The 72,089-nt window shown below is 39.0% G+C and overlaps 1 protein-coding gene and 1 pseudogene across 1 annotated transcript; one reads left to right on the top strand and one right to left on the bottom strand.

Annotated features, from left to right (window-relative positions):
* LOC131410463 (lysine-specific demethylase 3A-like) overlaps positions 1-4,682 on the top strand; it is a 7,901-nt pseudogene extending 3,219 nt beyond the window's left edge.
* Positions 4,683-28,379: 23,697 nt separating this feature from the next.
* On the bottom strand, positions 28,380-59,864 carry WDR75 (WD repeat domain 75). Its single transcript, XM_058549403.1, has 21 exons — positions 59,764-59,864; positions 54,364-54,493; positions 52,319-52,384; positions 50,801-50,891; positions 46,912-47,036; positions 45,166-45,236; positions 43,630-43,749; positions 43,019-43,107; positions 40,202-40,360; positions 39,324-39,383; positions 39,120-39,235; positions 37,867-38,042; positions 36,497-36,654; positions 35,851-36,031; positions 34,900-34,994; positions 33,993-34,088; positions 33,176-33,345; positions 32,544-32,603; positions 29,675-29,821; positions 29,275-29,366; positions 28,380-28,696 (listed from the first exon to the last, which is right to left on the bottom strand). The coding sequence occupies exons 1-21, from the start codon at positions 59,847-59,849 to the stop codon at positions 28,492-28,494; spliced, it is 2,493 nt and encodes an 830-aa protein (XP_058405386.1). The 5' UTR covers positions 59,850-59,864; the 3' UTR covers positions 28,380-28,491.
* Between the last annotated feature and the right edge of the window lie 12,225 nt (positions 59,865-72,089).

Genomic DNA, 72,089 nt, shown 5'->3' with positions numbered 1-72,089 from the left:
GTTTAATAATAATGGTCATAAGTATCACTAGAATGTACTGTGATTAATTAGCAATTGTAAAGTATTATGTAAACATCAAACATGGATAAAATAGTGGAACAACTGAAATCGGGTCTCTGAGATCTAAGGAAAAAGAAACCACACTTATTGTTTTGTATTTTGATATGCGTCCTCCGGGTTTATAGTTTTGGAAGACTTTAAAAATACCAGACCCATGATCCCAAGTTTTTCACGTGTGAGGAGCCCTTTTTAACATAAAATATTTTACAGGCCTTTTTATGTGATTAAGTTTATAACTGGTATCTTTTAATGAGAAAATACATCGGAAAAAGCTATATTGATTCATTAGTATATTTAAATAAACTTGTATTTTATTAGTCACGGGCTGCACGCGGTGTGGTGAAAAGGCCAGCTCTAGAGTCAGATTGCTGGGTTTCTAATCCTGCTCCATCATTTCCTCCTGTGCTGCAAAGGAACTTCTAGCTATCAGTTTCCTAATATTTAAAATGAGGAAAAATAGTACTTATTTCACAGAGTTGGTATGATGGTTCACTGATATATGACATAATAAGACCTTAGAAGAGTACCTGGCATATAGTATATTCACTTTTAAAATAACACATATATTTGTATTGGACTCAATTTATGATTGACATGTGTTGTCCAGTGGGCTGTATAACTCAGTACAGTGCCTGGCAAGTAATGGCAGCCTGAGTGAATGAAATCACACAGATCTGGGTTCCAATCATAGCTTTGCCGTTTCTAAGCAGCTGCCTACGTTACTAGACCTCTCAGCTGTAAAGTGAGGATAACTTCATAGGTCTGTTGTGAGGATAAAGTGAGCTAATGTATATAAAGTGTAGTACGTGTAGTACTGTAGTACTTAGTGTAGTACGTGGCACATGCTGCCTCAGAGATGTTTGCTGTTAGCAGGAATTCGGACTATGAAACTGAGAGCTGGAGATGTTAAACAGTCTGTATCAGCCTACTCAACCGTTCATCAATGTTATGGCTGGAAACCCCTGCCCAGGAAAGCAATTTGTAACTCATTTCCTTACTTCCTCCTCTTCCTCCTGCTAACTAAACCAGAGAAATAGGTTTCTAAGGCTTCTTTTGACTACTTAAGTGTAGAAGACGCTATTGGATGGCTACACCAACAGTCATTCCTTTCTCTCTTGCTGTCAGGGCCCCAGTTTGTTTGGAATGAGGATAGATTGGATTTTTGTTCCCCATCCTTCATTCCTTCTCTGTAATAGGATTATACATCTAAACCTTTTGGCATGTAAGTTTGTGGCACTTTCCACTGGAGTAAGTAGAGTAGGTATCCCTGCCCAGTTTGTGTTGGACTTGGCCAGATGATTTGTTTGGCAGATGGAATGTTACTGGACATGACATGAGCAGAGGCTCTAAGTGTGTTAGCGTGATTTTATCTAGCTTCTTGTGCCCCTACCATTTGCTGTGAGAAGAATATGCCACGAGTGGCCAGTAGTGCCAGAGTAAGAAGATATGTGGGACAGACATGAAAACACACACAGCCTGGATCCAAGCCCAGCTGATCCCAGCCAAACCTAGCAGAGTCACAGATGACCTACGTGCCCATAATTGAGAAACAAATGCTTATTCTTATAAACCACTAAGATTTTGGGGTTGCTTGTTATGGAACATGATCACAGTAATAGCTGACTAATATAGGCACTGGTCTGCCCAGCTCCAGGGGATGAATCATAATTGATCTAAGCTAATCCTGTTGTTTTTTTCCGTACACTTTATTTCCAGATTCTCTTGGAGCTAGGGGTGATCAAATGATCCAGAGTTGGCCAATGAAATATATAAAGATGTCTACTGGGGACTTCTGGAAAAGCTTTTGCTTCTTTGATAAAAGGCACAGTAGGGGCTGGAAGTAGTCTTTCTCTCTGCTTCTTTGCTTGAAAATTCAGTGGATGTCTTGAGACCAGAAATTGAAAGGCACAAAGATGAAAAGCTAACAGCTAAGGGTGATGGAGCAAACAAATAGAAAGTCTAGGCTGCTGATGACATGGCTTAGTGGTTGACCAACATCAATAACCACCTATCACTACACTTCTTAGTCAGATTTTCTGTTTCTGTTTCTTGCTTCCCAAGGCATTCCTAACCTAAAAACATAAAATAATGTCAGTTTAGTCATCCTAGTCACTATTTCTCTGAGGTGAGTGATGAAAGAGAAAAGAGAGCTGTGTGATCACGTCTCCTTACACCGACTCTAGGAAACCTTCTTATTTATTAGTTGTTAGAACCTGGTATTTTTTGCTGTGCTGCCTCTTTGTCAAAATGTTTGTAATAATAATGAAGCAATTGGCATATGGTTGCCTTTAACCAAAAATGCAGTGGGGATTTGGTTGCAGAAAAGTACACCCTGGCTAACGTTGGAGGCCACTATGTCAAATGGTGATTTCTGAAAAGGAAGCTATGTCAAGTGTGGAGCCACACAGTAAGAGCATCTCTCAGAGTGTTGCTAGGGCGCGAACTGTCAAAGGTGTTCAAAATATGTGTGATGTGTGTGATACCACCATCTTGAACTTGCACTGGGTGTATCCTCAGTGTGAATTTGGAGTGTGTGTAGATTGCCAGATGGAGAGGAAAAATTTTCAACAGGGTGCTCCCTATAAGACTTTCCTTGGCTGAGATGCATGAAGAGTTGGGTACATGAACCAGAGAACTTGACACCTACACGGATTATTCTTGGAAAAGCTCTCTATGATGTTGAAGGCTGTTCGTGTTGTAAGAGCAAAATGTGGAATAAAGGCAAATTGTCCTTGTTCACGGAGGCAAATTCAAGCTCTTTTCAAAGCCAGCCTTGAAGGAAGACATAAAACAGACCAGACTTCCTTAGTTAGAGAAAAACCTATTCTTGGTGCCATGCTCCTACAGAATCCCTCAGTGTTGGAGCCAGCAGCTATGGGTGGGAGTGCAGCCTCCAAACCAGCAGCATGAAATCAGCATCTCCAATCAGCACTTCTCCTTTAAGCTGGTTGACAGATATAACCAGCGGGAATATCAACAAGGAAAAAAAGATGGAAAATGGACTCAAGGAAACACTAAAAATCCTTGATGACATCTTTGCTTCTTTGGTAGAAAATAAGACTTCCCCCAATTTATGACAGAACCTCAAGGACTGGTGACAACCTAGCACTGTGACACTCCTCACTGTTGGTTGTGTGGTAATTGTTTGCTGTGCTTGCAAGATCCCAACAACAAGAGCAACTGGCATGTGTTCAGGGAGTACTGGAAACAAGGGCCCGTGGTGGTGTCTGGAGTGCATTGTAAATTGAATACTGAATTTTGGAAAACTGAATCCTTCAGCAAAGAGTTTAGTGACCGGGAAGTCGATCTAGTTAATTGTAGGAGTGTCTTAGTCTGTTCAGGCTGCTATAACACGATACCATAAACTGGATAGCTTAAAAAACAAACATTTATTTCTCATAGTTGTGGAGGGTGGGAAATTCAAGATCAAGGTACCAGTTGATTTGGTATCTGGTGAGGGCCCACTTCTTGTTCCCAGATGGCTGTCTTCTTGCTGTGTCCTCACATGGTAAAAGGGGGCAATGGAGCATCTGGGGTCTTTTTTACAAGGGCACTAGTCCCATTCTTGAGGGCTCTGTCCTCACACCTGAGGGCCTCCCAAAGGCCCCACCTCTAAATACCATCACATTGGGGATTACGTTTCAGCATATGAATTTTGGGGGTTACAAACATTCAGTCTATACCAAGGACAAATGAACTTATCACAGAAGCCACCGTAGGAGACTGCTGGAACGGATTTGAAGATGTTCCAAATCTCTTGGGGAATGAAGAAGAACTAATGATGTTGAAACTTTAGGACTGGCTATCAGGAGGAAATTTTAGAGATATGATGCCCTCCAGGCTTGAAGATCTGATGGCCAACATTCCATCGTTTGAGGACATGAGGTGAGATGACAAACCGGCTTTGTCTCTAGGCTGCCAAACTACTTTATTTGGCCAGATTGGGGTCCCAAGATGTATAATGCTTGTGGATCAATTACTCCAGAAAATCAAAATTGTGGAGCAACATCTTTACTGAGACGTATCTAATGCAGCTAATGTCCTGGTCTACGTAGGAATTCCCAAAGGACAGTGTGACGAAGATACCTTAAAACTGTTCAAAGTGGAAATTCTCACCAATTCACAATAAAACAATTTATTATAGGAAAAGAGAAGCCAGGAGTCTTCCATCCCACACGTGCTAGTAAAGACACGGAGAAGATAGGAGAATTCCTTAAAATGGCGTCAGAAGAGCATTTTCAAGAAAACCCAGAAACCTTGATCCTCTTAGCGATCAGAGCGGGTATTTAGACTGATCACTAAGAAAGCATCTTCCTCGAGAGTATGGAGTTCAAAGATGGGCTATTATGCAGTTTCTCAGAGATATGGCATTTATTCCAGCAAGAATTCTACATTAAGTTCATAACTTATATAGCTGTCTCAAAGTGGCTGAAGATTTTCTTTCTCCAGAGCATACATCTGGCTTACTCAGGAAATCTGTTAATCTGTCACAGACTCATACCAATTGTGAAGTTAAATTACAGATGAATGTTATCTACCATGCAGTGAAAGATGTGGTTGCTATACTGAAAGCCAGTGAATCTAGTTTTTGGCAAATACTAAGGATTCCAGAGATGCCTTAACCCCTGTACAATGGAAATGAATTATTGGCCGCTGTTCATACTCTTCAGGCAGGATTCCTGTGGACAAAAGAATTATGTTACCTTATCTTTTTTATACTGTACATGACTTTTGAGGGTCTAATTTATATTTCTAGTGTTTACAGACACTGTGTGTGTATTAATTATTTACAGGACATGCGTCCTTAAACTGTGACTTCTCACCTAATACAGAGCTTTTACCAAGCTGTAAAAACAAAACCATTTATCAGCCCTGGAGCAATACCTGCAGTATCCCCTAGCTATTTGGTTGAATAGCTTAGTCAAAATGCATTTATAACTATTAGGAATCGCTCTGTACAGTTTATTTGAGTTGTATTTTGTTTCGTGTTTGCTTGTCTGAGTACCCCCTCCTCTGCCCTTTAGGATTCAGAAGAGCAATGGAGGAAATGAACAGCTAATGATGCAGTTCTTATTGTATTGCATAGGATTGGCATTATATAGAAGAAATCAACTATTGTACAGTTCCTGGGGTTCATCATCTTTATTAAATTGTTTTATTTAAATGAAGCTTTGCTAATTTTAAGTGTTAAGCATTTTGCATTAAAATATTCATATAATAAAAAGTTTACAAAATACCTTTGCTAAAAAAAGTGATGTAGCGTCAAAATATGCAAGGCAAAAACTAATGGAATTGCAAAGAAAAACAGATGAATCCACTCTCATAATTGGAGACTTCAACACCCATCTCTCTGAATGGATAGATCCAGCAGGCAAAAAATCAGTATGGACATAACTGAACTCAATAACACCATAAATCAACTGGATATAATCAACATCTATAGACCACTTCATCCAACAACAGCAAAATACATATTCTTCTCAAGCTCACCTGGAACATTCACCAAGATAAACATTCACCAACATCACATTTTGGACATAAAATACACCATAACAAATTTAAAGAATAGAAATCATACAATGTCTGCTCTTAAACCACAATGGAATTAACTAGAAATCAATAACAAGAAGAGAACCGGAAAGTCCCAAAATACATGGAGATTAAACAACACATTTCTGAACAACACACTGGTCAAAGAAGATATCAAGATAAATGAAAAGAATACTTTCAACTAAAATAAAAACACAACTTATCAAATATGTGGGAGGTGGTGAAAGCAGTGCTTAGAGGGAAATTTATAGCATTAAATGCATATATTAGAAAAGAAGAAATTTCTGCAATCAGCAATCTAAGTTACCACTTTAGGAAACTGGAAAAAGAAGATCAAATTAAATCCAAAGTAAGCAGAAGAAAAGAAATAATAAAAATTAGAGCAGAAGTCAGTGAAATTGAAAACAGGAAATCAATAGAGAAAATCAATGAAACCAAAAACTGTTTCTTGGAAAAGATGGATAAAATTGATAAGCCCCCAGCCAGGCTAAGAAGAAAAGAGAGTACACAAATTACTAATATCAGAAATGAAAGAGGGGACATCACTATAGATCCCACGGACATTGAAAGGATAATCAAGGAATACTATGAACAACTCTATGCCCACAAATATGATAACATAGATGAAATGGACCAATTCTTTGAAAGACACCATCTGCAAAAACTCACACAGGAAGAAATATATAATCTGAATAGGCCTATAAATATTAAAAAATTGAATCAATAATTAATAACCTTGCAAAACAGAAAGCACTAGGTTCAAATGAGTCCACTTGTGAATTCTTCCAAATGTTTAAGGAGGAAATTATACCAATACTCTACAATCTCTTTCAGAGGAGAGAAGCAGAGAGACTCTGCCTAACTCATTCTATGAGACTAGCATTACCCTCATACCAAATCAGACAGAGACATTACAAGAAAATAAAACTACAGACCAATATCTCTCATGAAAATAGGTGTAAAAATCCTCAGCAAAATATTTGAAATAAAATCCAATGATGTATAAAAACAATTATATCCCACCAAATGGGATTTATCCCAGGTGTGCAAGGCTGGTTCAACATTTGAAAATCAATTAATGTAATCCATCACATCAACAGGCTAAAAAAGAAAAATAACAATTTAAAAATCTTATGAATATATGCAGAAAAAACATTTGAAAAAATCCAACACTCATTCATGATAAAAGCTCTCAATAATCTAGGAATAGGGGAACCTTCCCCAACTTGATAAAGAATATCTACGAAAAACCCCAACAGCTAACATCATACTTAATGGTGAGAAACTTGAAGCTTTCCCACTAAGATCAGAAACAAGGCAAGGATGTCCCCTCTCTCCACTCCTTTTCAACATCATACTGGAAGTTCTAGCAAATGCAACAAGACAAGAAAAGGAAATAAAAGATATACAGATTGGGAAGGAAGAAATAAAACTCTCTTTGTTCACAGATGACGTGATCACCTACATAGAAAACCTGAAAGAATCAACAAAAAACTCTTGAGACTAATAAGCAATTACAGGAAAGTTGCAAGATCCAAGGTTAATATACAAAAGTCAATTGCTTTCCTAAATACCAGCAGCAAGCAAGTGGAATTGAAATTAAATTTCAAATTTACCTAATACCATTTGTATTGGTACTCAAAAAAAGAGAAACGTTTAGGTAAAAATGTAACAATATATGTACACGAGCTATATGAAGAAAACTGCAAAATTCTGATAAAAAAATCAAAGAAAAACTAAATAACTAGAGATATAGTACATGTTCATGGATAGGAAGATTCAATATTGTCATGATGTCAGTTCTTCCCAACTTGATCTATAGATTCAATGCAGTGCCAAACAAAATCCCAGCAAGTTATTTTGTGGATATCAACACACTCATTCTAAAGTTTATATGGAGAGGCAAAAGACCCAAAACAGCCAACACAATATTGAAGGAGAACAAAATTGGGGGACTGATATTACGCAACTTCAAGACTTTCTATAAAGCTACAATAATCGAAACAGTGTGGTATTGACAAAAGAACAGACAAATAGATCGGTGGAACAGAATAGAAGGTCAAGAAATAGACCTACACAAATACTGTATGATCTCACTCATAAGTAGAAGATAAAAACACCAACAAACAAACACAGAGACTGAGATTGGGTTGGTGGTTATCAGAGGGGAAGGGGGGAGGGAGGGAGGCAAAAGTGATGATTAGGCATATGTGTGTGGGATGGATTGTAATTAGTATATGGATGGTGAACATGATGTAATCTATGCAGAAATAGAAGCATAATGATGTACAGCTGAAATTTATACCATGTTATAAACCAATGTTACTGCAATAAAAATAAATAAATAAATAAAAATAGAAATAGACATACAGAAATATAGTCAACTGATCTTTGACAAAGGAGCAAAGGCAATGCAATGGAAGAAAGATAGTTTTTTCAACAAATGGTGTTAGAACAACTGGACTTCCACATGCAAAAAAATGAATCTAGACACAGACTTTATACTCTTCACAGAAATTAACTGAAAATGGATCACAGACCTAAATGTAAAATGCAAAACTATGAACTCTTAACGATAACATAGGAGAAAACCTCAATGACCTTGAGTATGGCAATGACTTTTTAGATACAACCCCAAAGGCACAATCCGTGGAAGAAAGAATTGATAAATTGGACTTTATTAAAATTAAAAACTCCTGCTCTGAGAAAGACAACGTCAAGAGAATGAGAAGACAGCCACAGGCTGGAAGAAAATATTGGCAAAAGACACATTTGATAAAGGACTGTTATCCAAAATGTAAAAGAACTCTTAAAACTCAACAATAAGAAAATAACCTGATTAAAAAATGAGCCAAAGACCTTAACAGACACTTCACCAAAGAAGATATATAGCAAATAAGCATATGAAAAAATGCTTCACATTATAAGTCATCAGGGAAATGCAAATTCAAGCAACAATGAGATACCAGTGCACTCCTATCAGAATGGCTGGAAACCAGAATACTGACAGCACCAAATGTTGGCAAAGATGTGGAACAGCAAAAACTCTCATTCTTTGCTGGTGGGAATGCAAAATGGTACCGCTGCTCTGGAAGTCATTTTAGTGGCTTCCTACAAAACTAAACATACTCTTGCCATATAATCCAGCAATCATACTCCTTGGTATTTACCAAAAAGAGTAGAAAACTCACACAAAAATCTGCACACAGATGTTTACAGCAGCTTTATTCATAATTGCCAAACCTGGAAGCAACCAAGTTGTCTTCAGTAGGTGAATGGATAAACTGCCGTACATCCAGATGATGGCATATTATTTAGCACTAAAAAGAACCGAGCTATCAAGCCATGAAAATATATGGAGGAAATGTAAATGCATATTACTAAGTGAAAGAAGACACTCTGAAATGGCTACATACTGTATGATTCCAACTATATAACATTCTGGAAAAGGCAAAAATATGGAGACATCAAAAAGCATCCGTGGCTGCCTGGTGTTGCGGGGCAGGGCGGAAGGAGGGATAAAAAAAAAAGTGATGGGGCCGGCTGGGTGGCGTAGTGGTTGAGTTCACGTGCTCCACTTCAGTGGCCCAGGGTTCACAGGTTCGGATCCTGGGTGCAGACCTTCACACCACTCATCAAGCCATGCTGTGGCGGCATCCCATGTACAAAATAGAGGACGATGGGCACAGATGTTAGCTCAGGGCCAATCCTCCTCACCAAAACAAAAAGAAAAAAAAGAGAGAATGAAAAAAAAAGTGATGTCATGTTAGATCATCACATACTCAATTAGCCCACTTACTGCTGCCGTTTCCCAGTGTTCAATTTATGCCATATGGCAACAAGTGGGGTTTCAATGCATTCTGATACAATTTCTTTTTTGTGTGTGTGTGGAAGATCAGCCCTGAGCTAACATCCATGCCAATCCTCCTCTTTTTTTTGCTGAGGAAGACTGGCCCTGGGCTAACATCTGTGCTTATCTTCCTCCACCTTATGTGGGACACCGCCACAACATGGCCTGACAAGCAGCGCTTCGGTGCGCACCTGGGATCTGAACCCAGGCCACCAGCAGTGGAGTGTGCGCACTTAACCACTGCGCCATGGGACCCGCCCCTGATGCAGTTTCTTAAACTGGTTTGGTTTAAGAATTTTTAACACTTTCACGTCATAAGAAGTTGAATGAGAGATACAACAACTATTACAATAATTAACATTATAATATTAACATTATTGAGTGTTACATAGAATTAAATAGAACTTATTTAGTGAAAAAGATTCTGATTTTGTAATCAAAGAATGCAATTGGAATTTGAATTCTATTGTTCATTCACCATATGACTTTGGGCAAGTCACTTAAGTTCTTCTGGGTGTACTAATCACTCTTCTGACTAATTTACAATTATGGAGATCAATGAGGTCTTCCATGGTATTACATTGCACTTTGTAAACAGCAGAGGGGTTGAGATAGATGAGTTTCTATAAATAGTACCTGTCTCCAGGACAGCTGTGTGCAGTGACAGTGAGGCAGCAATTTCCATGTGGTTGTTCTGAGGAAGGACATCTGGTTAGAATCCTCTCTTGCTATTGAACAGTACGCCTGTCTATATGTGATGACGATGGTCTGCTCTGCAACGGGGTAAGCCATGGTTTCACGTCCCACTGGCCTAGAACAAATTGACCCCATGCGCTATTGCAGCTTACGGACAGACTTCATCTTACTTTTTCACAAAGTATAAACTCAAAAACTGGTTGAATAAAATTGAATTTTTGGGCACCAGAAACTTCCAGGCACTCCTTGGCATGATTAGAACATTGTGGATCTTTGCAGGGAAATAAAGCTTCCCTGGATTTCTTCATGCTCCAGTAAAAGGTCCTAGCCTCCCAACACTCTTCACATACCCTGAGACTTAGATCTGTGTCCACTTACCTGGTTAATCACTCTGATCTGAAATGACAATAAAAGTTCTCTTATATCCCTGAGAGAGCCAAACGGTTACAACACAGACTGGGGCCCTAGGCTAAGCCCCAGGGTGCCAGCACTACCGATGGCAGTGCTATCTCCTTTGGTATGAAGCCCAGACTCTTGCAGGCATCTTTAGGTCATAAAAGTTGAGACACATGGGGTTGTCTGGCCCCTGGAGGTATTTTTCACATGAGGAACAAGGACTCTGATTCATTATATTTCTAAGGAGACTGTTTCAGGAGGGGAGGGAGACAGCTGCCTCCTTCTTTATAAGCAGAGAAAAATCGCTTTTCATCACCACTCACCTATGGAGTGTCCAGCTACTTGAGTAAGACATTTGATCTGGGTCTCATTGCAATACCCTAAGGGGGCCAATATGCTTATTATTTACTCTAAGGTAATTAACACAAAATCTGTCTCATCTAGAATACCTCATGTGCATATTCATGATAAAATTTATGAAGATAAATATTAACAACTCAATGGTTTTGACATAATTATAAAATTATCTCCTGAGTTTCTAGCCAAGGGGATTGATGGCCAAGATGTGGCCTGAACTGTAGATGCCTCCCCCAACTCTTCCTTTAAAAAAAAAAAACAAAAAACAAACGCATAAACTTTATTTAGGAAAAACACCTTGTGAGTATGGGTCAGGGCATAAGCAGAAGCATGCAGTGACTGGGAAGTGAAAGGGTAGGGGTACTACAGCACAGCTGGGACTTGGGGAGGGCCAGAAGTCCTGACTCCTGGAGGGCACGTTGTGACAGGTTAAAGGGGACACAGGAGCCAGAGGTCAGAAGTCTTGGAGGTGAAAGTTCTTTGGGAACTTATCTGCTGCTGTTCTAGGACTTCTACCCTTATGTAGGGGTGGGGTGTTCCAGAGGCCTGAGGGGAAGGCTGGTGTGTGTCCCTTCAGGTCCAGGGAGGCTCCTCCCCCAGCAGCAGCAGGTCCCATCAGAGACAGACTATCTTGTCAGGAAGAGCCAGGACAGAGAACAGCCCTTCATGGTGGGTCCACAGCTCCAGCTTTGCCTCCAAGGTGGGATGTGTCCAGGAGCTCCAGTTTCCAGGGCTTGGAGGAGGGATGAAGATCTAGAAGCTTCCAAGCATCATCTCTTTGGATCCATCATCCAAAGATGAAAAGGCCAGGGGCAGAGCCCAGGGTGGGAGTCTGAGTCGTTTTCTTAGCTCAGTCATTCAATGGATTAAAAAAACTGAAACAAACAAAAACAGCCAAAAATAAAAAATAAAACCAAGCTAAAGCTAACAAGCATCTCTATCTCTTTGATGACTCTAGTTCAAGAGGGGAAGTCTCCATTGCCAAGGGAGCCTTCATTCCCTCATCCTCCTCAGAGAGAATTCTTAGTGGGATACACAGAGGCTCCCAAAGAGGTACCAGACTGGGCAGGGTCAGAGTAAAGGCCCTGGATCCCTCAGAGGGATACTTACAGCACACCAGCCTCCCCACCCTCATCCAGCAAAAGGCTGGAGGCCTAGGCAGCCCAGCTCAGGTAGAGGGAGGTGCTTGCCACCAGGTGCTTATCAAAGTCTCAGTTGATGATGTGGGTTGTCCAGCAGATGGGGATTACGGTCAGGACCAGGATGATGAAGATGATCCCAGAGGTGAGCACCGGATGGACTATGGGCTCCTTGTCTTCTACACAGGTGTTATACCTGGCCCCAGCAAGGTAGACCAGCAGGCTCATCAGGGCAACAAAGAAGATGGTGAAGCAAAGGGATGTCAGCAGCCTGCAGCTTGTGAGGGAAGAGCCAGCGGCAGAGGTACCCACCTTGCACTGCCTCTGACCCGTGCTCTGTACCACACAGGACATCCACAGCCCCTCCGATACCAGCTGGATGGCAATGATTCTGTTGCTGAGTCAGGTGGTCACCTTCCACAGAGGCAGGATCCAAGCATTCACCCAGCCGAGCTACGTCTGGATGATGCCCAGAATTTGCGGACCAGCCAAGGCTATGCCGAGGTTGAGAAGGAGCACAAAGGAGACCAAAGCACAAAGCACAAAGCACAAAGGAGGCCTCCAGAGGGGAAGGATGGGGGCAGAAGTGGGGATCACTGGACCACCGCACAGCCAGCAGAAGGGGTGGAGACCCGGCTCCCACTCAGACTCCTCAGAGAGAGGATGCTCCAGACTGAAGGGGGGCTGCAGTCACTGCAGGCCCTGGCGTGGTGGTAAGGAAACCTGCTTGCTGGCTTTGGGAACCGCAGTGGTTAAGGGAGCGGATCCTAGAGCCAAATGGAGCTCGAATCTCCACTCTGCCACTTAACTAGTGCTTTGACCTTGAGTGATTCACCTAACCTTCCTGGGCCTCAGTGTCCTACCCTGAAAAATAGAGATAACAAGACTGAATTTTAACATGTAACTACATCTTAAGGTATAGATTAAATGGCACATGCTGAGCCCTAAATAAACGTTGGGTATTATTCTCATTATTATGTTATTATTATACCCCTGGGGCCCTTAAGAAAGTTGGAATTATCTCTGTGATGAGATGTGTCATGTCTGACTCTCCGTCCACCGTTCCCTCACCCTCCTGTCTCCCAAAACACACACATACATCTGGCCTGGAGCACCGAGAGGGCAGGACCAGCGTGAGCATCGCTGTGGCTTGCACGGAGGTGTTTGTTGAATCGTACATCCTCCTTTTAGTTGTGTAAAGAATTCTGCACACCATTGTAGGCTTCTCTAGTCTATTGGTATATTCAGCAATGAATTATTGCTATCAGAGCGTTACTGTCTTAATTGTGAAAGAGATTATGTAGTACTCTTGCAATCAGGAACTATCAGAGCTGGCAGGCATGTCAACGATGACAGCCTCCTCCCACTTTGCTGATGAGGAAAGAGTTTAAATGACTTTTGCAGTAATTTAGCAGAGCCCCTGTGACTGAGTGGAGGGTTGAGCTACTCATTTTTTGCCCTCCAAGAGCTGCTTGGGTAGATTCTATAACGTCCTGAATAGGAAATATAGGCTCATAGTAACTGGCATACAGATTGCTCCTGCTAGAGATCTTCCAAAACGTGCAGAGATATTCAGCGTGGCCTAAATTCTTATTAAAAGCTGAAAGTGTTAGAAGACAAAGGCAAAATATAAAATAGCAATTTATTGTCCTTAGTTCAAGATATTCCCAATTATTGGACATACCAATGAAGGTGTGCTTTCTGGATAGTTTAGTTTCAATAGCCAATCATATACACATATCTCCATGCTCCTTTATTTAAGGGCCCTGGACATATTGGTATGTTTTGTAGTGTTCAATGCAGTGTTGAATGTTTCCTTTAGGTTGTCTTATATAGTCAGTAGCATATTTTTTAGGAAGGTTATGAATTGGGGGATTGAGAGGAATGTTACACAGGTTAGACACACCAGAGGGATAAAGTGAAATGGATTTAAGCATATTCAGTTAGCAGGAGTTCCAAAAATCTCCCAAATTATGGGACTAGAGACAGGGCAGAAATGCAGAACAGATTATGACCCATAATGAGAAACTTTTGAGCAGGAGTTCTTAGTGCCCTGAAAGGAGGAAATATGGGAATGGTAAAGATCTCAGAATTCAACTTGGGGGATACAACTGGTTCAGACACAATAGAATAGGAGAGCAAGATAAATGCAAAGGACGACAAAAGAGCGGAGAGTAAGGGAAGTAAGCAAAGGATGGTGTTATCAATGCTGAAGTTAGACAAATTGGTTAAGAGGAAATGGTGACTGGGAAAGTTGAGGGTGGTAAAACTCTATGAGGAAAGAATAGTCATCAGGATACTTAGGTGAGGAATATGAGCAGTTTTGGAGACAAGCTAAAGATAGCCGGACAGGTTGCAAAGACTTGGTCCTGCAGTAATAGAGATAGCAGAAGTAGAAGAATTTTTATATAATTTTTTTTGTATTTTTATTCTGAAAACTTTTAACCTATAGAAAATTTACGAGAAGAGTACATTGAGTATCCACACTCTTTACCTAGATTTACCAACAGTTAACATTTTGCTAGATTTGCGTTTTATCTATCTATCACATACACATCTTTTTTTCTCTGAATCATTTATATTACCTTCGAATTTTAAATGGTTTATATCACACTTCACACCTAAATAGTTCATCATATATTTCCCAAGAACAAGAGCATGGCTACATGACTGCAATTCACTTATTGCCTTCAGGAAATTTAACATTGATATAATCCTATATCTAAAATTTGTATATATTTAAATTTCTCCAGGTGTCCCCAAAATGTACTCTATAGCTTTTATCCCCTCCAATCCAGGATCCAACATTGCATTTGTGTGAACATTGTGTGAACAATGTGTGAACATTGCATTTAGTTATGTCTCTTTTAGTCTCCTTTGATCTATAATAGTTCCCTAGCTTTATTTTCTTTCAAGACTGTCATTTTTGAGTCCAGATCAGTTGTTCTGCAGAATGTCCCTCAATTTGAAGTTGTCTGTTTTCTCATGATTGGATTTGGGTTAAACATTTTTTCAGGAGTAGGACATAAGTGAACTATAGACAATAAACTTTACGGTAAGTCATAATGCACCAAAATGCTACAAGCCTGCTGTGATTCTGCTTTTCACTTTGAATGTGTGTTTTGTAAAGAACAAATGGGATGATTACTTAGTGAACTGGGGACGTGCTGAAAGCTGATCTAGACTTCCATGACATAAACTGGATCCATCTCAAAATTCTACTTCAGGGGCCAGCCTGGTGGCATAGCGGTTAAGTTCGTGCACTCTGCTTCAGCAGCCCAGAGTTCATAGGTTCAGATCCCGGGCGCGGACCTACACACCACTCATCAGGCCATGCTGTGGTGGCATCCCACATGCAAAAAACAGAGGAAGATTGGCATGGATGTTAGCTCAGGGACAATCTTCCTCACACACACACACAAAAATCCAACTTCACTCTGTGCTACATATAGCTCAGGAATCACAGTGCTGGTTTCTGTTATTGATAATCAGATCTTTTCAATATAGAGCTTATGTTTTGCACTTTCCTTTGTCTTAAAGGACTGATTCAAAACACAGATATAATATGTTTGGCGATATAAATGTCAGGTGTTAACCTCAAGATAGATTTGATTCTTTTTTATTATTTTATGGAGGTCACATTGGTTTACAACATTGTGTAGATTTCAGGTGTACACATTATATTTCCACTTCTGTGTAGACTACATCATGTTCACCACCAAAAGTCTAGTTTCCATCTGTCACCATACATATATGCCCCTTTACCCCTTTTGCCCTCCCCTCACTCCCATTCCCTCTGGTAACCACCAATCTGTTTTCCTTGTCTATATGTCTGTTTATGTTCCACATATGAGTGAAATCACATGGTATTTGTCTTTCTCTGTCTGACTTATTTTGCTTAGCATAATACCTTCAAGGTTCATCCATGTTGTCACAAATGGCACAATTTCATCCTTTTTTATGGCTGAGTGGTATTCCATTGTTTATATATGTATATTTATATATACCACATCTTCTTTATCCATTCATCCATTGATGGGCATTGGGGTTGCTTCCAAGTCTTGGTTATTGTGAAGAATGCTGCAATGAACATAGCGGTGCATATATCTTTTTGAATTAGTATTTTTGTTTTTTGGAAAAATACCCTGAAGTGGAATAGCTGGATCATATGGTATTTCTATTTTTAATTTTTTGAAGAATCCTCATACTGTTTTCCATAGTGGATGCACCAGTTTGCATTCCCACCAGCAGTGTATGAGGGTTCCCTTTTCTCCACATCCTCTCCAACACTTGTTATTTCTTGCTTGTTAAGAACAGCCATTCTGACATGTGTAAGGTGATATCACATTGTAGTTTTGATTTGCCTTTCCCTAATAATTAGTGATGTTGAACATCTTTTCATGTGCCTGTTGGCCATCTGTATATCTTCTTTGGAAAGATATCTGTTCATATCCTCTGCCCATTTTTGTTTTTGTTTTTTCTTGAGGAAGATTTGTCCTGAGCTAATATCTGTTGCCAATATTCCCCTTTTTCTCTTTTTATGTGAGCAGCCACAGCATGGCCACTGATAGATGAGTGGTATGGGTCCATGCCTGGGAACTGCCCCGGGCCACCAAAGTGGAGCGCACCGAACTTAACCACTAGGCCACTGGGGCTACCCCCTCTGCCCAATTTTTTTTTCTTTGGTGAGGAAGATTAGCCCTCAGCTAACATCTGTTGCCAATCCTCCTCTTTTTGCTGAGGAAGATTGGCCCTGGGCTAACATCCATGACCATCTTCCTCTACTTTGTATGTGGGACGCCTGCCACAGCATGGCTTGATAAGAAATGCATAGGTCCATGCCTGGGGTCTGAACCCATGAACTCCGGGCTGCTGAAGTGGAGAGCATGAACCCAACCACCACACCACTGGGTGAGCCCCCTCTGCCCATTCTTTGATCATATTGTTTGTTTTTTTGTTATTGAGTTGTATGAGTTCTTTATGTATTTTGGAAATTAACCTCTTATCAGGTATATGATTGCATATATTTTCTCCCAGTTGGTGGATTATCTTTTCATTTTGTTGATGGTTTCCTTTGCCATGCAGAAGCTTTTTAGTTTGATGTAGTCCCATTTGTTTATTTTTTTTTCTTTTGTTTCCCTTGCCTGAGGAGACGTGGTATTCAAAAAGATACTGCTAAGACCAATGTCAAAGAGTGTACTGCCTATGTTTTCTTCTAGGAGTTTTATGGTTTCAGGTCTTACATTCAAGTTTTTAATCTATATTGAGTTAATTTTTGTGTATAGTGTAAGGTAATGGTCTACTTTCATTCTTTTGCATGTGGCTGTCCAGTTTTCCCAACATCATTTGTTGAAGAGAATTTCCTTTCTCCATTGTATGTTCTTGGCTCTTTTGTTGAAAAATAGCTGTCCATAGATGTATGGTTTTATTTCTGGGCTCTCAGTTCTGTTCCATTGATCTCTGTGTGTCTGTTTTTGTGCCAGTACCATGCTTTTTTGATTACTATAGCTTCATAGTGTATTTTGCATTCAGGGATAGTGATATCTCCTGCTTTGTTCTTTTTTCTCAACATTGCTTTGGCTCTTTGGGGACTTTTGTTGTTCCATGTAAATTTTAGGATTCTCTGTTCTACCTCTGTGAAAAATGCCATTGGGATTCTGATTGGGATTGCATTGGATCTGTAGATTGCTTTAGGTAATATGGATATTTTAACCATGTTTATTCTTCCAATCATGAGCATGGAATATCTTTCCATTTCTTTATGTCTTCTTCAATATCTTTCGGTAATGTCTTACAGTTTTCAGTGTATAGGTCTTTTATTTCCTTGGTTAAATTTATTCCTAGGTATTTTATTCTTTTTGTTGCAATTGTAAATGGGATTGTATTCTTGATTTCCTTTCTGCTAGTTTGTTGTTAGTGTATAGAATTGCAACTGATTTTTGTATGTTGATTTTGTACCCTGCAATTTTACTGTATTTGTTAGTTATTTCTAATAGGTTTTTGGTGGATTCTTTATGGTTTTCTATATATAGAATCATATCATCCACAACTAGTGACAGTTTCACTTCTTCCTTTCCAATTTAGATCCCTTTTATTTCTTCTTGCCTAATTGCTCTCTGGCTAGGACTTCCAATTCCATATTGAATAAGAGTGGCAAGAGTGGGCATCCCTGTTTTGTTCCTGTTGTTAGAGGAATAGTTTTTAGTCTTTCACCATTGAGTATGATGTTGGCTGTGGATTTGTCATGTATGGCCTTTATTATGTTGAGGTACTTTCCTTCTATACCCATTTTATTGAGAGTTTTTATTATAGATGGATGTTGAATCTTGTCAGATGCTTTCTCTGTATCTATTAAGATGATCATGTGGTGTTTATTCCTCATTTTGTTAATTTGATGTATCACATTGATTGATTTGCAGATGTTGAACCATCCCTGCATCCCTGGAATAAATCCCATTTGATCATGGTGTATGATCCTTATAATGTATTATTGTATTCAATTTGCTAATATTTTGTTGAGGATTTTTGCATCTATGTTCATCAGTGATATTGGCCTGTAATTTTCCTTTGTTGTGTTGTCTTTATTTGTGGTTTTATTTGTGTTGTCTGGTTTTGGTATCAGGGTAAATGTTGGCCTCATAAACTGAGTTAGGAAGCATCCTGTCCTCTTCAAGTTTTTGGAAGAGTTTGAGAAGGATAGGTATTAAATCTTCTTGAATGTTTGGTAGAATTCATCAGAGAAGCCATCTGATCCTGGACTTCGTCTTTTTGGCAGGTTTTTGATTACTGTTTCAATCTCTTTACTTGTGATTGGTCTGTTCAGATTCTCTATTTCTTCTTGATGCAGTTTTTGGAGATTGTATGATTCTAAGAATTTATCCATTTCTTCTAGGTTATCCAATTTGTTGGCATATAGCTTTTCATAGTATTCACTTATAATCCTTTGTATTTCTGTGGTATTCATTGTAATTTCTCCTCTTTCATTTCTGATTTTATTTATTTGAATCTTCTGTCTTTTTTTCTTAGTGAGTCTGGGTAAGGGTTTGTGAATTTTGTTTATCTTTTTAAAGAACCAGGTCTTAATTTCATTGATCCTTTCTATTGTTTTTAGTCTCTATTTCATATATTTCTGCTCTGATTTTTATTATTTCCTTCCTTCTACTGACTTTGGGCTTTGTTCTTTTTTCCAGTTCTTTTAGGTACAGTGTTAGATTGTTTATTTGAGATTTTTCTTGTTTTTTGAGGTAGGCCAGTATTACTATAAACTTCCCTCTTAGTACAGCTTCTGCTGTATCCCGTTAGTTTTGGTATGTTGTGTTTTCATTTGTCTCTAGGTATTTTTTGATTTCTCCATTGATCCAACAGTTGTTCAGTAGCATGTTGTTTAGTCTCCACACATTTGTGACTTTTCCAGCTTTTTTCTTGTAGTTAATTTCTAGTTTCACACCACTGTGGTCAGAAAAGGTGTTTGATATGATTTCAATCTTCTTAAATTTATTGAGGCTTGTTTTGTTTCCCAGCATGTGGTCTATCTTTGAGAATGTTCCATGTGCACTTGAGAAAAACGTGTGTTCTGCTGCTTTTGGATGGAATGTCCTATATATATCTAGTAAGTCCATTTGGTCTAGTGTTTCATTTAAAGCCATTGTTTCCTTGTTGACTCCCTGTCTGGATGATCTATCCATTGATGTAAGTGGGCTGTTAAAGTCCCCTACTATTGTTGTGTTACTGTCAATTTCTCCCTTTAGGTCTGTTAATAGTTGCTTTATATACTTTGGTACTCCTGTGTTAGGTGCATATACATTAATAAGTGTTATGTCTTCTTGATGGAATTTCCCTTTTATCATTGTACAATGTCCATCTTTGTCTCTTGTTACCTTTTTGGCTTGAGCTCTATTTTGTCTGATATAAGTGTAGCTACTCTCTCTTTTGATTGCCTTTTGCTTTGAGTATCAACTTCCATCCCTTCACTCTGAGCCTATGTTTGTCTTTAGAGCTGAGATGGGTCTCCTGGAGGCAGTATATTGTTGGGTCTCGTTTTTTAACCCATACGGCCACTCAATGTCTTTTTATTGGTGAATTCAATCCATTTACATTTAGAGTGATTATTGATATATGCTGGCTTAATACTGCCATTTTATCTTTTGTTTTCTCTTTTTCTATATTTCCATTGTTTTTTTTTCCCTTGTATTTCTGCCTGCCATTTCAGTTTGGCTGTTTTCTCAGTTTTCTCTTTATTTATGATTTGTGACTCTGCTCTGATTTTTTGTTTTGTGGTTACCATGAGGTTTGTATAAAAGATCTCAGTTGGTCCTTTTTTTGCTGATAGCATCTCGTCTCCATTAGCCTATGCAGGTTCCATACTTTTCCTTTTCCCTTTCTATATTTTTGTTATCCTTTTTTGTGTTGTGAGTTTGTGACCAAACTGAAGTGCTTATAGTTATTTTTGATGCTTTCCTTTCCTTTAGCCTTTATGTTATAATTAAGTGTTTACTAACCTATTCTGATTTGGAGTTGCAATTTTCTGATTCTTTCTGTTTATCATGATGCTCAAATCTTTGTAAACCTTTGCCTTTTTGTTTTGGGTAGGAGAGCTCCTTTCAACATTTCTTGTAAGGCAGGTAAGGTGGTGATGAATTCCATCAACTTTTGTTTGTCTAGGAAAGCTTTTATTTCTCCTTCAGATGAAGGATAATTTTGCTGGATAGAGTATGGTTGGCTGATAGTTTTTGTCTCTCAATATTTTGAATATAGCATTCCACTCTCTCCTAGTCTGTAGAGTTTCTGCTGAGAAATCCACTGCTAGACTGATGGGGGGTTCTTTTGTAAGTTATTTTCTTCTTTCTGGCCACCCTTAATATTCTTGCTTTGTCAATGACTTTTGGCAGTTTTAATATAATATGTCTTGGAGAATGTCTTTTTGCATTAAGATAATTAAGAATTCTACTAGCTTCATGTACTTTTATATCCAGTTCCATCCCCATGTTTGGGAATGTTCTCAGCTATTATTTCTTTGAATAAGCCCTTTGCTCCTTTCTCCCTTTCTTGTCCTTCTGCCATACCTGTTATCCTTATGTTGCTTTTCCTTATTGAGTAGGATATTTCTTGTAGAATTTCTTCATATTTTAGAAATCTTAGTTCTCTCTCCTTTTCCACCTGAATTATTTGTAGTTTCTATCTTTGAGCTCACTAATTGTCTCTTGCATATGGTCTTCTCTATTTTCAATGCTTTCTATTTTATTTATCTCATTGTGACCTTCATCTCTAGAATTTTTTTATTTTTTTAGAGTTTCAATCTCTTTGGTGAAGTTCTCTTTCTCTTCATTAATTTTATTGCTGAGCTCTTTGAACCGTCTTTCTGAGTTTTCTTATAACTCATTGAGTTTCTTCATGATAGCTATTTTGAATTCTTTGTCAGTTAGATTATAATCTTCTATGACTTCAAGTTTTGTTTCTGAAGAGTTGTCGTTTCCTTTCTGTTCTGCCATGTTACTGAGGTTCTTTGTGGTACTTGATGAGTTGATCCTCTGCCAGCACATTTGTGGTGGTAAATACCTTTCTTATTTGGGTGCAGCTTTGGTTACTTTGGGTTCTGAGCTGCTTCTGGTTGTATTTGAGAACCTGCATTTTGCACCCTCCTCTGCCTCTGCTAGAGGCATCATCAGTGCTCTCCTTGTGCTGCTTGTGCCTCTGGGTTCATGGGTGTTGCTGTCGCTATTGGGGGCTCAGGGTCTTGTTGCAGCCCCTGCTGCTGGTAGAGTTAGTGTTGGGGGCCACAGTAGATCTGCCATGGGGACTGGGTCACAAGTACTGCTGTGGTTCCTGAAGTCTTACGTCACAAGTGCCACCTGCCACTGCTCAGGGAGGGGCAGGGTCTAAGCCACGAGTGTTCTTGCTGGTCCTGCAGCCTCTGGTCACTGGCATGTGCCAGTGTGCTTTGAAACCTCAGATCAGGGCACCCCACCCCAGCAGGCGAAATCCATATTTTAGATGCTGACCTTACTGTTGGAAAGACCAGCACCACTGGCAGGGGAGTGGGGACAGGTGGGGGCTGGGTCACCAACTCCGATCTCTGTCCTGAATCCTCAGGACATGTGCACGACCTGCCACTGCTGGGAGCAAGGGCTAAGCTGTGACTGCCATGTCTGCCCCTGCAGCCTGTGTTCGGGAACATGTGCACCGGTGTGAGGACGCATTTTGGATCCCTGCCACCAGGGAAGGTGGGGCTGCTCCCTTAGTTCTATTACCTCCCGGAGGTCCAGTCCACCCACCTTCAGATGTATAGATGCATGAATCTCTCAGGCGTTCTGGTGTGCTTTGCAAGGAGAGATAAAGGGAACGACTCACTTCGCCATGATGCTGATGTCTCTAGAATTAGATTCTTGCTGTAATTCATCCTCCAAGTGAAATTGAAATCCTTTCACCTTTCAAGGGGATACATTTTAGTTAAAGTGGCTAAATTTGCCAACTGGTTTGCTTAACATTTACACAAAAATTTATATTTCTATGAAGGGTTTTATCATACATAATTGTGTTTAATGTTCATATAACTCAGTGAGGTTGTGAGATGATTGAAGCCTCAGAGAGGAGATTAGACGGTCCTAATTCCAAGTGAAACTCACAGTCCTTTGCCTGTTGAGAATGATTTGTAACCACACATACACCAACTTCTCATCTGTCTGAGAAGGGTGGTTGTTCCAGAATTGGTTACTAGAAAATCAGGTTACCAGAGAGATCAGGTTAATTGAGATCTTTGAATCCACAACACATTTTGTAGAAAGAGGACCAGTCTTAAAACAAAAATCTTTTTTTTTTTTGTGAGGAAGATCAGCTAACATCTGATGCCAATCCTCCTCTTTTTTGCTGAGAAAGATTGGCCCTGGGCTAACATCCATGCGCATCTTCCTCTACGTTATATGGGACACTGCCACAGCATGGCTTGACAAGCGGTGCATCAGTGCACGCCAGGGATCCGAACCTGTGAACCCTGGGCCACCAAAGCGGAGTGCGTGCACTTAACCACTGCACCACCACGCCGGCCCCAAAACAAAAATCTTACTTTGATTTGTTGTTTTAATTGCGTGTTACCTAATAATTTAAGACATTCATTTGCTCACTTTGTTCTCAAACTTTCGTTTGGAACTTACTTTGCTAGATACTGGAAGACAAATTGGATATGGTAACTGTTAGGATACATGAATACTTGCATGTCCTTATATTCAGGTCTATTTCCAAAAATATTTAAGGTAGTTTATAGAAATATATATGATTTAACACAAAATAAAATAAGAAGAAAATAAGAAAATGTAATTGGGGTGAAAGAAAAATAAAGCCAGCAATGAGATTCATATACAACACAAAGTGTAAGCTGTGAGATTTTGTTTTTTTTTTTCCTTTTTTGGTGAGGAAGAATAGCCCTGAGCTAACATCTGTTGCCAGTCCTCCTATTTTTGTTGAGCAAGATTGGCCCTGAGCTAACATCTGTGCCCATCTTCCTCCATTTTATATGTGGGACGCCCGCCAGAGCATGCTTGATAAGCAGTGCGTAGGTCCGTGCCTGGGATCCGAACCTGTGAACCCCGGGCCGCCGAAGCAGAGCCTGCAAACTTAACCACTATGCCACCGTGCCAGCCTCGAGATTTTGTTTTAAAGTTTGACTTAAGTGTAATCATGTTCCTACGCCAAGAGGAAAGGGGAAAGTGAATATTCAAGATAGAAGAGTTGGAGGCGATAGTTGCTGGAGCAAGGTCTCAAGCAGACCAGAAAGAGCGGGATCAAAACCACGACGGTGGTGAGGATTAGTGCCTCATGAAACTCAAAGGATGTGCTCATACACAGGGATGAAACAGCGATGGTTTGTAAGAGTCAATGTGGAACAGAAAGCAAGCCAACCTCCCCTCCTGGTGCTGAGAGATGTGGGGAGTGGAGAACAGCCTCAAATACCCAGTGAAGCACTGTATTCTAAGACTGGAAAACCTATATTCAATTTTCTTTTGCTACCCTACTTCCTGACTCAGATTTGTGGGTTGTGCTGCCTATGTTGCAGAATCTGTAACGCCACAGTGGTTTTTGGGAGTATTGGGAGCCTGGGAAATAGATTTGATTGGATAAGGCAAGCTTTGGCCCTTCATTTTCACCTTGGCTTTGAATATAAGTAAAAGCTGTAAACCTACCTTGTCTTATCTTCTTTACTCTATGGTCTCCTTCATTCGACAAATATGAGTGCCTCTTCTGTGTCATACAGTCTGCTCCCTTGTTCTATTTTTTACCTTTGTTCATCGTTGCTGGGGAAGCTGCTGCTGAGGAGTTCTGATTCAAATCTCTTCTCTTCAGTAAAGTCTGCGGAGATTCAGGCTAAGGGCAACTCAACCCTAAGTAGGTGCAGGATCTTCTCTCTCATTCAAAAATGAAATCTTTTAAGCTTCTTGTTTCCTCTTCTTTCCAGCACCAAAGGAGGCTGTAATTTAGCAGCAAAGCCACGCATATGTTTTTGAGTAGGGCTAATAGAATTCTGGGCACTTCGGAGAATCACAGTGTGAGTCAAGAAAGGGCCTCAGAGGACACTCTAAGAAACACAGCCCTTTTATTTTAGAGATAAAAAATTAAGGCCTCAAATAAACTTAGTACAAGCACAAACCTAGTAAGAGGCAGAGCTGGAACTAGTGGTCTCCTGACCCTTAGACCAATGGTCTTTCTGGCTTGAGACTCTGCTCACCAAATAAAGCTGGGCTAGTGGACTCAAATTTCACCACTTGCAGACAGGCATTTGAGGGAACAAGAAGTTTAAATTTACCTTCCTATGTGAGCTAGAAGATAATATCAGTATTTGCATTTTAAGTGCTTGTTTTCAGAGCACTTATATTCATCCTTGCGGTAAACTAGGCAACCACCTAGTAACAAGGATTATCAAAACTCAACCCAAGGGAAGGAACTGGTGCACTTTCATGTCTGATTATTTCATTTTGTGAACTAAGTGCTCTGATCTCCCAAGGAGTTTCCAAGCCAGAAGTATGTCATGCCTGAAAATGGGAAACGAAGATAGCTATTTCTCTACATACCCATACACAGGTACCACAGATTTAGTATTTGCAAGACTAGATTCTTGGCATTTTAGGGCATGGGGTGGGAGTGGGGGCTATGATACACCACTCTGCCATCCAAGTTGGTTTTGTGGTCAGAGTGTCAGAGCTGGAAGAGAGAATTTTGTCTAATTCTGCAATTTAGATGAAGCAACTCTAATTCAGAGATTAAGTGGTTTGCTCATTGTTTTAGAAAAGCAAAAGCAATTTGAGCAATTTAATCATTGATTGCATCTCTCTGGTTGATTCTGTTCTATTCACATTGCCCCTCCATGGCACACTGCTATCAAACCCGTTACTTTCATTTCAGTTTCTCTTTAATCTCAATGATCAATAATCTACCTGGGATCCTAAATCCTTGTTGGGTTTTATCTTTTACCATTTCATTTAGGATTGTGTGTTGTTACAGAATCTTGACTTTAGTGTTGTAAGATAATTTGCCATTTTCATGGCTATCAAAAGTAGCACAGCTAACAGAGGAAAGCACAATTTTCAGAAGTAGCAGTTCAGATAAAGCAGCCTCACAGAAAAATCAGTGCCATTTACAAGACTTGGTTAATTTTATTCAAATGGTTTTGTCTAACTTAATAGGTTCCTGTTAAAGGCTCCATTATAGTCATAGTACAAAGACCTGAAATTATTGAAGACACGTTATCCACAACATTACAATATATTCTATAATTTATATACTAGGTGCTAGTCTATGTTAAGGGAAAAAAAAAACCAAAGAGGAACATTGTTCCAACACATTAACAATAAGCCTATTCTGATTAATAGGCCGTCGTCCAATTAGCCTAGATTTTCATTAAAATTTTGTATATAATCAAGTGTATAATCTCACACAATATCCAAATTTTATACTTTTCATATATTTGGGACAAATAGTTACTAGTCAGACAATCAAAACCATTTGCATGGGGAGGGAGCACTTCATGTTACAGGTGAGGGGGCCGATGCTCAGACAGATTCAAGGACTTTAGCCAGGTCACAGAGCTGGCTAGCTCTCGTCCACAGCTGGAACTAGCCCTACATCTGTGCTGTCTGTTCTGTTTGTTTCTTATCACAATCCCTCCCCAATTGTGGACACCTTCGTAACAGTTTTAATCGTCTAGGAGATAATGTGCTATTCTATAAACAGCACAGGATTTGGGATTTGACAGATGGAGGGGTTCGTTTTAGCCCCATTTTTTGAAAATCCGGTGATCTAGTAAGCCTTACTCCCTCTCTCTGGAGCCAGTTTTCCTCATTTGTCAAACTGGGGTAAACACCTGACATACGGAGATGTCATAGAGAAAGCGTGATGTGTGTGAACTGCGCAGCATGTAGTAGGTGAACATACGGTCCCTCTCCCACATGGGAGGGTGACTGTATACTTCTGGAAGTACAGGCTGCACTAGTGAGAGCACCAAGTAACGAGTTCACGCCTTGACAGATAAATTAGATAAATGAGGGAGGATAAATGGCCAGCAATCTTTATGGGTTCACTTACTATGATGGGACTAATTTTCTGCAGGGGAGAAACTGAGGGACAGCATTACAAATCTGCTGGACAGAAGTCCAGATTTTAAGGAATAGAGTGGCCATTATCTGTATAGTAGTCTTTGAAAAAAAATTTTTTAAAAATTGCAGGAGGAATTAGAATAATTTCCCCCAAGAAGATTGTCATGTTTTAGTGTAACAGTGATCAACTCTTTAGAAAAAGTAATTAAATCCACACTTACAAAGCAATTATTTGGATTATACAATCCCTATTTTAAAGACATGTGCCAAATTTACTTTGAAACTATGAAAACTTTCACACATAACTGGAAAAAATAAGTATTTCTTAAAACTTGGGGGTACCATGTCAGTGTCTGAATATGACAAAATAATGAAATTTATGTCTAAGTACATCAATATGCCCCACTCCCTGGGCTGAGAATATGGGAATCCTAGTCGTATTTGCCCCAGCTGGCTTAGGGCAGAGGTGCCATGCCAGGACAAACAAGCAAAGACCAGAGACTATTGTCTCTGCCCAGTTTGTAAAAAGGAGGTGTCACTCTGAAAAGGGGCCATTGGGTCTACCCCTAGTTCTGCAGCAGTGGCTGAGAGATTTTGCCCAGGGGCAAGAGGCAATCCATAAAAATAGAGACCTAAAAAGAATCCTCCTGGGATCAGAATAAACCTGACACTGGCCTCAAAAACTAACTCTGCAAAGGGACCTAAATTTAATGGATCAGAAAGTGGAACAATTTATGTCCCACATAACGTAAATAATGTAAAAGTTTTTGGGTGATGAAAATGTTCTAAAATTGATTGTGCACAACTGTGAATATTCTAAAAGACTACTGAATTGTACACTTTAAATGGGTGAATTATATAGTTTGTGAGTTATATCTCAATCTAGCTGTTATTTAAAAACACAGTACAGGCCTTATTTGGACACTGACTCTAACACACTAAAAAGCCTTTCACAGCAATTTTGTGGACATTCATTGAGATGTGCTCTTATGATTTGTACACTTCACTGTTGTTGTGTTAACTTTGTAATATAAATTTTATAGAATATCAGGAAAACTTCAAATGCTAAGTGGTTAAAATATAACAACTTCACTACATTAACATAATACAGAGGAGATCTGGATCCTTTTCTACTAGCAATGGGACTTTGGGTAAAAAGTAGCTGTCCTTTGACTCAGCATACGTGGCTGTAACAGTGACAGAGTGATACCAGCCCTTCTTTCACCGCCGTCATGAAAATTACAGTTCTAAGTATGGTAGACGAGCCCTTATCGGAAAGGCTTGGGGCCAGGTGATTTTAATTTAGAATTTTTCAGATTTTAGGCAGCCCACATTATTATATAATACCCTCAAGAGGTCTGTGGAACACAACATAATCAAATCATTTCTCTAAATTTCTTCAAGAGAAATACACACACTTAAGATGGATGAATCAGGACTATAGAAAACCTCACATCAGTTCAGGTCATGTTTGCCCACCAAATAAATTCTGGCGTCAAACTTAACAATATCATCAATAAAATCTTTTGATTTTCAAAACATTTTATACATCCAAATTGCAGATAAGGGGACATATGCTATATAAATTCAAGTCCCAGCTCTGCTGTATCACCTGTGAAGAAAATATCTAGCTATTTTATAAGGCTGATGCGACTCAAAATAAAAATGCGATGTTGTGTATCTGAATGTTCCCAGCAACAGTAAAGCATGATGCAAATACAGCTTCATATTACCAGTTATTTAAAAAGTAAAGCCAGTTAATATTTAATATTTTATTTTAAAAACAGAAAAAACGTTAAAATACATGTTTTTGGAGTATCAACATATAAAAAAAAGTGCAAGAACCCTCCCTCATCTCTAAGGCTTAAAGAGCAGTTATCCAGCTATAGTCCACTTTCCTGAATTTTCTCAGTTCTTTTTCTTCAGATTTTGACAACTGATGTATAATGTCTTCTCCCAAATCTGTGTTATCTGTATCCTGGACCTTTTCAGTAAAATCATTTTCTTCATCTGAATCATCACTTTCTTTTTCTTCTTCCATATCTACATCATTGGGAGTTTCTTCAGCACTTTAACAATAACAGAATAAAATATAAACAATTACTATTTAAAAATACATTCCTAAACAATAACTTCCTAATTTAAGACACCGACGTAGAAATATAATCACATGGACAAAGTAAATAAAAATCTTGCTATTGGGTGCACTTTAAAAATTATGGGTTATTATAGGGGCCGGCCCCATGGCTTAGCGGTTAGGTGCGCGCGCTCCGCTACTGGCGGCCTGGGTTTGGATCCCGGGCGCGCACCGACGCACTGCTTCTCCGGCCATGCTGAGGCGGCGTCCCACGTGCAGCAACTAAAGGGATGTGTAGCTATGACATACAACTATCTCCTGGGGCTTTGGGGGGAAAAAAGGAGGAGGATTGGCAATAGATGTTAGCTTAGAGCCGGTCTTCCTCAGCAAAAAAGAGGAGGATTGGCATGGATGTCAGCTCAGGGCTGATCTTCCTCACAAAAAAAAAAAAAAAAATTATGGGTTATTATAAAGAGAAATACAGTGGAAGAATATTCTCATGGAGGATAACACAAACTATCCTGTTTCCCAAAACAGAATATCTAAACATTGTTTTAAGAACTGCTTTACCTCTTAGACTCCTTAGACAGCAGCAATGAATTTACAAACATGGAGCACAAGAAAGAAGCGGATGGCAGTACATGGGCTGGAGTGTGAAGAAGCTGGAGTAAAAACAGAAAAACAGGGTTTCATTTCAAAAGAGTAAATGCCGAACACAACAAGCTTTCCCCACAGAAAAACCAAACCAAAGAAAAGATGTACTCCCACCTTCCTACCTTTACGCAAACGACAACCCCTCCCCTCACCCCAGGTCAGGCCACAATAATCTGATATCATAAGTTTATGCTACTTGGTTTGGGTATTAAAGTTGCATAGTATACAAATGATTATTCAAAAGTTGTTACAGATTAATTGTATAAAAACTCTAAATGCATTTAATCTATTCCACATTGTTTTAATTGCTACTCACCTCACTAATTGCAGGTATGTTTTCTGTTAAGGGTAGTTGTATCAGTTCATTCTCTAAAGCTGCATTTAATTTCTCATGCTGTTGTTGCCTGTGCTTTCCCAGTATGAAATAAAATGGGGTATTCGGAAGACTTTCTTCTGCTAGTAGCTATAAGGATTTAAGATAAATGAAAATTACTTGAATAAAAAGGAGGAAGTTCTCTTGACTCAGTAAGAAATACTACAGAGTCATAAAATGTCAGGGATGGAAGGATCTTTAAAAATTATGTAATATGATTCTTTCATTTTACAGGTAAAACAACTGAGGCCTAGTAGCCCACTTACTAGGGGAAAAGCTAACAGTGGACACTTAGATGACAGAACAAAATAAGCATTTAGTAGTGCTTCTCCCCCAAATCCTACAAAAATGACAGCAAAGGAATTTTCAAAAGTGCATAAACCCACAGTGATAAAGAGAATGGGTAAACGACAGCATGCTGGAAGCACAAAAGTAGGTTGAAGAGTGATAAGTAACTTAGTAGACCTGAGAAAGCAGGATTAAAGCTGGCCGTGGAAAGAAGCATCCTGATTTATCCTGCAGAATCCTGCAAATGCTCAGGCACTGGTACTGATGGTATTAATACCTCTGTAAAGAGCTAAAAAACTCACCAGGCAGCCTGGTTGAAAGTCTATTTAGAGAGCACTCAGATTCCCAGATCTCTTTCTCAGCCCCAGCAGAGGGCTGGAAGTATATTCTTTGGAGTGCAAAACAGAAGTGCATCTTTAGATTGGATATGTGTGTGTAGATTGTGTGTGTGTGTGTGTGTGTGTGTGTGTAGATTGTGTGTGTGTGTGTGTGTGTGTGTAGATTGGGTGTGTGTGTGTGTGTGTGTATGTGTGTGTGTGTTTACTTCATACAGGGCTACAGGGTCCTTCTCAAGCCAGGTCAACATCCTGCAAGCAAGAATTTACAAGAATTTTATCTGGGCAATTTGACCACCTTAAGAGAAAAAGACCTAAAAATAACAACATTGGAGACTTTCTCAAAATAGCCAGATAGTGGAGGCCAGCAGATAAATTCCACCCAGGCAGAGACTTTCCAAATGGCTTTTTTGCTCACTTTTAAATAAGAGCAGACAGCCAAGACTCATCAGACTGATGAAAACCTCCAAAATGAAAGACAGAGACCAAAATACATTGAAAACAAAACAAAACGGAAATGGACCATGCAAGAGAGAGGAAAAAAAGTAGAAAATGAGATGATAAAAGATGAAGAAATCGCCCAGAAAACAAAAAGAAAACAGGAGAAAAAATAAGAGTATTAAAGCACCATTCTAGAAGGTCTAGTACTAAATAACAGGAGTTCCAGGAAAACACGAAGGCAAAAAGGTAATTCTTCCTCAGTCATTTCTCTGATCAACTCTCCAAAGGGCTCTACTCAGAGGAAAAGCCAACCTCTTTTCATCAAGGCCTATTTTGACCACCCTATATAAAATGGGAAGCTGCACTCCATACCCTCCTTTCCTGTATTCCTCCCCCTGTAATTTTTATCACCTTCTAAAATACTACATATTTTACTTATTTAATGCTTGTCACTGTCTGTAACTTCTTGCTAGATTGTACACACCACAAGTTTAAAGACTTGATTATTTTGTTCACTCATGTATCCCAAGCATCTAGAACAGATGATAAAACAAAAAATTGCTCAATGAATTCAATGAGTTTTCAGAGGAAAATAAACAAGCCAGGTTACAGATAAAGGATCAAGAATAAGAATGGTATTGGACTTCTAGTAACACCCCAAGCTATAAAATAATTGGATGATACCTTCAAAGTCCTAAGAGAAAATGATTTTCAATTTACAACTCTATACCCAATCGACCAAGTGGGAGAAAACAGAAACATTTCCAAACACGTGAGGTCTTAAATTTGCCTCCCATGTACTAACAGAATGTGCTTCATTAAAGGGTGTGACCAAAGAAAGAGGAAAACTAGGGCTATTACAGCAGAGGTGAAAGGAGTCCCCAGAATGATGGTGAATGTAGATTCTATGAGGACTACTGTGCAGCAGGTTTATAGAGCGATCAGTCCAGATTGAAGCAGATCAGAGAGCTCTTGGAAATACTTCTTTAAGACTCGAAAGAATGCCTAATATGTCTGAAAATATTGACAGAAGATATTTACACAACTTGAGTAGAGTTTAGGGGTGAATTAGATGAGAAGTAAATAGAAAACTAAGCAAATGAGAAAAGAAGGCAATCATTAACTTCAGAGAAAACAAAAAGTTGGGGATAAAAGGAAAAACAATCTGTCTATTACTACATGGCTCAGCTATGAATTGGTTTACATGGTAATAATGATGAATACTAACCTAATTTAAGATTTATCTATACTGGGAAAATTGGGGGACAGTAAAGGTGTGTGTGTTGTGTATTCAGTGAGCGGTGGTGTGAAAAAGAGCTACAACTTCAACTTCAATAGATCATAGTTAACAGATAATACCTAAATCTGAAAAATTCAGAATTAGCAATATAAACATGTTTCTTAAAGATATGGAGGTAAATAAAACCTATAGCTAAAAGAGCTGAAAGTGATTTATCTTTGTGGGTAACGACAATGGTGTTAGAAAAGTTTTTCCTGAAAAGTCTTAAGAACTATTCGACTCTTTAAATCACAAGCATTTATTACTGTGATCTGTAATTTAATTACAAATTAAAACTACATTTTAAAAGAGTAATATACCCCGAAACAGGCAAGCAGTTTTTATGTGTATGGTTTCTAATTCCACTTTAAGGAACATGAAACGTTCTTCCCACAGCTGAGTTCTAAAAGACAACCTTATCTTTGTAGGGAGGCAATGTAGTCTGCACCCGTGAGTGGCTATAACATACCTGTTTGCTTGTTGGTGTGAGTTTCTCTTCCGGAGACTTTGTACTGAATGTCAATAAACTCTGAAAAGAGAGATCAATTAATGACGCAAAAGATAAATTGTAGAGTGCAAATCTAAATACAGATGTTAAAGTTACAAAATGAGAAGGTCAGTTTCTCATCTTGATATATATATCTGCCCACAGAAAAGTAACAAAAGATTTAACACATTTTGTAACTGCTGTGACAGTTATAAGGTTGCTCTGAGAGATCATATTTAAGAACTGGTAATGAAATAAAATTCAACTGATGGATCAAACTGAAGCCAAAGTTTTCTTTATGGCAAATCAAATACTAAAAATAAAAAAAAAATCAAGTATGCTAATAAATATAAAGTATTGTAGGTGTTTTTTTTTTTTTTTTTGCTGTCACGGAGTTAATGCAAACAACATTTAAAGAGCCTCAAAGTTGAGGTGAAGCATGCTAATACATTCACACTAGTAATACTGCTGTAGAGCATATCAGATTATTTCTTGGGAAATATCCTTTAATGAAACTATTCTACCTGTTATGGGCTGACTATTACTCTCAAACATTAAAGCAACTGGAAATTACATATACACAGCGACTGCCTTTTTTGAGGTGGGATGGTTACCTGTGATTTTGTTAGGAAGTAAAACTGGGATCTGTTCAGCCACTGGTAAGCTTCTGAGGTGAATGATTCAGGAACATCTCGTGGAACAAACACTCCCCACTGGACTTCCTCTCTGGAGATATTCTTTTGAATATACAATGGCCTTGGCTCACTAGGTTTAAATACAAACACTAGAGGGAAAAAACAAACAGATAATAACATTTTGCCTGCAAAGGTTAGTTCTAGCCTCAGGCTGGCAGGTCACACTAATCCTGGGACTTACCCCATTGAGTATATGGCCCAGGTCATAACTATTTTGATGGCTTTGACTCAATAAATATCTACTGGGTGCCTACTACATGCCAAGCAGGTTAGGAATGAGGGCTATGAAAAGGAAAAGGAAAAAGAAGAATCCTTACTCCAGAGACCAAGGTCCACTGCAGAAGACAGACACCGAAATATTATTACAGTATTTTGTCTTAAGTATAGACCAGAGATGTGTAGAAAGTGCTTCAACAGCATAGAGGAAGAATGATTAAAGCTTCTTAGGGGAATTGAGGACGCTTCAAGGGGTGAAATTGATTTTGAAGGCTGAGTAGGAATTGGTATGTTGAAAAATGAGAAAGGTACTGGAGCTCTCCTAGAACTAAGTCTGAATGCATACACAACCAGGTGTTGGAACAAGAATTCAAGAAAGGAACGGCAGTGCCTCAGGTAAAATGGCTTCAAATGAACATCTGATTTGAAGGCAAGTTTGACTTAAATTGTATTAAAGATATTAAAAAGAAAATTTAGGTAATAGATCTCCTCTTGCTATTAAAGTATGGTCTGTACTTACAGTCTGAACCCACAGAAGACCGAGAGACTGCAGCAATATTCTCTGAATTAGGATCAGGCTCCATAACTCGAACATTTAATTTTGCACTCCACTCCACTGGGGAAAAACAAAGGTGATTCATTTTTAAGAACAGATTTACCAAAAGCTTTTTTAAGCCTGTCATTTAAATTAGGTACTCAATCTTTATAGGGACAATCAATTCTATTTTTCTTAGGAAGAGGGATTTCACGCTTCCAGGTAACACATGGAGACACACTGAAATTATCTGTGGAAGACTGCACTAAAGCAAGGGGCAGGAGGCAGAAAAAGAAAGTACTCCTTCCACACAATTATGAAACAGTTATTATTTCAGTGCAACTATAGTCTGGTGCTTTTTCCCTGCTGCTAAATGTGGGCAAAATGTTTACCAGAGACACTGTGGAGAATATACAAAAATATTATCATACACATTGATTACTAAGCAACCACCATGTCTTCCAAACACATACTTGAATGAGCAAAACGACACTAAGTCAACATTTGTTAGGAGGACTGTGGCAGGCTACATTGAAATTTGAAGCTATCGGGGATACTGCAGGTTAATATGCATCACAAATTAGTAGAAATAGTCCTCAAATTGTCATGAGGATTATGGAGGGCAACAGAAAGTCAGACACTGAACACAGTGGAAAAAGGTGAGGATAATGGAAGTCTACTTACAGGTACTGACAATTAGGCAGTTTATAAATAATCTAAGTCTATTACAGGCCTAGTACTCCAAATTTTGGTGGTGCAATGTGTTATGTGAAAAATTATATATTCTCTGGGTAGAGACATGAGTATATGAGCCAGAAGTCCTAAAATGCCAAAGTTTAATGGCTACTTCCTACATGCTTTGTCAAGTCACGTTATAGTAAAAATATCTTACATGCACAACTGAGCAGATTCCAACAGCAAAGAATACCATTTTCAGTAGCACCAAGAAGATACTTCGAACAAGTCAATCTCCCAAAGCAAAGGTGCCTAGATTAAAACCACAAGGAAGTTAGCAACAGTTAGTTCCAGCGCACTCAGTTACAAAGAACTGCAGACTTCTGGCACAGTATTAGTTTCATGCATTGCAGATTTTTAGATAGACAGTTATTTTTTTGTTTATAATTATTCTGCAGAAAAAAGGGGCTAAGGAATACAAAAGGAAAGGTTTATTTAGCTATTTTGATTCTTCAGGAAAATAGGTTTGATGACCAATTCTTTTCTCTAATATGTTGTGCACTATACTAATTAACACATGTAGAGAAAATACACATGAAATGCACAGTGATTTAATAAAAACGCTTTTTTGTGCTTGTTTACCTAGAAGAGGTAAATTTGCAATTTTAATTCTGAAGAAATTTTTACAAAGTAAATTCAGAATCAGGCATACTGGGAATTAGAAACAATTTCATTAGTCATCAGCCATTCTACCCTCAAATGCCCAGTTACCTGAAGTAAAATGGAAGATACTGCTGTTACCTTCCCCTGCCCTTCTTAGAAACAATGAGGTTTGAGCATAATGTCATTTTTATGGGGATATACAGAAGGTAAGCATTGTTTTGATCCACTGAGGCTCATGTATATCTTCTATTATTATGCAGCACAACCATGAAAAATATTTATTACAAAGGAAAAGTCTGTAGGCCAAGAATTAAATGTTATACTTGATTTCAGAAATGGGTGAGTCACAGCACACTGTTCATATACCCAGAATGCCTAGATTCTCAGCATTTTGGTCAGTTGCTGGCCTCACTGACCTACAAGCTACCTTTAAAGAAAGCATAAATTATTAGTTAAGTTTATGCAGAAAGTCTAGTACTACACACTCCCCAAATTATTTACCTACCTTATTTTCCCAGCTCGTTGACAAAATGTACATTTAAGTTCCCAAGTCTCTGAATCCCATATTGTAACTATTTCCTCAAAACTAACTGCTAGTAAAGAGCCATCTTCAGAGAAACAACAGCTAGTTGCTTGGTATTTGTGATAACTACCCACAAAGTCACAGGTCCAGCCAACAGCTTTTTCTGCGAAAATATAGAGCAAAGAGTTCAGAAATGGTAGAAATGCTGGATAACATTATAGGGAACTTACAGGCAATAAGAATTAAGCAACAAAGAACCTTCTCCCCAAAACTTTAGTCAGAAGTGCCACAAAGCACCGACTGATGTGAACTTGGCGCTCCTTCCTGGAGACCTTGAGCTCCCTCTAGTGGAAGAGTGCAATGACTAATCGCACAAGCCCTTTTTACCACACCCTCACAGACTGTAACAACCAAACACATGATTACGCAAGAGTGCCATTAAAACGGTAAAGATTTGGGGAAAAAGGCATGTAAAAATCTAACTCTTAAATCTTTTTAAAATTAGGCAATATCCCATAGAATTAAACAAGGTAGAAAACCTCCTCCTAGAACAGATGCAATTCACGAAAGAGATAAATATATCAATTCTTAAAACTGTGCACTCTTTAGACAAATTTAATTAACTTACTGTATATATCAGAATCATCTGTTAATATCCACACTTTGAAGTGACCATCTTTACTGGTTGTAACCAAGGTGGGGTTTTCAGATTTTTCTGCATTACAGAAACAGAGAGCTGTGATGTGGTCTTCATGTGGCATGTTAACCTTTGTATTAAGAACAAACCTAATAAGAAGGAAAGCACCAATTTATTCTTACATCAGGACAATACGATATACTGTCACACGGGCATAAGAATTTCTTACATACTATACATTTTACAATAGCATCTTTAAGAATGGGCAACTGATACACTATCACCAAGAATGACAAACAACTGAATGCTCTATCTCTAATCGCCACAGGATGCCAAGTTCTAACACATCATTTCTGTCCTCATGCAACTTACATAATATAGAGACAATTATGTAGTGTCAACTTACTGATACAAAATGAGTATAAAATAGGAGTCATTACAAAATGATACTTGGAAGCCTACTATACTAAACTCTGCATGACAATTGTATAGAACCCAGATGTCTCGTTACCTACCTTTGAAAGTAAGCAAAAAATGGAATGACTGCAATAGCCCCTACTTTTGGCAAGAAAATACAGAAAGAAAACTACCTATTCAAACTGCCTTGGTCAATATTTAATATTTACAGTCACCCAAGCTACCCCTCAAAGCTTGTTCCCAGCTTGACAGGGCTCTGCTGTGAATGAAAGATAACCTATGCTAGCACTGTGTTCTTAAAAGAACATCAGGGCAAGATAGTGGCGTGATTTTGAAAATTCCAGGATGTAAGAGGGGTGACTAGGGACAACCACTTAATCCCTCTGGGCCTGTTTCCTCACCTGTAAAATGTGGAAAACAAGCTTATCTCACAGTGTTCCTGTGAAGACTAATAAGACAACAGGCATGAAAGCACGAAGCCTAGTTCCAGGCAAGCAGCAAGGACGTGCTAAATGGCTACTGTAACCATGGTGTGAGAAACCAGTGGGCTCCTCATCTACTCAAAGCACACATGCTACACTACCACCACCTGCCACGGCCATTTTTCCAAAGAAGGCAGCATACTGTTAATAAAAGAGCAAAAAAACTAAGACATTTGGATTCTAATCCTGGATTTGCCTGGAATTAGGTATTATGTCCTTGGGGGTGTCAGTTTTCCATGTTTCCTCATTTACGCATTGAGATGACATTCTAACTTGGAGGACACCAAGGCTTTCTCAGAGCAGAAAGCTTAAAGGCTTTATTAGAAAAATAACACCTCCCTCATTTCTCTAAATCCAAAACCTATCAAAATGAAACATCTTAAAGACCAACAACTGAAATCACAAAACAGAAAGTCAAATATTTTCTACTCTGAAATTAAATGGCTACATATGTAGTATTACCCTTGTGTTTTCTTATTATACATCCACAGTTTCATCTGCATTTCAAGCTCTGTTTTCTTTTCTTGACGTTGCTCCACCGTTGCAAGCCAGTTACCATAGCAGCCAAACGCAGCCTTTGTTAGCTCAATTTGGATCAGACTGTAATCATTGATATATTCTTGTTGTACAATATCTAACTGATGGGTTAAAATAAATCCAAAATACTTATTAATGTACATATATAAATGTTAAAGCTTTCAAGCAATGGTCATTAACTACAAACATAACTTCTAGAATTTACAGTAATAGATTTTTAGATAAACGGAAAAATGAACTGTTAGTTATGGACATCAAAACTGCCATTAAAAAAGAGAGCACATTACATAGTACCAATTCAGTAGTGATTATCCTATGACCTTGAATTTTAGTGACGACTATGATTCATTTATATGATACAGTAGAACCTTTAGTTTACAGTAATGTTTTTCTCTTGTTTCTATGAACAAATAGCGTCACATGAAATCTCAAGGCTAGATTCCACAACGCTAAAATCAAGATCAAAAATAAAACCTACAATTTTTAAGAAGTGAAAAAAGATAGCAATGTTGTAAGTAGGCCAGCATTTTATTTCTGATTGTTTCTTTTATCCAATTTCCTCATCTATTTACTAAATATGTATTTAGTGCCTATTATTTCTAGGCAGTGTACTGGAAATGTACAAAGATCAATAAGTTTCCTTTCTTTGAGGGGTTTAAAAGCAATGGAAGGAAAGAGATCAAGTGTTACAGGTGCTATGATAGAAATCTGTACCGTGGGGCAGATTTCTGGACTGCATTTATCAGGATTAATAAGAAATATTCCTCTTTAATCTACACTGAAAATTTCATCATCAGTATATACATATGACACTGCTTCACCACAAAGCAGAGACATATTTACACTGTCAATCCCCACATTCTCATTTCCTTCTACTTGTACACAAAGGCACAGATGTGTGTGACAGCTAATTAGAGTGCAGTCTGAAACAGAATAAAACAGAGAGAGAGCTAGCACAAGAGTGGCAACTGGCTTACATGTATACTTAACCTGTAACTGTGGCCTCGACAGAATTATGTTGTAAACAACTGAAGTAACCAAAGATAATATTGACTATGTGCAAGTAAACATAGGCACAGGATCTTGTTTTAGAAGCTACTAAATAAGTTACTTGACCCCAGTGGTGCTGTAAAGAGCTTTCATTAGTTTTAAGGCTAGTTAATGAATCAAAATCTTACATTGTATAACTGCTTATCACTCTGGAGAGAATAAAACTGCAAGTGGCCAGGTTTTCCATTCAAAACCAAAGCTTTAGTTCTTGGATCAATCATCAAACCAGTAAAGATATTGCTGTCTGTAAAAAAAGTGACAAATAGTTGAAATCGAACAAATATTCACTTTTAAAATGTACATGATTCCAAATCCACTGGGTTCTGCAATACCTTTCACGAGGCCTTGAATTACTGCAGATGCCTCAAGGTTTCGGTGAATGACTATTATCTCTGTGGGTTAAAAAAAAAAGAGATCAGAACTTCAAGGTAAAATAAAATCACCTGAATTTTTAATATTCTGAAACAATTGAGTAAGTTCAATTTATCCTGAGTGTTATTGGAAAATCAGGAATATATTTGGTGATTTAGCTGAAAAACCACAGGTGGGGATGGGGGCTTTTCTGTTGGAGTCTTTAAGTTTCATCAGCCATGCCTATGAGTATATTTCAAGAGTTAATTCAGAAACTTATAAACCCTAAAAAAGACAGTTTACTTTGAAATGAGTCACTGCACTAATGGATTGTCCACAGTTATATTCTTTTTTGAAAAGAAAGGAGGCAATGGGCTATGGGATCTACATCTAGGCTGAGTAGTAACAGCATGAGCAAAAAGTTTTGCAGGAATACAAGATGCCTCCTCTTCAGTAAGAATCCACAGGACTCCCACACTGAGACAACGGCTATATTTAAGGAGAACCTCCTAGTGCTCTTTTGAAAATGCCATTATATTTGTGAAAGCAAAATGCCCACTTCAAAACCTGCCCTTTACTTCCCCACATCATCCTTTCATGAAAATGTTTAGAAATATAAGTGGCATGACAATAACCAAACACACTTAGCCCCACATTTTCATAAAAACAATTATGAAAATGTTGGGTTCTAGGGGCACAAAAGGGTAGAGAAAAGAGGAAGGAAGGAAGAAAAAATGCTCATTAAATCTTATGCTTCTCTTAATTAGTTTTAGTCTCTTATTTTCCATTCCCTACAGATGTTAGTTAATTTAGGCATTACACAAATTGTATTTCCTCACAACAGCGAATTCAGACTTACTATTATCAGAGTGAGAAGTACAGAACAAATCCCCCGCCGGCGAGACTGAGATATGTTCAATGGTAGCTCCTAAACGGGGGAGGAACTCCTTATTCTTCTCTGCTGCATCGCGCCACTCAACAAGCACAGACTCACGGCCACCACTCAGCAGACTGGTGCCTTCTCATCCATTCACAGAAATGAAGAGGAGTGTTTGGGGGAAGAAAAACAGAAAGAAAAATATGATGAACATTTTAATTTTTCCTACCATGTTAGAGCAATAAACTATTTTGAAAAACATGCAAACAAGTGTCTTCATATCTTTTATACTCTTAAGACAAAAGACTTAAAGATCCTGGTTTAGGGATTTTCCTTTCTAATAATATGACTAGTCTGTTGCTGAGCAACTCTTCTGCCAATAACTAGAAAAACGAAATGAACATCCTCTAGGCCCAGATGCCTTTACTGGTCAATTTTTCCAAACATTTAAGGAAGTAATAAACCAATTTTACACTCTTCCAGGTAACAAAAAAGAAACAACACTCAACTTGTTTCACAAGACCAGCATAATTCTATATCAAAACCAGTATAAGAAAATTACAGGCCAATTTTATGACAGATGAAAATTCCCCCCCAAAATATTAGCAAGCTGAATCCAATGATATATTAAAAGGATAAGATGTCACTGCAGAGTTGAGTTTATTGCAGGAATGTGAGATTATTTTAACATTTGAAAAATAAATGCAATTAATTCCATTTACATAATAAAGGGAAAAATCATGAGTATCTTAACAGATGCAGAAAAAGTAAATGCTAGAATTCTACACCCATGATAAAAACTTTCAGCTACCTAGGATACCTACGATACCTATCCTTCATCAAGCATACCTAGAGAAAATCTACAGCAAACATCATTTTAAGTGGTAAAATACTGAACACTTTCCCCCTGTGATTGGGAACACTATTATCACTTTCATTCAACATTAACTAGAGGTCCTAGTACTCTGAAATGAGACAAGAAAGGCTGAAGGATGTAACTGCTTCAGTGCTCACACACAGCATGCCTGGGTTCAAAGCACAGCCCCAACAGTTTAGGCTGTTCGTAGTCACCTTACCTCACACAGTTCTCAGAACAACTATAATTTGTACTTTGTTTACACAGACAACTAATTTTTTTCTTCTTCTTCTATTAACTCTTATACCTATACAGGGTCGACGCTGACATTTCACTGCCAATGATGTACTATATTTACCATTACTTCTCATTTACAAGTATTCATAAGGCTTAAAATATAATGTCAGGAATTCAAGTCTCTTACAGCCCAGGTTACCTGCAGTACCTCCTATACCAAAGCCCTGGTTCAGCAGTGCTCTGTATTCTTTCTTTTCCTTTCTTTGAGTGCCAACTAGTCTAACTAGAGATTTCTTCTTCCCCAAACTCCACCTGAAAAGGCCAATCTTGAATGTCCCAGGGCTTAAGGTAAGTAAGGCCACCACAGAAAGCTGTGACTGCTAACTAGTGTGAGAGGAGGTGGACAAGACGGCTAAGAGCAACCAAGCAGAGAAAAGTCACAGAGACAATAAATCTCAATTGGTCTTGGCCCTGATTTGTGCAAAGGCCACAGCAGAGAAAAAAAATTGAGGAGGAAAGGCAGAAGAAACGACCTTAGGTAGAGAAGAAAGACTCTGCCTGGAACATTACACACAAATGTACATATGCATGCCACACACACACATCTGTATTTCTGAGGGATGAGATGGAGGAGGGTGGAGAAGATAAGAGTAGCCTACATCTTGTATCTAGAGGGTTAACATCCTTTTCATTCTCTTTCTATTCTTAGTTTCTGTATGTCACAACTGTACTCCTGTTGTACTACTCTGAGTGTGTTAGGCTGGGTCCCAACCCCACACACCAGTCACTGTTTCCCCAAACCCAAAGCACAAATAGGCTGAAGGTGCCTCCTCCTTTCTGAGGCTCCAGTGAGTTAAACCCAGTAACCCTATAAGGATATAGAGCACATGGTACTATCTAAGACTTGTCCCAGTAGTTTCTAGGAAGATCTGCAGAAACAAAAATCACTTTCTCCAAGCACAAAATCTCAAGCATCTAGCCTCCTTTTCTCAGGACCAGCCAAAATATGCCCACATCATTTTCACCACATGGGCATGAGGGTGCTAAAAGTAACCAAAGACAAAATGTCCTCCAAATTTCTGCTGAAGATCATTCTATCTTCAAGGAAGATTTTTAATCACTATAGCCACGCTCTCATGCAGCTTAAATGGAACAAAGGTCTGAATTAGTTTAAAACTGTGAATGTGAATGAGGCAATCTAACAGTTAAGAACATAAACTTCTGAATCAGACCAAGTGCAAACCCCACTTACTAGCCGTGTGAACTGAGGCAAGTTAGTTCTCAGTTACAAATCTCACTTCCTTCGGCTGTAAAATGAGAATAATGTCACCTATTTCATAGGGTCAAGGATTAAACGAGATAATGATGTAAAGCACTAGCATAGTCATTTGCACCTGATAAACTATAGCTACACTTACAGACAAGACGCACTTAGCTATGTAGATACATATTTTAACTTGAACACGTTCTTTATGTTAACAACAGAGACTCCATCACAGGTGTACACCTTGATACTCTGAAACGGTCTGAAACCTAAAGTACATGGTATTGTGCTGAGCAAAGCCCAGAACGCAGGGGTGGCAGACAAGTGTTCACAACTCATTTGGCCCATGCAATTCTAATCTTTCAAATTATAAATACAGTGAATTAAAATACTTGATTCACATTCTTCAAAAGTTCATTTTAATTATTAAACTTGCACTTACCTGTCACCGAAAAAGCCAAATCCATAACCATATCATGGTGCCAATGTAAACAAGTGTATGTGTATTTCTTATCGTCATCAAAATTCCTCCTATTGGAGAAAACCAAAATTCTTAATTTCACCAAAGGCATACATTAGGAAAATGATGGCATGCCAAATATCACGAACATAATGTATGCCAAAAATAATAAACCAAGGCATCAAGCTTACAGGTCTTAACATGCAAAAGTGCACTTTCCACTTTCTAACCAGAGTTACTTCCACCAACAACAGGCCATCATGGTGTCCTACTAGTTTGATATTCACTACTGTCACTCCTTCCTTTTTACTTAATGGCTTGCAAAAAAGTTCTCTTCAATAAAACAATTATAGGCAAAATGGCATTTTTTTATCCCTGCTACAAGCCCATGGTTGGAAATTCTAATAGTAAGTCCATGCAATGAAGAGCACAGGAAGACGAGAAAGGGAGGATGTCAGCAGAGCCCAATCCCCATTTCCAGTGGTGGCTTTTCCGTGCTACTCTTTGTCCTGGACCCCAAGAGAGCTCAGTTCTACAGGACTAATACACAATAGTACATAAATGATCACCACACACTTCAGGAGTTAACTGACCAAAGACGAATCTTGCCATCCTTATGACCAGTTGCTATGCAATCTTCCTTTGGGTGACATGCTACACATGTAAAATTGTTCTTAGCACGTTTCTTATTTCTTGATGATGATAAAGTAAACCTAGAAGAAAAAAATTTTCCTTTGATTATTAAAGTCTCTTCGTAAGTGGTGATGTAGTTAAGGAAAAGGGAGTTCTCACTCTTATCAACCAAAATTGGAGAGCTCTCAGAGTTCACTAAATATAAATGCATGGTTTAAAAAAAAATTGTGATCAAGAATTTTGGGGTCGCCGCGGTGGCGCAAGTGGTTGAGTGTGCATGCTCCACTGCGGCAGCCCGGGGTTCACCGGTTCAGATCCCAGGCGCGCACCGACACACTGGTTGGCTAAAGTGGAGCAAGATGGGCACAGATGTTAGCCCAGGGCCTGTCTTTCTCAGCAAAAAAAAGAGGAGGATTGGCAAATGTTAGCATGGGGCTGATCTCACAAAAAAAAAAAAAAAAAGAATTGAGAATTTTGTTTTGTAAACGTTTATTAATATACAATATAAATTTCACATGACTAACATTCTACTATAACTTGTCTATGGAGGTCACTGACAGAAGTAAAGACAGTTCTTTTAGTGGCTTTTTGCCTGGACAAAGTTTGTTCAAATTTCTTGTTCTTGTTGAAGCTAAGTTTCAGCACGAGGTATGAACAAGCCTAAGAAATCGGAGACAACTGGCTAATGTGTCCAAAGATGTCAGGATCCTTATTATATTGCAAAGAAAAACAAACGTTAACCGTAGCAGAGTAAAAGGGAGGAGGGGACAGTGTCACTTGAAGAGTGACTACTCATGCTTAGCACCAGTCTCTTTAATTTAATTAATTAATTTATTTATTTTTTTCCCCCAAAGCCCCAGTAGATAGTTGTACATCACAGCTGCACATCCTTCTAGTTGTTGTATGTGGGACGCAGCCTCAGCATGGCCGGAGAAGCGGTGCGTCGGTGTGCGCCTGGGATCCGAACCTGGGCCGCCAGCAGCGGAGCGCACGCACTTAACTGCTAAGCCACGGGGCCGGCCCAGCACCAGTCTCTTTAATAGGTTATTTTACTCATCCTTACAACTCTATTAGGTAGATACTATCCCCATTTAAATATATGTTAATTTGAGGTGCAGCGAGGTTCAATGGATTAAATTTTACTCATTTTAAACCCAGGTATCCCAAAGCCTGTATTCACTCCGATAGCCACAAAATGATAATGAAGATCACTGGGGAACCTTACCAAACTACATCTGATTTTGACACCAAGGATGCACACCAGAATCTAGGTGTGCAGGGGGTTTTGGCCGGACAAGGCTCCCTAGGTTTTTGTGACTAACGATTTCCTCAACCTCACTGCTGTGGGTTAAAACTCTACCTCTCTGTCTTGTGGTTTCACAGTCACTGGCAACATAAAGCTTAGGAACAGCTTTAGATCACAGCTACGAAAGTGAAATAAAATTATAACAAACTCTTGAGTAAATAAAATAAAGCTAACAAAAAGGAATTCTTACCTCGATGTTTTTTTCTTTTTGAAAAAATAAACAGACAAGTAAAAGTCCCGTACTACAGCAACATATTCTCCCTGGTATTTCAAAGAGATAACATTCACAAAAATAGTCAACACTCTTTAGAAGAAACCTTCTCATCAAAAAGTTAACACAGTAACAATACATTTTGTTTTTGCAGATTAAGAGCATATTAATATAAAATGATTATGTAATAGTTTAGCTATGGAAAGGATAATCTTACTTTTAAAATAATCATAGAAAATCAGAAGACTAACTTAGGTCCTAGATCCCAAAACTAGACTCTCTAGCTTTAAGTATAATGATCTAAATTTTTCCCATTAAGGCATAATTTATATACAATAAAATGCAATGTGTGACATATGTGTATACCCATGTAACCACCACCACATTCCAGGTTTAGAACATTTTCTTGACTTCAGGAATGTTCCCTTGTTCCTCTTTCCAGTTGTTCCCCAAAGTCCCCACCCCTACCAGCAATCGCTGATTTCTATCACCACGGTCTACTTCTCCGCCTGTTCTAGAACGTCACACAAACAGAAGGGTACAGTACGTACTTTTTTGTGTATGGACTCTTTAGTTCAACATCACCTTTGAGATTGACCCATGCTCTTATGTGTATCATTAGTTCCTTTTTATTATGAAGCAGCATTCCAATGAATGAATATACATCATGAATTGTTTATTCTCTTATTGATGGACATTTGGATTACTTCCATTTTGGACTGTTATGAATATTAATCATTCTCGTACATGCTACTTGTGGTCATGTTCTCATTTCTCTCCCTAGGAGTGGAACTGCCGGGCATCATACAATTATATGTTTAACTTTGCTCCATATCTTGCCAACTCTCAGTGTCGTCAGGCTTTTTAGCTTTAGCTGTTCTAGCGAATGTGAAGTGGCACCTCACTGTGATTTTAATTTGTACTTAACTGATGACTATGATGCTGAAGAATGAAGATATTAATAATGTTAAAGAGTTTTCACTACTCTAAGAAATTAACCCTTTTCAGAACAAAGCCAAAATAAGGCTATAAAACTTAAGACTAAATAAACATGCCACCACAATGATGTCTAGGGGCTTTTGATGGTACTTGATTTTAAAATAATGAAGTGATTACTAACAGGGGACGGCTGAATAAATCATGGTATGAACATCACAGTTATTATTTCTGACAAAAACTTACGTATACACTCGCTGCAATGTTAAGTTAAAAAAAACATAAAAAGCCTTCAGATACTAATTCAGTTTGGAAAAAGTTATTTTATACGTTTAAGAAAAAGTCTAGAAAGAGATTCCTTAAATATTATCACTGGTAAGATTTAATATCTTCACTTTATTTTTAATTTCCAAATTTTCTATAATGGGCATATTAATTATGGACAAGGAGGTCATATTTTCTAAAGACACACGGTCCAAGATAAAAGGATTTGAGTGGCTTTTACGTGGGACAGGCTAAGAAATACAGTACAAATGCCAAAACGTTGATATTTTCGGAACAATGAGAGGGTTTACAAGAGCAATAGGACAGTTTATACAAAATTAAGATGGTCCTAAAAAGTCTACACCAAAATCTTTCACGCTAAAGCAATGAAACACACTTCTTAGTTACTAACAAAAATACTGTAACTCAAGGCAATATTAAATCACTATAACATAAAACGCTGAGGAAAGACTGTAAGAAAGAGATTTTATGTACAAAAATGAAAACCAACAAAACAAATTTTACCTCATGTCCAAAGGCAATGCACTTGGGTGACTGGTTTATGTAATCCAAAACAAAGGAGAGCTCCTTAGCCTCTATTTCCTGGCTTGACGATTTTGGCAGTTTCACTGAAACCAGCTGAAATACATCTAGCCAAAGGAAACTACATCAATATAAAGCTTCTCTAGAGAAAGTGAAGATGTGGGTTTATTCATATAAAACTGTTAATTAGTACTCTAGAATTCATTAGATGCCAGGATAATAATTCTAGACTATCTTGAACAAAATGCACCTTAAAGTTGGACTCCTCATTTGAATATACAAGTTTCAAATGGAAGTCTAATTCCACAACCCATATATATTCATGCTCTATATATGTAGAAATAGAAAAAAATTTCTTACTGGTGCATTCTACATTCCAAGGCACTAAGCTGACCTTTAAAATGGAGATGGAATGATATACTGGTGAACTAAGCAGCCAAAGGCAACAAACCCTCTGAGAACTTTCAGAAACGCTATAGGCTTGCCACACATTCATAGGACAAATCTCTTTTTCTGTAATATTGACATGCTCTTCTCTTTACATTGCGTTTAAAAATTTCTCTTCAAGGGGAAATAGCTACATTTTACTATGCTATCTCCTTATCCTCCTAGGCTTTATAATGTGTCTAAAATTCTGTAACACACTGATCTATCATTTTCCCGTTTCCCAGCCTGCTTATTATATGCTCTGAACTCTTGATTCTTCTACCCTTCCCAGTCATCTCACACTTTACATACCCAAACCCTGAACTCTTGATTTTCCTGTCTAAACTTAGTCTTCCTCCACTTTGCCCATTGCGGGAAATGCCACCACCATTTACCCAGTTCCTTAGACTAAATTGTTGAGTCATCTTTGACTTCTATCATATCCTGCATCAAACCATCAGCAAACTCTGTTGGTTGTATCTTCAAAAGATATCCAGGGGCTGGCCCTGTGGCCTAGTGGTTAAGTCTGACGCACTCCACTTCGGTAGCCTGCGTTCAGTTCCTGGGTGCGGACCTACACCACTTGTCAGCCATGCTGTGGCAGTGACCCACATATAAAAAAGTGGAGGAAGACTGGCACAGATGTTAGCTCAGGGCTAATCTTCCTCAAGCAAAAAAAGAGGAGGATTGGCAACAGATGTTAGCTCAGGGCTAATCTTCCTCAGGAAAAAAAAACCCTCCAGAATTCAATCATTTCTCACCACTTCTGCCACTACCAACCAGTCTAAAGCCATGATCATGTTTCATACTCTAAGTGTTAGGAGCAATGACCCTTTAACTCTTCTCCCTACTTCCACCCTTGTCCCCTTTTAGTCTATTCTCAACAAAGAAGGTGGTGATTCTATTACAACTAAGTCAGATCATGTCACTCTTCTGCTCAAAACTCTTCAATGGCTTTTTATCTACTCAGAGTAAAAACCAAAGTCCTTCCAATGTCCTACAAGGCTATATTATCTATTCTTCCTTGGCTTACTCCAACCCAGCCTCCCTGCTTCTATTCCTTGAACACGCCAGGAATGCTCTCGAGTATGCTTTTCCAACATAGCTGCAGTTTCTTCTTCTTCCTTTCAGAACTTTCCCTGACCACTTATTCAATAGGTATTCCTCCAATGTTACCTGTTCCCCTCTCCTGCTAAGTTCTTCTCTAAAACACCTTTCATATTATTGTATCATACGACTGATCTAGTCTGCTTACTGTTGGGATTTATTGTGTTTTGTTCTCTGCAACCAGAATAGTATCTGGCACATGGTAAGCATTCAGTTAGCTGTTGAATGAATCAATTACATACAGTCAAGAAATGACACCATAACAGATAATATGTAAATATTAATTTGTTTTTAAACCAGAGAAACGTATTTGAGTATGATTTATACAATTTTCTACCAGAGACTGGTTTTGGACTGTGGAACAAAGATGAAACAAATGAAGAGAGGAGATACATTTATATATATTTTATTAGGAGCCAGTCACAGGGAATCTTTCCAAGCCTGATTCATGTTTTTATGTAACAGATAACTAGATTTTCACATGCTGAGTGCCTATGATGTGCCAAGTACTGGAGAGTAACACTAGATCCCACCATGAACAGAATTCAGATTAGAGTATAGCATTTGAAGTTTCCACAGCTGACTCCAAAAGACTAATGACTAGGATCTTTAGATCACTTTCTACTCTTGTTGCACATTAGACTCAACTAGGGAATATATAAGTAAATACTTAGGCCGCACTACAGAGAATCTTACGTTTTTAGTTCCTTGGAGTGATTCTAATGTGCAGCCAGTGTTAAGACTCACTAGTCTCACTGATAATGGATAGAAAAGTTTTGCTACAGTTATTGGCAACTACCCTTTCAATTGAGGAAATGGGATGGGATGAGTATATGGGGTAGTCACCAAATGTGAGTGGTGAGCAGAATCACCTGGAGAGATATGAAAAATGCAGATTCCTAGACTAAATCTCAGACCTAGTGAATCACTTGTCAGTCAGGGACATTAGGACTCTGCATTTTTAGTTAAGTATGTGGATAGACATTAACAATCTACATATTTATAGACAGAATGGAATCTAAATATTGAAGAGTGTTATCTTTAAAGCAGTCATCTGGGAAGGCGACTTAATTATTTAAGAACGTTGCCATTTCCAGAACATTTTTTGGAATGTCCTTTAGAGGTGGTTTATGGGCCACATAAGAAAACTAAACTTACTGATTTTTAGTCTTTCATGTCACATTTTTGATAGATGAAATATTACTCATTAACAGACTGGGCACCAAACGAGTTTTAGCTAAAAAAACAGATTTAGCTTTCACAGTTTTGACTGTTCTCAGGTAACTTAAAAGTCCATGATCTATAACAATTTGCAAATTTGTTTCAGCCAAAATAAAACAAAAACAAACAAACCACTGTGGAAAAAAATCACTTAACTAATGAGCCGTAAACCAGATTGGCTGATTGCTAGATAACCATCTTAAAGCTGCTTTAAACTTTGAATTCTGAATACAGCCATATTTCATGGAGGACACCACAGGGTGCAGTGGCATTTTTGAATTCTGGAATTAGAAAAATTCTCTGATAAATCTTTCATGTCAGTGTTCTGATATATCAAATTCTCTGCTAAAGGACAATGTTTTTTTTGTGAGGGAGATCAGCCCTGAGCTAACGTCCACGCCAGTCCTCCTCTTTTTGCTGAGGAAGACTGGCTCTGAGCTAACATCCGTGCCCATCTTCCTCCACTTTACATGGGACGCCGTCACAGCACGGCCGGAAAAGTGGTGTGTCAATGCGCGCCCGGGATCCAAGCCCGGGCCCCCAGCAGCGGAGCGTGCACACTTAACGGCTATGCCACAGGGCCAGCCCCAAGGACAATCATTTTTAACCACTGAAGACACTCCAGAACTCCTAAAATGCTCTGAAACATGGCAATTTCAATGGAATAATGTTCCAGGGATAATGATAATATAATAATAATGATTTAGTCCCACTACTAGTTCTTAATATCAACCTGTCTTCTATACCATTTCTGACAGATTCAAGATCAACAAAAGGGATGTTCAGTGATGGGTCCAACGATAGTGAGGCTTAAGAATGACAGATTAAGTTCAGTAGGAAGATGAATTCTGGCCCACCTCTGCAAAAGAGCTTTAACATTTGAGCCCTGCAGACTGTTGTTATAACCACACAGAAAGTAACCATTCCCTCACTGCATATTTCAGAACTGATACGAAGGCTCCCCCAAATGAATGCAATGACAATGAAAGCAATTTAAATACCGACTCCAGACACCGTTAACTTCAGACTAAATCCAAAATGGTAAATTTTGAGAAACTGTAAAATATAAGGAGCCACTCAATGCTACAGAAAACAAAATGAATTCTTTACACTATACCTGGTTTTCCTTTATTTATTGTCAGAAAGACAGAATCTTCAGCACGGGCAATAGCAAAAAGGGCATGAAGTTTATGCCCAACTATGAAGGTCTGAAAGACAAAAAGGACCCTATTGTTTACTGTCTGTCTGCCATCCCCTCCCTTGACAACTAGAACATAAATTCCATAAAGAGCAAGGAATTTTTATCCATTTCGCTCACTGCTGTATCTCCAACATCAGAAGAGTATCTGGCCTACAGGAGATACTCAATACATATTTGTTGAATAACTTTTCAAGTTAATACATACAGATCTTCCTGTTTCTTTTTAACAGTTGTATAGTATTCCACTGAATGAATATCAAATTTTAACTGACATCAAGGTTATATTTAGTTTTTTTCTCCCATAGACAATGATGTAAGAACTATATATACACGCCATTATTTCAACAAGAGATTCCTAAAGGTGAGACTGCTGGAACAAAAGTTATTTTTTCATCTTCAGTTTTACTCTCATTGATTATGTATAAAAGTATCAGTTTCTCGGGGCCGGCCCGGTGGCGCAAGCGGTTAAGTGCGCGCACTCTGCTGTGGCGGCCCGGGGTTCGCTGGTTCGGATCCCGGGCGCGCACCGACGCACTGCTTGGTAAGCCATGCTGTGGCGGCGTCCCATATAAAGTGGAGAAAGATAGGCACGGATGTTAGCCCAGGGCCGTCTTCCTCAGCAAAAAAAGGAGGAGGATTGGCAGATGTTAGCTCAGGGCTGATCTCCTCACAAAAAAAAAAAAAAAGTATCAGTTTCTCCACACTTTGCCTATCACTAGATTTTTTCTCTTTTTTTTTTCCTGAGGAAGATTGGCCCTGAGCTAACATCTGTTGCCAATCTTCCTCTTTTTCTTTTTTCTCCCCAAAGCCCCAGTACATAGTTGTATATCCTAGTTGTAGGTCCTTCTAGTTCTTCTACGTGGGACGCCACCTCAGCGTGGCTTGATGAGCGGTCAGTAGGTCCGCACCCAGGATCTGAACCAGTGAACTCTGGGCTGCCAAAGCCGAACACGTAAACTTAACCGCTATGCCACCAGGCAGGCCCCTAGATTTTTCCTCTATCTGCAATTTGGCTAAACTGATAGGGGAAAATGCTATATCATTTGTTTTAATTTGCATTTCTTTATTAATGAGGTTAACTATCTCTTCATGTTTACTGGCTGTTATTTCTTTTTCTGTGTATTATATACTCATACCCTGGCCAATTTTTTCCACTGGGTTATTAGTTGTTCTTTATTGGTTTTTGGGGATTTTTTTGTATATTAGGGATAACATCTCTTATAAATATTTTCCTCGAGTTTTATTGCTCATCTTTCTGTTAGAAGTTTAAAATTTTTAAATAGTCAAATTTGTCTTTCTTTTATGGTGTGTGACTTTCAAGACCTGTTTAGGAAGGCTATCTAAAGATGGGGCCTTATAGAAGGAATCGATATATCCGTAAATTACGTTGTCATTCCTTTTCACATAATGAAAATGAAAGATCAATCCACGTACCTTTATCAAAATGCCATCTACATAATCCCACAGTCTAATTGTGCCATCAAAGGAACACGAATACAACTAGAAGAGTAAAAATAGTACAAAATTGATTAAAAAATAGAGCTCCATTAAGATAACCAATGAACAATTAAGTGCTGATACAGAAGGCATTTTCTATTTATTAATTCATTGTTAGCCTTAAAGAAGTGGAGTCATTAGCTTATACTGTTTTTGCAAAATAGAAAATCTTATCATAGCTCTTTTGAGGAAGCAGATCCATCAATTTCAAATTTTCACCAAAATGAGGGGGAAAAAGTCAACCTTCTATCTTCAGGAGGCAGATGGTAACGTACTGAGTTGTTGCTATTTCTCCCAGAGCCTGGTCTGTTTTTATTAGCAGAACTGCTTCCGTCTTTCCTGGGAATTAAAGGAGTGCTTCTCAAATGATCTCAGAATGTCTTTTTTGTTTTCTTTTTTAAATTCTCAACCCATTAAGGACTAACAATTGTGTAAATACAATAGAAGTTGTTATGTACTTGGATGCTGTGGCAATATCACAGTGCTCTGAAGTTTTGGGACACTCAATTTCTATCCTTATCTCACTGCAGACTGGTAACCAACAGTCTGTGGATCACACTTTGGTAGCACCAGAAGGCCTTAGTAATACGTATTTTTATTTTTGTCCCAGTGGATTTAGTTTTACTAAGGTCATGCCGGATTTTTTGTTGCTGTTATTGTAAAAACACTTTGCTTATAATGTTCATAAATAATTTTAAGTTTTTTTGAAAGAAAGTGGCAATTTTAACATTTCTGCCAACGAGGACATGGGATCAGAGAATAGAAATAAAAAATGATAGAGTAAGAAAATATTATCTATCCAAGTAAAAGAATTAAAGTAGAAAACATACATCACAATTACCATATAACATTAGAATCGTGAACATGGATTAGTAAAATACAAGGCAAACACATAATCACTGTCAAAACAATGGTTAACACACAAATACTGTGGCTCTGAAGTCCAGAGACTCTGCACTCCCCACCACCTCAGCCAAACCAATTTTAACGAAAGGAATTTTTGCTATCAAAAACATTCAAATGTGACAGATAATAATAAGCTGTTTTCTCAAACCCTCAGAAGACAGCAAGGAAAAAATCTGTGCTTGGATCCTGCAGAAAAGCTACTTAACTTCGATTTTCAAGAGTAGCTCACTGAATTTTGGAAAGATCACTGTTACTTTATGCCCCACTTCCTTTCTGACAACACAGTGAGTGGCAATGCAAATCCATTCTCATATCATCAATAACTTCCAAGTTGGCTGTGACTAATCTGGAAAAATGGAACTTGATCAAAAACTAGAGCAAGAGTAACATGTTTCTGAGATAACTCTTTAGTAGCTGCTGAAACTTAAGAACAGAATTAAAATGACGTTCTATTATTCTCGAATTCTGAGAAGCAAAAGCTGCTTTGAGAGGGGCGTGGGGAAGTCTGGACTAAACTAGATTCCTAAATTTGTCCTGAAATTAACGGGTCAATCCACTGACTAAAGAAGCCCTTCCTCTTGTCTGGACACTGGCCTTGAGATTAGGTAACATCTGCATTAACACTAAACAGCCTCACCTGTGAAAGAATAGATATCTACAAAATCAATACCTCTGAGCCAACCTTTTCAAAACTGTGTTCCAGAAACCAAAGGGTTCAAGGGCATATAAGTCTGAGAAACACCAAATACTATATACCCCTTTTGGATATTCGCAATGCATATAAGGGGACCTGAGAAGACCTACAATCAAGAAATTCATTTAACTGTGCTTAATCCTGAATTTCAGAAACTCAAACAGCCAAGAACCCGTCTTTCAAGTAACACCTATTAGCATCCTACGGAACAAGTGGTTTACAGAGTATACCACAGGCAATGTAGTTCTAGGCTGCGCCCCTACTTTAACAGCTAAAAATAAGTGAAAAATACTCCGAATTAGAAAATCAACACATTTTTCTGATTATGACCTGGAAAGTTTCCCAGCCAAAATTAAAATATTCAATATAAATCATTTGACACCTGTAGATGGTTGCTGGGGTTGAGCTGGATTCCAGTCACCAGATTTCTGTGCCCTTGCAATATGTGTACACATTCTTCTGTAGCTGTGCTATAAACTTTAACAAAGTCTCCAGAGACACAGAAGATATACCTGGAAATAAGAGAGGAAAATAAGTTTCATGTGCTCTGCTAACAGCAGTCTTCCCACATACCCCAGCTCTCCATCGTTCACTGGGACACCAGCTTAAAAACACTAAGTCAGAGGTTCTCTTTAGACAGGAGGTCTCTTGCATAGCAAAGTACAAAGACTTTGTGGCAGTTCTTTTTCTTGTTGTTGAAATGCTGGTTCTGCTTTTATCTTTCTGGATTTGTGGCTTTCTTCCATATAGCAGAGGCTACTAAATTATTAAAAGTGGTTAAGTTGGGGTAATATTTGTTTGACAATTTTCATAGAACAAAGTTCTGAAATGCAAATCTTCTATCAAATAAAAAAAGTTTGCTCTGTGCCTATTACATCTAACATCATACATATCTAACATGGAGTTTTTCCATACACTGTAGAAGGCACAGACCACAGAATCCTTATGCTGGAGCTCTTCTCTGTGCTCCCAAAGCACCCTTGTGCACGACTTGATTCTAGTACTTTTCACACTGGGTTGAAATACTTGTTTACATTATATCCACCACCTTTAACTTAACTGGCCATTAGCTCGTACAGGGCAAAGGCCTTAATTTATCTTCGATTCCCAATGACCAACAGTTTGTTGAACAGAACTTGCCTAATCCTCAAAGGTTTCATAAACTAACTGGATAAAATGAACCAATAAAAAATTATTACAAAATAATAAAAGAGTAAATCTTCTGACGCTGACTTGCTCCTACTCTATTTTATCAATTCTCAGACACCTGATTTTTCACAGGTCTACCTCTCTGAAATCAGGACACATCCTGTAATTGCTGTAGCCAGGAGGCAGTCACAGCACGGTTGTGTGCAACTGTCTAACAGATCAAGAAAGGACAAGCAGCAAAGCATCTGAGGTGTATGGTCTCCCCTCTGGCCGGATCCTCCTCTCCATTCCCATGGGTACTGTAGTTCAGAGTCTTAACATCACCAGCCTGGACCACTCTTAAGGGCTTCCTACAGTCTCCAGGTGTGGCCCTTCGATTCATCTTTCACACTCACACCAGACTAATTCTACAAACTTGACCACATCACTTCCTTAAGTAAAGAAGAAATTAAATTAAAATCTGTCAATGTTTTCCTACTGCCTTCAGGATATGATCCAAACTCCTATGGCCTTTGGTGATTTGACTCCAGTCTGACTGGAACCACTTTTTCACTTTAACACTGCCAAGTGATTCACAACTCCAACACCCCCACCCCGCCCCTCACACACCCCATTAGTACTGACAAGTCCTTTAGGCAGTGGTTCCTTGAGACAGCAGTGGGCGAGGGGGTACTGTCTGCCAAGAAAACTCCCCTAATTGACTCTGATATGCTTCCCCAGAGGAATGGAATTTCCTCTCTCTCCATTTGAATGCAAGCCCCCAAAGGAAACTCTCTCCATGCTTTTGCACATTCTGCTGTCTACACAGAACATTCTTTCTTTCTGACTACCTCTTTATATAGATTTATATCTATATAAAGGGCAGCCTTCCTTCATCTTCACTCCAGATCAGCCACCTGTCCTAATGTGCTTCTACAGGATGGTGGGCTTAACTCTATCACACACTTACCACATGGCAAAATGCAAGACTTCCCCTACCAGACTGTGAGCTCCTGGAGGGGAGGAACTGTGGGTTTACTTATTTTAAATAACAACAGAAACACCGTATGGTAGAAAAGGATGTATTTTTAAGAAGTCAAATACAAATGGGTTCCAATGCCAGTTTTACCATGTACTAGCTGAATGATGTTGGAGTTTCCTTAATCCCTCTAAACCTCATGTTCTCCACTGTAAAATGCAGATAACATTTTCTCATAGGGTTATTATGAGGACTAAATGAAACAATGCGTGCAAACGCAAGCTTAGCACACACAGGAACCACTCAATAAATGCTTCCACAAAATTAGGATGATAATACCTAGACCTTGCCGAGAGGAATGCTTGTAGAGCACCCACCACAATGCCTGTCACACAGGACTCAGTCACCTTTGTTGATGAAGTGGAGAAGTAAGAAGTTAGGGATGCTCTCAAGCAGGAACCAGGATTTAAACGAAGCTATGAAGGATGCATGAGTTAAGGACTGGGAAGGGAAAAGAACAGCAACATAACCAAAAGCAGGGAAATAATAACTAACATGGTACCTAGAAGAGACAGGGAACATACCTATCTAACAAGCAAAGTGTGCACAATGGGTAATACCAGGTAACTCAATTGGATAAGCAGAGCTGAGCAAGATCAGGGAAGGCCCTGTAAGCCAGAGAGAAGAGCTGTAGTTAAGGAAGGCAAGAGAAGACTGTTGCAGGGTTCTGAGCAAGACTAGGAATAAGGGTTAGGGTAATAATGTTATGATAGTAGTAACACTTCATGAAAATTATTACAGAAGCAGTATCCAGAATGATCTGCAAGGGAAAAGTATTTAGAGTCAGGGACATTAGCTTTGTGATAATTTAGGAACGTAAAAGGCAAAAATGACCTGTTATTTTAGTTTTCTATACCCTAGCAACCTAATGCTATAATGCACAGCACCACATAACTGTGGGAGGCAACAGGATGTGATGATGCAAACTGTGCTGGACCGGGAGTCAGTAATACCTGATCCGAGAATGCCAGGTCCTGTCATGCACACCCACCTCCCCACCTGCCTCTCCTAACAACCCACTCAAGTAGGCAGAACAGAGTTTTTGTCCTTGTTCCAAGAGGACCAGTGACCAAGAGGAAGCTGCTAAAATTCCACCATTCTGTTGTTTTATTTACTATTTCAGCTTTCTTGATAAGCTCCTTGAGGTAAAATACAAAAATACCTTATTATCCTTTGTATAAGCTAACTAACCTGCTGTGGTACCTTTTAGATGACATTCAAATCCTTAATGAGTTCATTATAATCCTATTTATTTGCTAGAGAACTAGTTTTAATTATTAGCTTCTATATAGATGACCCAAAAAAGTACATATCTCTAAATCTTGACTAAGTTCCCCAAACTTCAGGCCTGAACTTCCTACCTACTATTTACTACATCCACTTGGGCGTAGTTTTTTCCACTGGTTGTTTTACAGGTACCTTAAACTCAACAGGCCCCAATATTTTGAAGGCCTGAAGTGAACTCAATGTCTTCTCATTAATCTAATTGCTAAATCGCTCCCAAACTCTTGTCTTTTCTCTTCATCTTCAATGTTATCCTAGTTCAGGCCAGTCTTTTCTTGCTTGGATGCCTGATTAGCCTTCTAAGCCCTGGTCTCTACTCTTCCAGACTCTTCTCCCATCACTTCCCTACACCTTATGTTGCAACTACACTGACCTACATACATGACACGCTCCCCCCCAACCCGCATTTCAAGCTGCTCACTGTGCCTGGATACCCTCCCCCAAAATCACTGGTGAGGCAAACTCCGGTTCATCTTGCAAGGGCCTACTACTGAAGGGAAACTTTCACTATGTACCTCCCTCGCCTATGCCACCATTGTACCTTGAGTATGCCAGCCTACTCACCTCTCATCTCTCCAACACACATTATACAGTTTTATACATAGCCTTCAGATTAATATTCTTCAAGAAACACCATCATGCTACCTCCCCCCACCCACTCTTATCTAGAGAATTAAAAAATACACTCTCTTTGGACCCAAGAACAATGAAGAACTGGCTCCAAGTTCCCCTTCCAACCTCATTTCCCACTAGCTCCCTTCATATACTATTCCTACTAGCTAACTGGACTACAGTCTGCCAACAAAAACAGGCTTCTACTCCTCTCGCTTACACTGTGCCCCCTACGGAATGCCTTCCCTCCTCATCCCCCGGTCAGAATACCATCCACCTGTCGAGGCCTAGCCTGAACGTCACTTCCTCAGCAACCTTCCCCACCCCTACAAATCTGATGTTCTCTCTCCCTATGAGCTCCCAAAGTACCAAAGTATGCAACACCTGTTAGAGTATTTTCTTTTCCTCACTAGACTGTAAGCTCTTGACGGTAGGACCGATTTTGGAATTATCTTAGTTTTTGTCATCTTAGCTTGTTATAAATAATACATAGCTGACAAATACTCAAAAATGCATTGTAGAACTTAGCAAATGAAACACAATGGATCTCAATATAAGGAATAAGGTGTAGAAACAGTACACTGTTGAAAGAAACTGGATACCTAGATTTAAGTCCAAAGTAGGAGAAATTTGGCAACCTCTTTTAGTCTCAGTTTCTTCCTCTGACTCATAACACGAATATGAACAAAGACCTCTCTACTGTAAAGTTCAACGATTCATTTTTTTTTTTTTTGTCTCTATGACAATTTATGAAAGCTCCTTCAGCCATGCACGCATTCAACAACCCTGCCATACACCCATAAGCAAGATATCGTGGTGGACACAAACTTTCATAAGATACTATCTCTACTCTTCTAAGATAGAAAAGATTTTTACTAAAGGTTTTTCCTAAGTGTGACTCTATCCTTAAATGATTTGAAAACCTTGTCTTCGTACAATGTGTCACTTCTAGGTGATGCTGACAAGATAGCAACGATGATAGCTAACATACATTGAGTCGTTAAGTGCCAGGCATTGTTTCAAGTGCTTGATATGTATTAAAGCATTTAATCCTCAATAACCCTATTAGATTACTAAATATTATTCCTGTTTTACAAATGAGGCAACTGAGGCAGAGATTAAGAAACTTGCAAATGTCACACAATGGAAGAACCCCGTTTGGAACCCAGGGAGTAGTTTGGTTTTCAGATACACTGAACTCCCGAGGAGGAACCAGAGCTTCTGTATGATTTCATCCTTTACAGAATCTAATAGTTTTCACGCAAAGCTCCACAAAGGCTGCCAAAATGCCTTTCTGGCGGGTAGCAGAAGGTGGAAAAAGCTGAATCTTTAATCGTTCAGTAATTCCAAGTCACGACTCTGTCCGAGAGAGGGACACTGCTCGCGGTACTGCAAGGGCAGTGGCGTACACATCCATGCCTGGACCATTTTCCAGCCGCCCAACGCCCAGCCGATTCTAGACACGTGGGCCCGCCCCCGGGGCCCTCAATCTACCTGCACGTGACTGTCCGGGGAGGGGACGGCGCCCCAGCGCGCGGGGCCACGGGCCTGAGAGCTTCCTCACTCCTCTCAGCACACAGGCACCGGCTCCCTCCCGCGGGCCCCGGGGGCTCCCGCACGCACCCCTCCCCCGAGCCCAGATCCGCTCGCGGGCCAGTCCCCACGCGCCTGACAGTCCCCTCCCCCCGCCCCGGCTGACAACGCGCGCTGGCCCCGTACTTGGAATCCGCAGAGAACACCGCTCTCCTAAAGTTCAACTCGCTGCCGCCGCAGCGAACCACGCGCACTCCCTCCTCCTCCACCATCTTCGCGCAGACGCAGGACCTCGCGGCCGCGGGCCCCGCCCCGAACTTCCTGTACGGAGGCCGGGTGAGAGGGCGCGTGTCCCGGCCCACAGAACCCACGCACGGGCGCCTCTGGGCCGCCGTCTCTATGGTAGGACCCAGCGCCTATGCCGCCATCTTTGGTATGGGCAACGTCAAATTAGGACACGTGTGAAAAAGGTAAAAGCGAAACAGAGACATAGAAACGATGAATTTATATTAAATACCTCTAAACTCTTATTTAGTGCAGTTAAATTTCTCTCCGGCGTTGTCGATCTGACTCTGTAGCTTATTCCACCAGAAGGGAAAGGTGGCCCATAATGTGTCACGTGACCTTTCTCGTAGCTGTGATTGGGGTGCTGCGAGGTGACGCCAGCATCACGTGCGACCTGGTTTCTTGGTCGCGCAGGTGAGTTGTTGAGTGGAAAGGGAGCGTTCTACTTTTTGCACAGCTGTTTGCTCCTTTCATGAGCCATCGCTTCGTTCCTCTGAGCGTAGCGTACGTTCCTACAGAATCTCCCCAGCTCCGAGAGCCTTGCTTTTTGCTTTGGACAGCTGGCTCCTGCTCCGGGGTTGTGGTGCATCCTTCTCTCGCCGGTTCAGTGGAGCAGCTCGGGTGGAGCTGACATTCCACCCACCCCGGCCAAGCTCCGGGGCCGCTGCTCCCTGGTTTGCTATGGGTTGGTTTGTGCGTGTTGCCTTGGTTTTAGCTTCCCCCGTTAGTCGACCGTGTCTGTGGGTTAGAAAGCCCTGAACTCCGAGCATGTTTATGCCCCCATCTCCGTTCTTTTTTATAAAGTTAAGTGTATAATTTTCGTGGTCTCTGTATATTAGGGGGTGCTTGTCTTTATTCAGTCATTCGTTCAGTAAACATGTACCGATCCCCCTGTGCCAGCTCTCTACCACTGCTAAGAGTAAAGAGCCACCGACAGCTTAACTCCAACAGGAGCAGGAGATCTGCCTTGTACTTGTCACGCCTTGATGTGTCAAAATTTACCACATCTCTTCAGTCTTTCTGGAGGCTAATAACCTTTGAGAGCCTTCTGTATGTGAGACATAATGCAAGACAGACGTGATCCCTCCCTGTTACCGTCCATGGGAGAGAGACGATAAAAGTGTTTAACAAACAAAATAGTTACAGATTGTGTGCTGAAGAAAATAAAACAGTAAGAAGAAAGAATAGTTTTCTCTGAGGAAGTTTGGGTTTAACCTGATGAATGTGTGTGTATTAAAGTTGTGCAGGTTAAAAAAATGATATTTTAAAAATTCAACATTAATACAGATTTGATGTAAAATAATTCAATACAGAAATATAATTAGAATGGTCCCAGTCCATCTTATGCCCCATGAGTATCTCTCCACCATTAAAAGTTTGATGTATATGCTTCCTCATATTTTTCTAGATATACATATATCTTAACATTATTCTTCAATGCAGTGCACTAGGTATTCTTTTATTCTGTGTGCTTTCACTGTAGTGTATACAAATCTTATCTCCTTTTTAATGACTGCATAGTATTTCATAGAGTAAATGTGTCATAGTTGATTAAATCATTCTCTCAAAGGTGGATATTTAGTCATTTTCATTTTTTTAAAATGCCACATAGTGCTACAGGACACATAAATTTGTGACAGTATTGCTGTAGGGGAGATTCCTAGAATAGGTATTGTGGGGTTGAAACATACCTGCATTTTTATTTTGAGGGAATGTTTTATAGAATTGAGATGTGTTACTGGGAAAGCCAGGAGGAATAACTAATGGCAGTTAAAAAAAGTGAAACATTTAACTTAGTTTTTTAGTCTAAAGTTTGGGGCAAATCCATAAGGAGAGAAAGTATTATAAGAGTATGATTTCTTAAGAAGTCAGGAGGGAAAAGGACTGATGAAATGGTGTAATGCAAGCGAAATTGCCTATAAAAACTGCATCAATGATGGGCCAGCCCTGGTGGCCTAGTGATTAAGTTTGGTGTGCTCCGCTTTGGCGGCCAGGGTTCGGTTCCCAGGCGTGGACCTACACCACTCATCAGTGGCCATGCTGTGATGGTGGCTCACATGCAAAATAGAGGAAGATTGGCAACAGTTGTTAGCTCAGGGTGAATCTTCCTCAGCAAAAAAAATAAAATAAAATAAAATAAGAGCATTCTCATAAAACAAAACAAAACTGCATCAATGAGCAACAATGGAAAGGTAGTGAGGGCTGGGTAGCCCATTGTTTAAAATTTAGATTGTCATATGGGGTTTCACTTTGTCAAGAATTGTTAAGTATAATGAATTCTGATACTTAAGTCTAATATTTCCTTTCACATACTGGCATTTGTATATTATATGTTAATTGGCCCTCAAACACTAAAACACAAGCGAAATTTTCTGAAGTAGTTTGAAGGACTGGAAAGAATTAATATAATACTGAGAATGATAGAAGGTGGCTAGATACAATCTGCATGTGGTGTTAAATGATCAGATACTTACCTAGGCATTTCCTAGAAGAGAGCAAGGAAAGTTTGGCTCATTTGTTGGGAAGGGAAGCTGATCATCTGACAGGTTCCTGGTTCTCTCCAGCTCTCCTTTTTTCTTTCTGAGTCCTCCCCAGAGTCATCTTTAAATGTCCCTTCATGGCAATACTGACTTTTTCTGGCACACATCTTAAAACTCTTCCGGCCTTTACCCTTATCCAGTTCCAAAGCCACTTCCACATTTTTAGGTATTTGTTAGTTACAGCCGCATCCCCCTCTCGGTACCAAAATCTGTATTAGTCAGGGTTCTCCAGAAAAACAGAATGAATAGGATTTATTTATTTATTAAAAGGAATCGGTGCCCTCAGTTATGGAGACTGAAAACTCCCACAGTCTGCAGTTTGCAAGCTGGACACCCTGGAAAGCAGTGGTATAATTCAGTCTGAGTCTGAAGGCCTGAGAACCAGACGAGCTGGTGGTGTAAATCCAGTCTAAGTGCAGAAGACTGACTTACCAGCTCAGCAGTCAGGTAGAGAAGGAACGAATTCTCCATTCCTCCTCCCTTTGTTCTATTCAGGCCTTTAATGGGCCCTGAGTGATGCCCACCCAGACTGAAAAGGGCATTCTTCTTTACTCAGTCCACAGATTCAAATGCTAATCTCATCTGGAAACACTCTTGCAGACGAACCTAGAAATAATGTTTAGCCAAATATCTGGGCACACTGCCACCCAGTTAAGTTGACGCATAAAATGAACCATCACGCCAGGCAACCACTGATCTGTTCTCTGTTCCCCCAGGTTTGCCTTCTCCAGAAAGCCATATAAATGGTATTATATAGTTTGTAACCCTTTGAGTCTAGCTTTTTTCACTTAGCATAGTGCATTTGAGATTCATGTTGTATAGATTAGTGGTTTCCTCTCTTTTGTTGCTGAGTGGTATTCTATTGTATGGGTATTCTGCAGTTTGTTTATTCATTCTTTTGTTGAAGGATGTTTGGTTTTTCCCCAGTTTTGGAAATTATGAATAATACTGCTCTAAACATTCATTTGTAGGTTTTTGTGTGAACACAAGTTTTTATTTCTCTAGGATAAATACCAACAAGTGAGGTTCCTGGGTCAAATCAAATGTTTATGTTTTTAAAAAACTGCCAGACTGTTTTTCCAGAGTTTCTGTACCTTTTTGCATTCCAGTCAGAAATGTATGAAAGTTTTAGTTGCTTCACATCCTTGTCAGCACTTGATGTTGTCAGTATTTTTTATTTTAGCCATTATAATAAGTTTATAGTGGGATTTCATTGTTTTTGTTGTCATTTCGCTAATGACTAATGATGTTGGGCATCTTGTCATGTATTTATTTTCTTTTTGTATATCCTCTTTGGTGCAGTGTCTTCAAATCTTTTACCCATTATTTTATTGGTTGGTTGTTTTCTTATTGCTGAGTTTTTAGATTTCTTTATATATTTTGGATACAAGTCCTTTGTCAGATATGTAAATTGTAAGTATTTTCTCCCAGACTATGGCTTGTCTTTTCATTGTGTTAATAGTATCTTTCATGAAACTAAAGTTTTTAATTTTGATGAAGTATAATTTATCCATTTTTTTCTTTTATGGATTATGCTTTTATTGTTGTATCTAAGAACTCTTTACCTATTCCAAGTTTATGAAGATTTTCCCCTATGTTTTATACGAAGAGTTTTATAGTTTTATGTTTTACACTTAATATTTAGGTCTATGATCCATTTTGAGTTAATTTCCATTTGGTTGTTTTTTATAGCCTCTGTTTTGTAGGGGAGAGGGAGAATCTCCCTTGCCCTTTCCCTGAAGATTCTTATGGATGGTCAAATAATTAAGAAGGCAGGTTAGCAGGAGAAAATAAAACAAAGTTTAATAACGTGTATACATGGGAGAAACCCAGAAAACTGAGCAACTTGCCACAATGGCCAAAGTTGCCACCTTAAATATCATCTCAACTAAGGATAAAGGAGGATGTCGGGGGTGGTGGTTTGGAACTTCAGAGGGGAGGAAGGCGGTTCACATGGAGATGGAAAAGCAAATGTTTGTCAGACAACTGTTTACGGGGCCACATATAGAGAATGTGGCGCCAGAGACAGAATTTCATGGACTTGTTGGTGCCTTTCTTATCACATCTATTTTACATTATACTATAGTTATCTTGTGGTATTAGCTCCTTCCTGGAACAGGCCTTCTATCTTAAATTCTTTTAGGCAGTTTGGGGGAAGGCCAAATGTTCTTCCTGTGTCTTCTGAGCCTTTATTGTTTTCAGCTCGAAATAATTCGCATACCAGAGTGGCCTGTCCTGAACCCCATCAGTTTCTTTCATAAAAATTTCTATTTTTCCATTCCTCACAAGAACATTTTTTTTTTTTTTTTTTTTACTTTTTTGAGTATTGTTATACTAACGGAATTAGTCTTTGTCTGATAATTCCAACATTTGGGTCATCTTGGGATTGGCATCTGTTGGTTGCCTTTCCCCTGAGAGTTATTGATATTTTTCTGGTTCTGGTTTTGTGTGTTGAGTAATTTTGGATTTTATCCTAGACATTATGTTAAGAGATCCTGGGTCGTGTTAAAATCCTTTAAGCCTTGGCCATGCTAATTCTCAGTTTCATGCAAGCACAGCTCAGAGGTAAGCCCAGTATTTCGTGTCTTAAGGGATCCCTCTCTCCAGCTCCTTTCTCTCTGTGATACTCTCTACATTCTTGGGCTTCACTGGTTTCCCTTCTTAATGTTCTGGTTAGAAAGCCCAGACTTTTTTTCCCCACATTGTTGCATACTTTTCCACAGGTAGGCCTATATGGGGGCAAAGTGGTGAGGGCAAAGAATATGTGGGGCCACCACTGCCATACCCCCTGCCACCACCATTGTTAGTGCTGCTGAATAAATGTAACTTCATTATTGGATCTCATCTGGGGTGGAGCCAGGAGAATCAGAAGAGCTGCATCTCACAGGGGCCACCACTCCCAGGTGAGGGTAGAGGAAAGGGAGAGCTTCTTCGTTTCCGTCACTTGCTACCAAGCCTTCCTTGGAGTCCTCATCTTTCTACCTAGTCCACTCACTCTTATCTACCTTTCAGAGGCCTCTGTTAGTTTACTTGGTAGTTTGTTTAGGATTTTTAGCTGTAATTAGTGGGAGAGATAGGGTGGAGTGTCCTGATTCCATTTTGACAGGAACTGAAAGTCTCTAGGCTAACTTTTTAGCAGGATCAGTCTGATCCTTGTATATAAGAGACTGATGGGGGACAAAGATTGAAGCTTGAAGCCCTGTTAGGAGTCTCTTGAAATAGTGTAGTTGAGAGATGATGGTGGCTTAGACTAGGGCAGTAAGAGTGGTGAGAGATGTCTGAATTCTGGAAGGTAAAACAAATAGTATTTTCGGATGAATCAAATATTGTATATAAGAGAATAGGAGACAAGATGACTCCAGAGGTTAGAACTGAGAATCTTGAATATTGGGATTGCCATGTACTGTGATGGAAAGACTATGGAATAACAGATTCAGTGGAGTGGACACTACTAGGAACTAGGTGTGAGCTTCTTATAAGACATTCAGATGGAGATATTGAGTAGGTAGTTGGCTATCCTATTGGAATCTAGGGCAGAGGTCTCTGCTGGAGATATAAATTTGGGAGTCATTGGCATATAGATGATATGGGGATATAAATTTGGGAGTCATTGGCATATAGATGATATGGGGGAGCAATGAGACTGGCTGAGATCACCAGTGGAGTGAGTGTAGTTAGAAAATAGAAGAGGTCCAAGGACTGAGTCTGAGGCACTTTAATGTTTAGAGATCAGGAAGACGAAAAGGAAACCAGCAGATGATTGGCCAGTGTAAGAAGAAAACCAGGAGAATATGGTGCCAGGAAAGCCAAGTGAAGAAAGTGTTTCGTGAAAGTAGAACTGATCTTTTTTGTCAACTGTGACTGATAGGTTAAGTGACAGCAAGACAAAGAATTGACCATTGCACTTAGCAATATGGAAATCGTTGGGCACCTTGATAAGAGTGGTTTTGGTGGAGTGATGGGAATGAAAATCTGATGAGTGGGAATAGAGAATAGAGGAGTGAAATTAGAGACAGCAAGGACTCTAGGAGTTTTGCTCTACAGAGAAAGGAAGAAAAATGGTGTGATATCTGGAAGGGAAGTGAGGTCAAGAGACAAGGGCTTTTTTTTTTTGTTTCTAAGGTAGAGACATTGCAGCAGATAGTAGACTGATAGAAAGGTCACAGGAGAAAGAGAAAAACTGACAATGCAAGAAAGTAAGGAAAGAATTGCTGGAGCAGTTACTTAAATAGGTGAGAGAAGATGAAATCTAGTATATAAGTAGAGGGACTGGCCTTTGCTGGGAGCACAGACACTTCAACCATAGTAACCAGAGAGGAGATTAAGATAGATGGTAGATGGGGAGATGTGGTTATAGGAGATTTTAGAATTTTTCTTTTGCTTGCTTTGTATTTTTCCAGTGAAACAGCAAATAAGATGATCAACTGAGATAAGATAGGGAAGGAGTTGTTGGAGGTTTGAGGAGAGAGGAGAAGATATGAAATAATCATTTAGGATGGGGTTCAGCAAACTGTGGCCTGTCATCTTTGCTGAAAATAAAGTGTTATTGGAACAGAGTCATGTCTACTTGTTAACGTATTGTCTATGACTGCTTTTGCACACAGTCTCAGAGTTGAGTAGTTGTGACAGAGATTGTATGTCATGAAAAGCCTAAAATATTTACTATCTGGCCCTCTTTAGAAGAAATATGCTGACTCTTGCTTTAGGAGGTAGGAAGGGAGAATGGAGGGTGTCCATAAAAATTGGAAACAGATAACATTATTTTATTTTTTACAAATTGAAGATGTAATTCAATTAGGAAGTATCACTGCAAAAAAGAACTTTTGTTGTTATGCTGGTAATTTTTTTCCTCAGATTATCAAAATGATATCTCAAAATTTTAAAATTCTCATTGACCTTTCAAATCTCAATTTGAGAGACTAGGCAATAGGGAATGACTTCATAAAGGTAAAAAGATTCCACATTTTAATGACAATTGTGCAAAATAAGGCCTTAAGTAGACTCTCAAGCCCTACCCACATAAAAAATCAACTTATACAAAACACTATACTTTTAAGTGCCTGGCCTTAATACATACTTTATGCCAGCTGTATCCCCAAGGGATAGTCTAGCTACTCATACCAACCTCTCACTAAATTCTCCTTACTAAGTATAAAAAAGTAGTAAGTCTCAGCTACATGTAGGAACCACCTGGAATGCTTTAGAAAGTAATGAAACCTGGTCCTACCCCCAGAGATTCTGATGTAATTGGTCTACAATGTCACCTGGACATCAGTTTTCTTTTTTAAATTGCGGTGAAATATACATAACATAAAGTTTTTTGTTAGTGCTAGTTAGTACATTCACAATGTTGTACAACCACCACTCTAGTTCCAGAACATTTTCATCACCCCAAAAGGAAATCCTTTACCATTAAGCAGTCATTTAGTATCCCCCCCTTCCCCAATTACTAGTGTATAGAAATAAAACTGATTTTTGTGTGTTGATCTTGTATCCTGCAACTTTTCTGAATTTATTTATTAGCTCTAGTAGTTTTTTGTTGTGTATTCTTTAGGATTTTTTATATATCAGATCATGTTATCTGTGAATAGACATTTACTACTTCTTTTCCAATTTGGGTGCCTTTTATTTCTTTTTCTTGGCTAATTGATCTGGCTGGAACTTCCAGTACGATGCTGGATAGCAGTGGTGAAAGCGAGCATCCCTGTCGTATTCCTGATCTTAGGGAGAAAGTTTTCAGTCTGTCACTATTGAGTATGATGTTAGCTGTGGGTTTTCATAAGTGCTCTTTATCATGTTGAGGAAATTCTCTTCTATTCCTAGTTTGCAGAGTGTTTTAATCATGAAAGGATGTTGGATTTTGTTAAATCTGCGTCAGTTTAGATGATTGTGTGGGATTTTTTCCTTCATTCTGTTAATGTGGTGTATTACACTCATTGATTTTCATGTTTTGAAACACCCTTGCATTTCTGGGACAAATCCTACTTGATTATGGTGTATAATCCTTTTAATATGCTGTTGGATTTGGTTTGCTAGTATTTTGTTGAGGATTTTTGTACCTATATTCATAAGGAATATTGGTCTATAGTTTTCTTTTCTGTGGTGTCTTTGGCTTTGATATCAGGATAATGGTGGCCTAATAGAATGAGTTAGGGATTGTTCCCTCATCCTCTGTTTTTTCTGGGAGATTGTGAAGGATTGGTATTAACTCTTTAAATATTTGGTAGAATTCACCAGTGAAGCCATCTGGTCCTGAGCTTTTCTTTCTTGGGAGGTTTGTGATTGCTGATTCAATCTCTTTACTTGTTATAAGTCTGTTGAAATATTCTATTTCCTATTCAATCAATTTTGGTAATTCATGTGTTTCTAGGAGTTTTTCCACTTCATCTAGTTGTCTAATTTGTTTGCTTATAACTGTTTATACTATTCTCTTATAATCTGTTTATTTCTGTAAGACTGGGAGTAATATCCCCACTTTCATTTATGATCATAGTTATTTGCATCATCTCTCTTTTTTTTCATAGTTTACCTAAATGTTTATCAATGAGACTTTTTTTTTTAATCTTTTCAAAGAACCAACTTTTGGTTTCATTGATTCTCTGTATTATTTTTCTATTTTCTATTTTGTTTATCTCCACTCTAATCTTTATTATTTCCTTTTTTTCAACTAGCTTTGAGTTTAGTTTGCTCCTCTTTTTCTAGTTCCTTAAGGTGTAAAGTTAGGTTATTGATTTGAGATATTTCTTTTTGGGCATCATGGTTTTAAAAGTTTCCCAGGTGATTCTAATGTTAACAGACAAGTTTAAAAATACTGCTGTATTTGGAGACAGGCTAGGCCTAGCTTACTGATTCTTTACCTTGGCTTCCCATTGGAAACATCTGAAGATAGTTCTGAATTTGAATTGGAAGTGGCATTATAAACTTATGATGTATTTTATTAAAAAAAAATGTATTTTGTCATTAACCTGGTAGCATTGAGTACTCTTAGCACCCATATGTGGCTTCTAAATTCCATTTTCCACTAAAAGGAAACAAAACTCCTTGTAGAAATGGCTGATTTCAGGTCTTATACACAGATGTACAAGACATCTTATCATACCAGAAAGCAAGAGAGCTACCCAAGACCACTGGGGTTGAGTCAGATGGACTCAGGAACCAACTTGAAGAGGGTCTCACTGAGTTGGGACATTTTGAGTATCAAAAAGAATAATAATTGCAATGGATTGAAACATACATGTTATACTTGAAGCCATGAGTACATAACGATACAAACAAAACAAAGTCATTGGTCATCTTCGGAGGGTACTAGGAAATGAAGTAATTACTTCAAAAAACTTATTTATCAGCAAAAAGAGGAGGATTGGCATGGATGTTAGCTCGGGGCTGATCTTCCTCACACACAAAAAAAACCAAAAACAAAAAACTTATTTAAAAAAAGAAATTAAGAATCAGGCATTTATTCTGTGTTTCCTATATGAATTGTACTTTTGGATAACCAAGTGGTTGATGGAGGAAACTTTCTCTTCATGTAAGTATTCTAAATAGTAAGTAAGAAGGACTGATAGAATTATAACATCGCCATTTTGCAACCCCTAATGAATTAATGCATTGTTAATGGCTGCCAACACCACAAAGGAACACCCAGACATCATGTGCCTCCTATGAAGTCTCTAACTTAACTTTGTAAAAAAATAAAGACTGAATGTGATCAAGTCTCTAGATCACTTACCAATTTTCAAAAAATACAAGGGATAGAGAAACATGATGACATTACAAGGATGTGATTGGCAAAATCAGACTTAGGAACATTCTATAAGGTGAACAACCTGATTTCTTTAATAAATAAATTGAAAAAAAATAAAAAAAAAGGGGAATGGTGGACCTGTGGCTTAAATGAATCTTAAGACGTGTCAACCAATTACAACATATGGACTTTAGTTTTTCCTGATTCAAACAACTATAAAAAAAATTATGAGTCAATCAAGGGTAGAATGGTGGAGTTGGAATTTCTCTATGAGAGGAGCTTTTATCCAATAATAATAGTTTTATGAAACCAATGCCACAGTGATCAATAGATATTTCACAGTAGAATATAAACTTCACAGTATTTTTCAATTTGGTTAACTACTGTTGCTTGAGAATCAGACCATGCATTTATCAAGGTGATAGTATTAAGTCAAATAGCAGCAGAATGTTGCCCAGATTTTTCGGCCTTAAGCAAAGTTCTATAAGAAGAAGATTAGTTCAGCTCAAATGTAGCTCAACTGAAAGATGAGAGGGAAAGATGCGGCAAAGCTGGATTCCTTACTTGAAGTGTTAGTGAGAGGAGGGGCAGAAAGGCAGAAGATTAACATGTGGCAAGGTTAGATTGGGTCAGACATCAAGGGTAGTATCACAGGTCTCTCTCAAGCCCATTCCTTTAAAAATATTAGACGTAGGGCTGGCCCCGTGGCTTAGCGGTTAAGTGCGTGCGCTCCGCTGCTGGCGGCCCGGGTTCGGGTCCCGGGCGCGCACCGACACACCGCTTCTCCGGCCACGCTGAGGCCTCGTCCCACATACAGCAACTAGAAGGATGTGCAGCTATGACATACAACTATCTACTGGGGCTTTGGTGGGGAAAAACATAAATAAATAACATCTTAAAAAAAAAAAAAATTAGAGGTAAACCAGTTGGCTAAAATAAGATTATAGGTGATACCTCCTTATCTAAAACCATTGCAGTATTTCATCATAGCTAAGAATCATTTTCACGTCTCTGATGCTGGGATATATCTTATAGTCAACGACATCTGGTAATTGATAGCATCTTAATTCACTGTCAATTGTAATTGTTTCCATAGGCTGGGTCCTGGTTATTTCTGGTGACGTGACTTAATACCTATAAACCCTTGATATTTTAGTCAACAGGGCATTTAGGGACATTTCTCAAACAAGGAAGTTTTTATAATCAGTCAAGTCCCTTAAAATATATAGCTTTAACAGGTTTTTTTTGTTGTTGTTCAGAACTTTTAAGTAAACTTGAGGCTTATGGGAGACACGCATCCTAGGCACTGCATTTCTCAGAAGGCCCCCATATTTGCAAACTTCTCTCTCATTTCTATATGCTTGATTTATGCTTATTTTGGATTGGTTGACCTGAGTGAGGTTTGGACCTAATTGCTTTAGTCCCTAGTTCTGCATTCTGGGAATACCTACCTTGTTTGTTGTTCTCTATTGCCATATCTGAGATGGGCATTTGGGAGACTGCCCTTTAAGGGTGCTATATATTTTCGGAAGTTCATTTCATGTTGGGATACATTCATTCAGGGATCCAAGGATTAACTAGGAGTTGAACTATCATAGGATGTTGTTGGCCAGGCTTGAAGTTTCTTTGAACAGATTACATAAAAATTGAAGTCTTTTAGTCAGTTTGCTCTTAGTCATTTCCATGGGAAAGGAGTATGATACACTGAAGATAAAGCATCACATGTATAGTAATATTTCATAAATCTGTTATCTTGTTACTACTGCTATGTAACAAATTACCCCAAAACTTAGTGGTATGGAACAAACAGTTTTTACTCACAATTTTGTGGGTCAGAAATTGGGGAAAGGCTTGGCTGGACAGTTCTCACTTGGTGGCTCTCCTGCAGCTGTAATCTTATGTTGGCTGGGCTGCAGTCATCCAAAGGCTTGACTTGACTGGAC

This window comes from Diceros bicornis, chromosome 10 (genome assembly GCF_020826845.1).
Source record: "Diceros bicornis minor isolate mBicDic1 chromosome 10, mDicBic1.mat.cur, whole genome shotgun sequence".
In the NCBI taxonomy this organism is placed as follows: domain Eukaryota; kingdom Metazoa; phylum Chordata; class Mammalia; order Perissodactyla; family Rhinocerotidae; genus Diceros; species Diceros bicornis.
The sequence above is the reverse complement of the archived record's forward strand: the minus strand, read 5'-3'. Positions and strand labels throughout refer to the sequence as shown.

What these genes read in the sequence shown, in the direction of transcription:
- WDR75 (XM_058549403.1), bottom strand. Translation starts at nt 59,849, where the DNA reads ATGGTGGAGGAGGAGGGAGTGCGCGTGGTTCGCTGCGGCGGCAGCGAG. An exon ending in GTGATAAGCAGTTATACAAT is followed by an intron (nt 38,043 to 39,119) that starts GTAAGATTTTGA and finishes TTAACCCATCAG; the next exon opens with TTAGATATTGTACAACAAGA. An exon ending in TATAATAAGAAAACACAAGG is followed by an intron (nt 36,655 to 37,866) that starts GTAATACTACAT and finishes CCTTCTTATTAG; the next exon opens with GTTTGTTCTTAATACAAAGG.